The following is a 72,089-nucleotide window of genomic DNA, read 5'->3' as shown; positions in this document are numbered from 1 at the left end:
TTAGATTTTGGCTGTGGGGGTATTATAAAGGGCAAACATTTTTTGGATAAATTCTCTATTAAAACCGAATTTTGCTAGGGTAAGTGAAAGGAACGGCCAACTCAAGCGGTCAAAAGTCTTTTCGGCATCAATTGAAAGTATTACTGATGGCATATGATGTTTAGTAGCATATTCTATAATGTTTATTATTTTGGTAGTATTGTCTCTGGCGTCTCTATTGGGAGTAAATCCCACCTGGTTAGTGTGTATTAAGTCTGGGAGATAATAGAACCCTATTTAGACATGTTGCAAGGATTTTGGCTTATAGTTTGATGTCAACGTTCAGTAATGATAGAGGTCGGAAATTTGATGGTATTGTGGCCGGTCTGCCAGGCTTTGGCAGGACTACTACATGAGCCTCTAACATAGAGGGTGGGAATACTGCTCCATTATTGATTTCATTAAAGATTGTGGATAGATGTGGGGCAAGAATGTAGCAAAATCTTTGATAATATTTTGTAGAGAAGCCATCCAGGCCAGGACTTTTGCCTTGTTTTAGTGTTTGTATGGCCTTTATTACTTCTTGCATTGTGATAGGTCTATTGAAGCCTTCTAATTAATCAGTCGTAAGTGTAGGAAGGGGACAGTCTTGGATAAATTGTCGTGGGTAGCATTTGGGGCTGTATTTGTCGAGTCTGTTATATAGGTCTGAATAGATGGCATGAAAAGCTTGAAGGATATCTGAGGTTTTATTAAGTGGATGTTTGTTGGGGGCCGTAAATTATATATATGAGATTTAAGTTTAATTTCTTCAGAGTTCTCGCTAAATATTTGCCGGTTCCATTGCTTTCATAGTAGAATAAGCTGTTGTTTTTACGCTGGAGGGTTTGGTATTCTATTTGTAAATATTCATCTAAAGCCTTTCTAGTGTTGGCGAGTTTGAACTCGATAAGGGGTCTGAAGGGGATTTTTTGTGTTGAAAATTTAATTGGCGAGTTTGGTGGTCAGTTCATTGTAGGACTGTCTCTGGGCTTGTTTTATATAAGCTTTCAATTTTATGAGTTCCCCTCTGAGTGTGCATTTATGTGCCTCCCAAACAGTGAACTGATTAGGTATTAAAGGAGGATTAATTTGAAAATATTCTATCAGAGTATTGTGTAGCTTGGTGATTGTTTTGACATTACTCAGCAATGTGTCATCTAGTTTCCAAAGGAAAGGACTAGTTGCAGGTTCTGGCCAATTGAGCTGACGTTTGACATCTGCATGGTCTAACCATGCAGTGGGGGATATTTTGCATCTACAGATTTGCAAAAATGTCCTACTTGGTTAGTAAAGAGGTATTTTATACAGCTGTAAGATTTGATGGGCAACAATAGAATGTATAATCTTTTTGAACAGGGTGGAGGAATCTCCAAGTGTTGTATAATTTATGTGATTTTTGTTTTTTAGGCTTTCATATTTGGTTTGATTTGAGGATCAGTGCTGTCTAAGTTGGGTTGTACAGAGATATTAAAGTCTCCTCCAATGTACCTTTACAATGGTCCTTTAGAAATATCTAGTATGTGATTGAACATCTTCTCGAAGAATGGTTTTTGTCTTGTATTTGGGGCATAAATATTTACCAGTGTTATGTGTCTGCCATAGTTCTACCAAGCCCAGAAACCTGCCCTCCATGTCTGATAGCTTTTGAGTGTCTTTTTAAATAATATGCTAAGTCCGCATTTTTTGGAGGGTCCTGAACTGTGATAGTGTTGAGTGTATATTTGTCCTAAATATTTAGGTTGGTGTTTTTTCTGAAATGGGTTTCCTGTAAGTATATAATATCGACTTTTCTTTTTGCAATGTCTGAAAACGCTTTAGAGCGTTTGTATGGGGAATTTAGGCCCTTAGCATTTTGGGTCTTTATAATTAGAGGGTGTGGTGGTCTAGGAGTGTGTGATGACATGAGGTGTTGAGGAGATGCACAGATAGGTTTGAGTATCTAGTTTGTACATACAACTATCAAGGTGGAATTGGTTGTGAGAAGCCTCTTCTACACTGTTTGAGAAAGATGTCACATTTCTGATATATACAACAATAGCACAGTTTTGGAACATTGCATTCAAAACAATAACAAAAAAATAAAATAATTTATAAGAAAAAGAAAAAAGAAAAACAAACATATCTCCAAGTCTAAAATTAGACATAATAGAGAGAGTATTTTGGGGGTTTAGGAAAGTAAGAATCTCTTTACACTTACATTATTAAAATATAATGTCCGTCTGGCTGTCCGGGGACAGCCAGGAGGTTGTTCAAATGTCCTGGGGATTCTTTAAAGTTGTATAAGAAAGACCCTTTTTTGTAAATACAATGTATAACTAATAATAAACAGGGGGGAGGGTTGCAGCAGAGGGGAATAGGGGTTGGTAGATATTACCTACACTGGTCATCTATTGAAGTCCAACTTTTCATGGTTGAAGTGGAAATTGTCCTTTGTGTTCTAAAAGGTTGAGGTGGATCTCAGAGTTATCCATCTTCTGAGTTGGAGGAATGGGGTGATCTTGGCTAGGATGGGTTCTTGTTTGCATTATCTGACCTTTGCAATGCTTTGTGTGTACATGATATCTTAGTTTGCCATTTCGTGGGGTCAGAGTTTAGTCTCTTAGAGGTTGTCTGATGCAGGATTTTTTATAGGTCCATTTCTAGTGGTGGATCTAGGCCTAGATCTTTACTGAATGCTGTCATATCCTCAGGTGTTATGCAGATGAATCTTTTGTGATCCTGAATAACCATCAGTTGTACTGGAAATACCCATCTGTATGGGATTTGTTTGTTGCGTAGCATTGTTGTGAGTGGGGCAAACTCCTTTCTGCGTTGTAAGGTTCTTGTAGATAAATCCTGGAAAAACTGAATAACATTGCCCCTGAATCTTACAGGTTGTTGTATTCTCGACTGGTTAAGCAGCATTTCCTTTTCCAGGAAATTTTTTAACCTGATGATAATGTCCCTAGGGGGTGCGTTGTCTGGGGGTTTAGGGCGTAAGGCTATGTGTGCCCTAACCCATGGTATGTTTTCAGTATATGAAGATTCTTTTAAAGTGGTAAATAAAGCTTGAAGGTATTCAGGTAGGTCTCTTGGTAATATGGTTTCTGGAATAACCCTCAACTGCAGACTTTTCTTCCAGCTCCTATTCTCCAGGTCGTCTATCTCAGGGTTCTTCAAACTTTTTTCCCCAAGACCCAGTATCATGCTACAACATATCTTCATGACCCTATTTTTATACTTGGTTTGGAAATAAGTAATATATAACAAGATAGCTGCACAATTTGCAAAGTGACTAAATGTGTGCATACTTTATTCCTGATTGTAGTCAAACTTCAAAGTGTTGTAAAACATCATAACACACATGCTCATACAACACACACACTCACTTTCATACAACACACACCAAAAAAACTTTCATACAACAGACACACCACCCACTAGAAGCGGACTGAGAGAAATCAATGCCCCGGGCAAAAATTAGGGAAGGGTCCCCACTGACTCACACTGACCCACATTTATTCAAATTTATGCACATAAACATGGTATCCTCCCTGCCCTGCCCCCACCAGGCCCCCCAACCTCTATGGCCCAGACCTCCATTGTCAAGGGCCAGAGACAGGGCCCCCAACCTCCAGGAAAAGACCCTACACTACATGGCTCTCACAGTGACAGACCCCGAATAGGATCCCCCCCACTCTAGGTCCCTCAAACAACAAAACCCCATCAGGCAGAAAGCTCCCACTCTTGGGCCAGGGTCCCCACTAAACCCACAATAGCTGCCCTACCAGTAACTAAGCAGTTAGTCAACCTCAGCTTAAGCAGCACACCAGGAGCCATGGAGAATCCATTTGTGGACCCCCTTACATGCTGGGCCTTCAGTCCAGGCCCAATTTCCCAGCTGATCAGTCCGCCCCAGCCACACACACTCTCATTTAACACACACCACACTCACACTCTCATACAACACACACTCTCATGCACCAGAAACACCACACAAACTCTCATGCAAGAGACACACCACACACACACTCTCATGCAACAGACACACCACACACACTCTCATGCAACAGACACACCACTCACACAACACACACTCTCATGCAACAAAAACACCACACACACTCTAATGCAACAGACACACCACAAACACTCTCATGCAACAGACACACCATACACACTCTCATGCAACAGACACACCACACACACTCTCAAACACAGACACCACACACACTCTCATACAACAGACACACCACACACACTCTCATACAACAAACACACACCACACACATACTTTTATACAATACACACACCACACACATACTCTCATACAACACACACCACACACATACTATCATACAACACACACACCACACACATACTCTCATACAACAAACACACCACACACATACTCACTCATACAACACACACACACAACACAGACACACTCATACAACACATACCACACACACTCTCATACAACACACACACAAGCCGTGACCCAGTAAATATGGTGTTGCGACCCAGTAATGGGTCCCGACCCGTAGTTTGAAGAACCCTGGTTTATCTTATCCATTAGGGAATCAATTGTTGCTTGTTGAGGTGAAGATATTTCATCGTTTCTTAAGACATCTTCCCTCATTTCTTCAATATCAGCTTCTATCATTTCTACTCTTGAACCTAAAGTTTGAAGATCTTGTTTTATTTCGGTTAGTTCTTCTCTTAAGCAGGTTCTAAAGATGTCAGAAATCTCCTGTTTAGAAGCGAAGTGAGATAGCATGGAGGCAAGGAATTGAGCGGTGTCATGAGAAAGGGTTGTGGATGAGGGGCCCTTAATCTGGGAACCAGAGGAAAGATCTTCCTTAGTGGTAGAGTTAATGTGTCTTGGTGACTGGTCAGCAGCTGCAAAATATGAGGGCATTGTTTGTATCTTAGTTGCCATTTGCTTTGTTACCATTTGCTTTGTTATCAGATTTGCATTGGTTATTTCTTTATTGTTATTATCCTCTTTTCTTTTTTACTTATTTTGTATATAGATGTGGTTGGGGTACGAAATGTGCAGGGTTGTTGAGGAGGCTGAGAGGTATATGTGGGCATCTAGTTTCAGTTTAATAGAGGTTCTAAGTAAGGCCTTGTACCCAGATATGCTTAACTCCTCTTACTTTATCTCATTGTTTGAGAAAGTGCTGCTTATGTCCGGGAAAAGGTGTTTACGGTCCTTTGTTTGCACTTTAAGTTGTAGGGCTAAGGTTCCCCTGCGTCCTAACTAGGACTCACCCAGATGAGGTTGCAGCCTAGTGGCGTGGCCTATGTAGCGTGGGGTTCTCTGACCGTCTGCAGCCTCCTGCGGTCAGTCTCAGTTGGTGTTGCCTCAAATAAGCTTTAACATCCGCTGTGTTTTTGATTCTCTTTTGGCGTCTGAGAGATGTCAGAGTGGCCAGATGTCTGTGCCGGTCATCAATATGGCGCCTGCTTCCACATTTTTTTGCTGTGAGGTCCAATTCGCATCTGCTTCCGATGATTGGATCATCAGAGAGTTTTCCCCTAAGCTGCTAGTGGTCAGGGTTAAATTGTGGTAGTGGGCCTTGTTTAAAAAGTTAATATTAGTGCCCCAGGATTAGCTCTTTAGAGACTCTTACAGCGGAGCTCCAGTATTATGCTGCCATCATGGCCGCTTCCGGCTCCGCCCCCCCCCCCCACACCCGCCAACCTTTAACCCGAAAAACTGCCTAGTGCAGTAGTTTTTTATTTAAAAAAATATGCTACTTTTTTTGGAGCACTTTTAGAAAATTAACCAGAGATCTGATCTCTGGTTAATTTTCTGAGTGCTAACCAGCCACTTGTAATAGCTGGTTATTTATCATGCACCTGTAAATCCTAATTTATAATTATTTTAAATTTAATAATCCTCACTTATGTTTTTCAGCTTTTTTCAGCTGAGATTTTTATTATATCAGCATCCCAAATCAATACACTAATCTCCAGATGTAATTTCCTTCTGTTCACCATCTTCAAGTACTTTAAAAGTCTTTAGCCTGAAAATTCTCCAAAGAAATTTTGATTACCTTTGTTGTGAACTTGTTTATTTACACATTTTTATCTTTTGTGTATAAATGTTTGGTCTGTGTTTCCTCTTTTTTTTTCCTGAAAAATTTCTCCCTGAGCTTCAAATATAAAGGGAAGGATTTGGGGCACTCTGTGCTTGTTATGACCTGCATGGACATTCCAATTGGCTGTTCTCAAATGATTAAATTGGTTTACAAGGTTGTTACTGTTAAAAGCTGCACCTAGTCTATAATAAAATCTAGATTATACCTTCACAAAGCTAGTATAATAAAAACATGCAAAAGCAAATATAATTAACTAACTCACCTGATCAATTTAATAGAATATGTTATATCAACAGTACTGTTTGAAAAGGGTTAGGCTAATATTTATCAGTTTTCATTTCATCTTAAAAGAGTGTGGTATCTTGTGTGCTTTGTCGCATAGATTTATTAGAGTGCTTTGACCTTTCCTTGCATTATGCCTAATACAAATCAAAGGGGGGTAGTTATCAAGCCGTCAACCTCAAATACGCTGGAATTCCGCAGCGTATTTGTGGCGAGGCTGATTCGCCTTAGTTATCAAAGGCTACAGACCGGCAAAAGTAGAATTTTGTGACGTAAACTTCGATCCGCCGGACTCCGTCCGACACAGATCGATTCTTACGTCACTCCAGATGTTCCGCACACAAGTGCGGCACAATCTCACTACTTTTGCTAGTTATCAAAAAACTAGCAGGTACGCTTGGCACTTTTCCGGCCCAGCGTACCTGGTTTTCAAACCGCCAGCCTGGAGGCGGCGGAACCCATAGGAATCAATGGGAGTCTGACCATAGCGAAAGTACAAGTTCGCTGCTGACAGACATCCCATTCATTCCTATGGGAGCTGTCTGCACCTAACACCCTAACATGTACCCCGAGTCTAAACACCACTAATCTGTCCCCCCTACACCGACGCAACTAAATAAAGTTATTACCCCCTAAACCGCCGCTCCCGGAGCCCACCGACACTATAATAAATATGTTAACCCCTAAACCGCCGCTCCCGGAGCCCACCGCAAGCTACTCTATACATATTAACCCCTAAACCGCCACTCCCGGAGCCCACTGCAAGCTACTCTATACATATTAACCCCTAAACCGCCGCTCCCGGACCCCCGCAACCTATATTACATTTATTAACCCCTATCCTGCCCACTTCTACACCGTCGCCACCTATAATAAATTTATTAACCCCTAATCTGCCCCCCCTACACCGTCGCCACCTATAATAAATTTATTAACCCCTATCCTGCCCCCCTACACCGTCGCCACCTATAATAAATTTATTAACCCCTATCCTGCCCCCCACTACACCGCCGCCACTGTAATAAAATTATTAACCTATAATAACCTAAGTCTAACACTAACCCTAACACCCCCTAACTTAAATATTAATTAAATAAATCTAAATCATATTTCTATTATGAACTAAATGAATCCTATTTAAAACTAAATACTTACCTATAAAATAAACCCTAATATAGCTACAATATAAATAATAATTATATTGTAGCTATCTTAGGATTTATTTTTATTTTACAGGTACCTTTCAATTTATTTTAACTAGGTACAATAGCTATTAAATAGTTATTAACTATTTAATAGCTTACCTAGCTAAAATAAAGAGAAATTTACCTGTAAAATAAAAACTAACCTAAGTTACAATTACACCTAACACTACACTATACTTTAATAAATTATTCCTATTTAAAACTAAATACTTACCTGTAAAATAAACCCTAATATAGCTACAATATAATTAATAATTACATTGTAGCTATCTTAGGATTTATATTTATTTTACAGGTAACATTGTATTTATTTTAGCTAGTTAGAATAGTTATTAAATAGTTATTAACTATTTAATAACTACCTAGCTAAAAGAAATACAAAATTACCTGTAAAATAAATCCTAACCTAAGTTACAATTAAACCTAACACTACACTATCATTAAATAAATTAATTAAACTACCTACAAATAACTACAATGAAATACAATTACATAAACTAACTAAAGTACAAAAAATAAAAAAAGCTAAGTTACAAAAAATAAAAAAAATAAGTTACAAACATTTAAAAACATATTACAACAATTTTAAGCTACTTACACCTAATCTAAGCCCCCTAATAAAATAACAAACCCCCCCAAAATAAAAAAATGCCCTACCCTATTCTACATTAAAAAAGTTCAAAGCTCTTTTACCTTACCAGCCCTTAAAAGGGCCTTTTGTGGGGGCATGCCCCAAAGAGTTCAGCTCTTTTGCCTGTAAAAGAAAAATACAACCCCCCCCCAACATTAAAACCCACCACCCAGATACCCCTAATCTAACCCAAACCCCCCTTAAAATAACCTAACACTAATCCCCTGAAGATCATCCTACCTTTAGTTGTCTTCACTCAGCCGAGCCACCGATGGAACTGAAGAGGACATCCGGACCGGCAGAAGTTATCCTCCAAGGGGCGCTGAAGAAATCTTCCATCCGATGAAGTGATCCTCCAAGCGGCGCTGAAGAAATCTTCCATCCAGGCGAGGTCATCTTCCAAGAGGCGCTGAAGAAGTCTTCTATCCGGGCGAGGTCATCTTCGAAGCCGGGTCTTGAATCTTCATCCCGCCGACGCGGAACATCCTTCTTTCCCGACGAACTACCGACGAATGAAGGCTCCTTTAAGGGACGTCATCCAAGATGGCGTCCCTTCGATTCCGATTGGCTGATAGGATTCTATCAGCCAATCGGAATTAAGGTAGGAAAAATCTGATTGGCTGATGGAATCAGCCAATCAGATTCAAGTTCAATCCGATTGGCTGATCCAATCAGCCAATCAGATTGAGCTCGCATTCTATTGGCTGTTCCGATCAGCCAATAGAATGCGAGCTCAATCTGATTGGCTGATTGGATCAGCCAATCGGATTGAACTTGAATCTGATTGGCTGATGGAATCAGCCAATCAGATTTTTCCTACCTTAATTCCGATTGGCTGATAGAATCCTATCAGCCAATCGGAATTTAAGGGACGCCATCTTGGATGACGTCCCTTAAAGGAGCCTTCATTCGTCGGTAGTTCATCGGGAAAGAAGGATGTTCCGCGTCGGCGGGATGAAGATTCAAGACCCGGCTTCGAAGATGACCTCGCCCGGATAGAAGACTTCTTCAGCGCCTCTTGGAAGATGACCTCGCCCGGATGGAAGATTTCTTCAGCGCCGCTTGGAGGATCACTTCATCGGATGGAAGATTTCTTCAGCGCCCCTTGGAGGATAACTTCTGCCGGTCCGGATGTCCTCTTCAGTTCCATCGGTGGCTCGGCTGAGTGAAGACAACTAAAGTAAGGATGATCTTCAGGGGATTAGTGTTAGGTTATTTTAAGGGGGGTTTGGCTTAGAGTAGGGGTATGTGGGTGGTGGGTTTTAATGTGGGGGGGTTGTATTTTTCTTTTACAGGCAAAAGAGCTGAACTCTTTGGGGCATGCCCCCACAAAAGGCCCTTTTAAGGGCTGGTAAGGTAAAAGAGCTTTGAACTTTTTTAATGTAGAATAGGGTAGGGCATTTTTTTATTTTGGGGGGGTTTGTTATTTTATTAGGGGGCTTAGATTAGGTGTAAGTAGCTTAAAATTGTTGTAATATGTTTTTAAATGTTTGTAACTTATTTTTTTTATTTTTTGTAACTTTAGTTAGTTTATGTAATTGTATTTAATTGTAGTTATTTGTAGGTAGTTTATTTAATTTATTTAATGATAGTGTAGTGTTAGGTTTAATTGTAACTTAGGTTAGGATTTATTTTACAGGTAATTTTGTATTTCTTTTAGCTAGGTAGTTATTAAATAGTTAATAACTATTTAATAACTATTCTAACTAGCTAAAATAAATACAAAGTTACCTGTAAAATAAATATAAATCCTAAAATAGCTACAATGTAATTATTAATTATATTGTAGCTATATTAGGGTTTATTTTACAGGTAAGTATTTAGTTTTAAATAGGAATACTTTATTAAAGTATAGTGTAGTGTTAGGTGTAATTGTAACTTAGGTTAGTTTTTATTTTACAGGTAAATTTCTCTTTATTTTAGCTAGGTAAGCTATTAAATAGTTAATAACTATTTAATAGCTATTGTACCAGGTTAAAATAAATTGAAAGGTACCTGTAAAATAAAAATAAATCCTAAGATAGCTACAATATAATTATTATTTATATTGTAGCTATATTAGGGTTTATTTTATAGGTAAGTATTTAGTTTTAAATAGGATTAACAGTTAATAATAGAAATATTATTTAGATTTATTTAATTAATATTTAAGTTAGGGGGGTGTTAGGGTTAGTGTTAGACTTAGGTTTAGGGGTTAATAATTTTATTACAGTGGCGGCGGTGTAGGGGGGGCAGGATAGGGGTTAATAAATTTAATATAGGTTGCGGCGGGTTCAGGGAGCGGCGGTTTAGGGGTTAAACTATTTTTTTATTTGCGGCGAGGTGCGGGATCAGCAGGATAGGGGTTAATAACTTTATTATAGAGGGTGACGGTATAGGGGGGGCAGGATAGGGGTTACTAGGTATAATGTAGGTGGCAGCGGCGTCCGGGAGCAGCGGTTTAGGGGTTAATACATTTATAAGACTTGCGGCGGGGCCTAGGAGCGGCGGTTTAGGGGTTAATACATTTATAAGACTTGCGGCGGGGTCTAGGAGCGGCGGTTTAGGGGTTAATACATTTATAAGACTTGCGGCAGGGTCTAGGAGCGGCGGTTTAGGGGTTAATACATTTATCAGAGTTGGGGAAAGGTCTAGGAGCGGCGGTTTAGGGGTTAGTAACTTTATTTAGTTGCGGGGGGCTCCGGGGGCGCCGGTATAGGGGGTAGAACAGTGTAGTTTAGTGTGAGTGCTTAGTGACAGGCTAGCAAGAAAGCTGTCAAACAGCCGAAGAGCAGCAAGATCGGATGAGTGATAACTCTCACAGTCCGCTGCTCATCGCACCGCGGCTTTTTGACAGCTTTTTTTGATAACTTAGGCGTATTTTTTCAGGTCCGCGGCGGCGAAGGTAGGCGAGCGTATTGGGCCGGCGAAGGCAGGAAAGTAGACACGTTGATAACTACCCCCCAAAATGCGCTGTTTTCAGCACACTGTACCTTAAATTCACTGTGATTTGCGTATGCATAGGTTTTCTTTTCAGATTAATTTGTTTTTTGATTAAAGCTTTAAAAGCGAGAAAAACTGTGAGATCTGTAGGGTGGAAATGTTTAGAGAATTATGCTGGGATTTGGGAGACAATTTCCTATACGCCTATGAAATGCCGAAGTTCAGCCCATTTTGCACTTTTAAGTACAGATTTCTTGCTTTTTTTTCAAATCCAGTGTACTTAATTATGATTTACACTGTGCATATTTAGTACAATTTATTCCTGTGTAATTGTTGATCAAATTTAATATTTTTAAACAATTCGATTTTTGGTGAAAAATTTCTTACAATTTTTGGTTCACCTTAACAATACAAATTTCCCCTGCATATTTTTGTATAGATGGTTAAATTATTTGCTTTGTATACTTTTTAAAATACGTTTTTTAATTGTGCAGTTTTGTAATATATGCATCTCCTTCCCATATAAAAAGCACCTTTATATAGTTCCTCCAGGAAGCTAGAAGGCCTGGCCAGTATTCTTAGCAACAGATTAGCTGAGGTCATATTTTTGTTTGGATAGCTACCTTTCTGATTTTATGAATTGTTTGAAGCCATGACATTATTGTGAATAGGTGCAAGTTATTCTGATGTATGATAACTTACTATTAATCCTCTCTTTTGAGCACCAGTTATCTTGTGTCCAGCTTACATTAAAAATATAGCTCTCTAATGTGTTTATTTCTATTTCCTTCAAACACTTTCAATGCTGGATCATAAACTGAAATCAGTAAATCCTAGCCTAGTAAATTGATTGATGTGGATGGGCACCTTGGCACATACATATTTAGAGCTTCTGTGTATGAAGTATGTACTAGCCTATTTTATAAGCAAATTGAGCCTTCCTATTTTCTTTAATGAGATGAGTATTTCCCATATGTTATGCCAAACTCGACTACAATAAAAGGTGATCCTCCCATTAAGAAGTTTTGAGTGAGCTTTAGATCGTACTGCCAAGGGTCAGACAACAACAAGAACCTTTAGACCGAAGGGGCGGATCCAGCGTTTAAAAGAGATGGCTGCACACTGAGGACCTGATTATCAAAAACTCACCAGCATGGAGAGAAATCTCGCAAAATTGTTGGGAGCTTTTTTTAAGCATTATTTTGCAATGTAGTGATGTTATCACTTTTTATTTAAAGGGCCTCTGTTCAGTATGCTTTGCTTTTGCGTTGTCTCAGACCTGTTTGAGAGAGTTCCTGTGTATTACCTGGCTGCCTGACGTCCTTCCTGGTTCCTGATGCCTGGCTTGTTCCTGACTATGCTGTTTTCCTTGTTCCTGATTCCGGCTCATCTGACTATTCGCTTTTGCTCCTGACTCGGCTCGTCTGATTACTAGCTCTGGTTTTGACTCCTGGCTTGTTATTTGACTTGTGGACTTTTTATTATTTTTTGCTATTAATAAAGGTGTGATTATTTTTGCACTTCTCGTCTCAGTCTGATTCCTGGCACCCTGACACTCTTGTTCACATCCAGAACTCTGAATAGTGAGATATACAGCTCTCAAGCTAAATTTGCCTTTCTAAAATTCTTTGAGGGATCTTGCAAATGAGACATCTTAGATAATCTTGCTGGAGCAGAGGGATTTAGATTATTGGGCTCTTAGTCAGCCCCGTCTTCCTCATCAAGCAAAGATACCTAAATTCATGTCCACACAATGCATTCCTGGCCACACAAGAATGCTGTCAATCAAACAGACAGACTGAAATACACATATTGTGCACAGCTGTGTGCAGTTGGCTGTGTCTGCAGGGGAGCACCCAGTGCTGTGAATTTTGCAGGGTCATAGGATGTGAACCCAGTCCCCCCCACACACACACACACACATACATATATATATATATATATATATATATATATATATATATATATATATATATATATATATATATATATATATCCTCCTACTGCAACTATTTACCAATATTTGTCACAGGTGAAAGTTATTACAATAATCAAACCCATTTTAAATTTGAATTAATAAAGTTGTTTTTTTCCATCCCCATGTCAATGAAAGTGATACATTAATAGGAACCTTAGAGTGCTTAGAGAGGGTATCCTTTTCAGTGTCTATACTGTATTAGAAATTAATTGTACCTAAAAAAACATACACCTAGATTTAGAGTTTAGCGGCGAAAGGGGTGCGTTAGCTACACATCTTTTTTTTATAGCGCTGCTTCTAAACAACGCTGGTATTTAGAGTTCTCTGAAGGGCTGCGTTAGGCTCCAAAAAGGGAGCGTAAAGGCATATTTTCCTCCACTTCAACTCTCAATACCAGCGTTGCTTACGGTAGCGGCTAGCTGGAAAAACGTGCTCGTGCACGATTCCCCCATAGGAAACAATGGGGCAGTTTGGGCTGAAAAAAAACCTAACACCTGCAAAAAAGCAGTGTTCAGCTCCTAAAGCAGCCCCAGTCTCTAAGTCTGCACCTAACACCCTAACATGTACCCCTAGTCTAAACACCCCTAACCTTACACTTATTAACCCCTAATCTGCCACCCCCGCTATCGCTGACACCTACATTATATTATTAACCCCTAATCTGCCCCTCCGGACACAGCCGCAACCTACATTATCCCTATGAACCCCTAATCTGCTGCCCCTAACATCGCCGACACCTATATTATATTTATTAACCCCTAATCTGCCCCCCCAATGTCACCGCTACCTTACCTACACTTATTAACCCCTAATCTGCTGACCGGACCTCGCCGCTACTCTAATAAATGTATTAACCCCTAAACCGCCGCACTCCCGCCTCGCAAACCCTATAATAAATAGTATTAACCCCTAATCTGCCCTCCCTAACATCGCCGCCACCTAACTTCAAGTATTAACCCCTAATCTGCCGACCGGACCTCGCCGCTACTATAATAAATGTATTAACCCCTAAAGCTAAGTCTAACCCTAACCCTAACACCCCCCTAAGTTAAATCTAATTTTAATCTAACGAAATAAATTAAATATTATTAACTAAAGTATTCCTATTTAAAGCTAAATACTTACCTGTAAAATAAACCCTAATACAGCTACAATATAACGAATAATTATATTGTAGCTATTTTAGGGTTTATTTTTATTTTACAGGCAACTTTGTATTTATTTTAACTAGGTACAATAGCTATTAAATAGTTATTAACTAATTATTAGCTACCTAGTTAAAATAATTACAAAATTACATGTAAAATAAGTCCTAACCTAAGTTACAATTAAACCTAACACTACACTATCAATAAATAAATTAAATAAATTACCTACAATTACATACAATTAAATAAACTAAACTAAATTAAAAAAACAAAACACTAAATTACAAAAAAAAAAGATTACAAGAATTTTAAGCTAAATACACCTACTCTAAGCCCCCTAATAAAATAACAAAGCCCCCCAAAATAATAAAGGTCCCTACCCTATTCTAAATTAAAAAGTAACCAGCTCTTTTACCAGCCCTTAAAATGGCTTTTTGCTGGGCATGCCCCAAAGTAATCAGCTCTTTTGCCTGTAAAAAAAACCCACAATACCACCCCCCAACATTACAACCCACCACCCACATACCCCTACTCTAACCCAAACCCCCCTTAAATAAGCCTAACACTAACCCCCTGAAGATCTCCCTACCTTGAGTCGTCTTCACCCAGCCGGGCACCGATGGACCAAAAGAGGACATCCGGAGAGGCAGAAGTCTTCATCTTATCCGGGCAGAAGAGGACATCCGGACCGGCAGACATCTTCATCCAAGCGGCATCTTCTATCTTCATCCATCCAGAGCGGAGCCATCTTCTTCCAGCCGACGCGGATCCATCCTTCTTCACCAACGCCTACTCGCCGAATGAAGGTTCCTTTAAATGACGTCATCCAAGATGGTGTCCCTCGAATTCCGATTGGCTGATAGGATTCTATCAGCCAATCGGAATTAAGGTAGGAAAAATCTGATTGGCTGATTGAATCAGCCAATCAGATTCAAGTTCAGTCGTCTTCACCCAGCCGGGCACCGATGGACCAAAACAGGACATCCGGAGCGGCAGAAGTCTTCATCCTATCCGGGCAGAAGAGGACATCCGGACCGGCAGACATCTTCATCCATCCGGAGCGGAGCCATCTTCTTCCAGCCGACACGGATCCATCCTTCTTCACCGACGCCTACTCGCCGAATGAAGGTTCCTTTAAATGAAGTCATCCAAGATGGCGTCCCTCGAATTCCGATTGGCTGATAGGATTCTATCAGCCAATCGGAATTAAGGTAGGAAAAATCTGATTGGCTGATCCAATCAGCCAATCAGATTGATCTCGCATTCTATTGACTGATCGGAACAGCCAATAGAATGCAAGCTCAATCTGATTGGCTGATTGGATTAGCCAATCCGATTGAACTTGAATCTGATTGGCTGATTCAATCAGCCAATCAGATTTTTCCTACCTTAATTCCGATTGGCTGATAGAATCCTATCAGCCAATCGGAATTCGAGGGACACCATCTTGGATGACGTCATTTAAAGGAACCTTCATTCGGCGAGTAGGCATTGGTGAAGAAGGATGGATCCGCGTCGGCTGGAAGAAGATGGCTCCGCTCCGGATGGATGAAGATAGAAGATGCCGCTTGGATGAAGATGTCTGCCGGTCCGGATGTCCTCGTCTGCCCGGATAGGATGAAGACTTCTGCCTCTCCGGATGTTCTCTTTTGGTCCATCGGTGCCCGGCTGGGTGAAGACGACTCAAGGTAGGGAGATCTTCAGGGGGGTAGTGTTAGGTTTATTTAAGGTAGGTTTGGGTTAGAGTAGGGGTATGTAGGTGGTGGGTTGTAATGTTGGGGGGTGGTATTGTGGGGTTTTTTTACAGGCAAAAGAGCTGATTGCTTTGGGGCATGCCCAGCAAAAAGCCATTTTAAGGGCTGGTAAAAGAGCTGGTTACTTTTTAATTTAGAATAGGGTAGGGACCTTTATTATTTTGGGGGGCTTTGTTATTTTATTAGGGGGCTTAGAGTAGGTGTAATTAGCTTAAAATTCTTGTAATCTTTTTTTTTGTAATTTAGTGTTTTGTTTTTTTGTAATTTAGTTTAGTTTATTTAATTGTATGTAATTGTAGGTAATTTATTTAATTTATTTATTGATAGTGCAGTGTTATGTTTAATTGTAACTTAGGTTAGGATTTATTTTACAGGTAATTTGGTAATTATTTTAACTAGGTAGCTATTAAATAGTTAATAACTATTTAATAGCTATTGTACCTAGTTAAAATAAATACAAAGTTGCCTGTAAAATAAAAATAAACCCTAAAATAGCTACAATATAAGTATTCGTTATATTGTAGCTATATTAGGGTTTATTTTACAGGTAAGTATTTAGCTTTAAATAGGAATACTTTAGTTAATAATATTTTATTTATTTCATTAGATTAAAATTATATTTAACTTAGGGGGGTGTTAGGGTTAGGGGTAGACTTAGCTTTAGGGGTTAATACATTTATTATAGTAGCGGCGAGGTCCGGTCGGCAGATTAGGGGTTAATACTTGAAGTTAGGTGGTGGCGATGTTAGGGAGGGCAGATTAGGGGTTAATACTATTTATTATAGGGTTTGCGAGGTGGGAGTGCGGGGCGGTTTAGGGGTTAATACATTTATTAGAGTAGCGGCAAGGTCCGGTCGGCAGATTAGGGGTTTATAAGTGTAGGTAGGTAGCGGCGACGTTGGGGGGGGGCAGATTAGGGGTTAATAAATATTATGTAGGTGTTGGCGATGTTAGGGGCAGCAGATTAGGGGTTCATAGGGATAATGTAGGTGGCGGCAGTGTGCGTTCGGCAGATTAGGGGTTAAAAATATTTATTATAGTGGCGGCGATGTGGGGGGACCTCGGTTTAGGGGTACATAGGTAGTTTATGGGTGTTAGTGTACTTTAGAGCACAGTAGTTAAGAGCTTTATAAACCGGCATTAGCCCAGAAAGCTCTTAACTACTGACTTTTTTCTGCGGCTGGAGTCTTGTCGGTAGAGGGTCTAATGCTCACTTCAGCCAAGACTCTAAATACTGGCGTTAGGAAGATCCCATTGAAAAGATAGGATACACAATTGGCGTAAGGGGATCTGCGGTATGGAAAAGTTGCGGCTTGAAAGTGAGCGTTAGACCCTTACCTACACGACTCTAAATACCAGCGGGCGGCCAAAAGCAGCGTTAGGACCCCTTAACGCTGCTTTTGACGGCTATCGCAGAACTCTAAGTCTAGGCGATAGCATCTTATAGCCCTAAGTTACTTCAGTTTTGGCACATTGAAATAATTATAAATTAAAGCATCCGCAAACATAAAATATGCAATGGCATTGTTCGACTTAAAAGCCAACATATTCTGTTTGAAACAGGCCAGAAAGCCCTTTCAAGTTGTTAAAGCTGTTGAATTAGATATATCCAAAAATCATAGGAGAATCTATACAAAATAATGATATATTGGGGATCTGGAACAGTAGACGAAAAAAAAAAAAAAACCTACGCCTAGATTTAGAGTTTTGCAGCCAAAGGGGTGCGTTAGCTACGCATGCTTTTTTCTGGCCGCACCTTTTAAATACCGCTGGTATATAGAGTTTACAGAATGGCTGGGTTTTCAGTGCGTTAGGCTCCAAAAAGGGAGCGTAGAGCATAATTTAACGCCACTGCAACTCTCGATACCAGCGGTGCTTACGGATGCGGCCAGCTTCAAAAACGTGCTTGTGCACGATTCCCCCATAGAAAACAATGGGGCTGTTTGAGCTGAAAAAAAACCTAACACCGGCAAAAAAGCCATGTTCAGCTCCTAACGCAGCCCCATTGTTTCCTATGGGGAAACACTTCCTACGTCTGCACCTAACACTCTAACATGTACCCCGAATCTAAACACCCCTAACCTTACACTTATTAACCCCTAATCTGCCACCCCCGCTATCGCTGACCCCTGCATATTATTTTTAACCCCTAATCTGCCGCTCCATACACCCCCGCCACCTACGTTATCCCTATGTACCCCTAATCTGCTGCCCTAACATCGCCGACCCCTATATTATATTTATTAACCCCTAATCTGCCGCCCCCAACGTCGCCTCCACCTAACTACACTTATTAACCCCTAATCTGCCGACCGGACCTGAGCGCTACTATAATAAATGTATTAACCCCTAATCCGCCTCACTCCCGCCTCAATAACCCTATAATAAATAGTATTAACCCTTAATCTGCCCTCCCTAACATTGCAGACACCTAACTTCAAGTATTAACCCCTAATCTGCCGACAGGAGCTCACCGCTACTCTAATAAATTTATTAACCCCTAAAGCTAAGTCTAACTTTAACCCTAACACCCCCCTAATTTAAATATAATTTTATTCTAATGAAATAAATTAACTCTTATTAAATAACTTATTCCTATTTAAAGCTAAATACTTACCTGTAAAATAAACCCTAATATAGCTACAATATAAATTATAATTATATTGTAGCTATTTTAGGATTAATATTTATTTTACAAGCAACTTTGTAATTATTTTAACCAGGTACAATAGCTATTAAATAGTTAATAACTATTTAATAGTTACCTAGTTAAAATAATTACAAAATTACCTGTAAAATAAATCCTAACCTAAGTTACAATTAAACCTAACACTACACTAGCAATATATTAATTAAATAAAATACCTACAATTATCTACAATTAAACCTAACACTACACTACCAATAAATTAATTAAATACAATTCCTAAAAAAAAATACAATTAAATAAACTAACTAAAGTACAAAAAATAAAAAAGAACTAAGTTACAAAAAATAAAAAAATATTTACAAACATTAGAAAAAAATTACAACAATTTTAAACTAATTACACCTACTCTAAGCCCCCTAATAAAATAACAAAGACCCCCAAAATAAAAAATGCCCTACCCTATTCTAAATTACAAAAGTTCAAAGCTCTTTTACCTTACCAGCCCTTAAAAGGGCCCTTTGCGGGGCATGCCCCAAAGAATTCAGCTCTTTTGCCTGTAAAAAAAAACATACAATACCCCCCCAACATTACAACCTACCACCCACATACCCCTAATCTAACCCAAACCCCCCTTAAATAAACCTAACACTAAGCCCCTGAAGATCTTCCTACCTTGTCTTCACCTTGCCGGGTTCACTGATCGGTCCAGAAGAGGGTCCGAAGTCTTGATCCAAGCCCAAGCGGGGGGCTGAAGAGTGACGTCCATCCTCTAGCTGAAGTCTGGATCCAAGCGGCGGCTGAAGAAATCCATCATCGGGATGAAGTCGGAAGTCCATCATCGGGATGAAGTCTTCTATCAAGCCGCATCTTCAATCTTCTTTCTTCCGGAGCGGAGCGGAGCCATCTTCTTCCCAGCCGACGCGGATCCAACCTCTTCAAGCGACGCCTACTAGCCGAATGATGGTTCCTTTAAATGATGTCATCCAAGATGGCGTCCCTCGAATTCCGATTGGCTTATAGGATTCTATCAGCCAATCGGAATTAAGGTAGGAAATCAGCCAATCAGATTGAGCTCGCATTCTATTGGCTGTTCCGATCAGCCAATAGAATGCGAGCTCAATCTGATTGGCTGATTGGATCAGCCAATCAGATTGAACTTGATTCTGATTGGCTGATTCCATCAGCCAATCAGAATTTTCCTACCTTAATTCCGATTGGCTGATAGAATCCTATCAGCCAATCGGAATTCGAGGGACGCCATCTTGGATGACGTCATTTAAAGGAACCGTCATTCGGCTAGTAGGCGTCACTTGAAGAGGTTGGATCCGCGTCGGCTCCGGAAGAAAGAAGATTGAAGATGCAGCTTGATAGAAGACTTCATCCCGATGATGGACTTCTGACTTCATCCCGATGATGGATTTCTTCAGCCGCCGCTTGGATCCAGACTTCAGCCCGAGGATGGACGTCACTCTTCAGCCCCCCACTTGGGCTTGGATCAAGACTTCCGACCCTCTTCTGGACCGATCAGTGAACCCGGCGAGGTGAAGACAAGGTAGGAAGATCTTCAGGGGCTTAGTGTTAGGTTTATTTAAGGGGGGTTTGGGTTAGATTAGGGGTATGTGGGTGGTGGGTTGTAATGTTGGGGGGGGTATTGTATGTTTTTTTTTTACAGGCAAAAGAGCTGAATTCTTTGGGGCATGCCCCGCAAAGGGCCCTTATAAGGGCTGGTAAGGTAAAAGAGCTTTGAACTTTTGTAATTTAGAATAGGGTAGGGCATTTTTTTATTTTGGGGGTGTTTGTTATTTTATTAGGGGGCTTAGAGTAGGTGTAATTAGTTTAAAATTGTTGTAATTTTTTTCTAATGTTTGTAAATATTTTTTTATTTTTTGTAACTTAGTTCTTTTTTATTTTTTGTGCTTTAGTTAGTTTATTTAATTGTATTTATTTGTAGGAATTGTATTTAATTTATTTATTGATAGTGTAGTGTTAGGTTTAATTGTAGATAATTGTAGGTATTTTATTTAATTAATTTATTGCTAGTGTAGTGTTAGGTTTAATTGTAACTTAGGTTAGGATTTATTTTACAGGTAATTTTGTAATTATTTTAACTAGGTAACTATTAAATAGTTATTAACTATTTAATAGCTATTGTACCTGGTTAAAATAATTACAAAGTTGCCTGTAAAATAAATATTAATCCTAAAATAGCTACAATATAATTATAATTTATATTGTAGCTATATTAGGGTTTATTTTACAGGTAAGTATTTAGCTTTAAATAGGAATAAGTTATTTTTAAGAGTTAATTTATTTCGTTAGAATACAATTATATTTAACTTAGGGGGGTGTTAGGGTTAGGGTTAGAATTAGCTTTAGGGGTTAAACAATTTATTAGAGTAGCGGTGAGCTCCGATCGGCAGATTAGGGGTTAATACTTGAAGTTAGGTGTCGGCGATGTTAGGGAGGGCAGATTAGGGGTTAATACTATTTATTATAGGGTTATTGAGGCGGGAGTGAGGCGGATTAGGGGTTAATAACTTTATTATAATAGCGGCGCTGCGCGGTCCGGTCGGCAGATTAGGGGTTAATAAGTGTAGGTAGGTAGCGGCGACATTGGGGGCGGCATATTAGGGGTTAATAAATATAATATAGGGGTCGGCGGTGTTAGGGGCAGCAGATTAGGGGTTCATAGGGATAACGTAGGTGGCAGCGGCGTGCGGTCGGCAGATTAGGGGTCAAAAAATTTAATAGAGTGGCGGCGATGTGGGGGGACCTCGGTTTAGGGGTACATAGGTAGTTTATGGGTGTTAGTGTACTTTAGAGCACAGTAGTTAAGAGCTTTATAAACCGGCGTTAGCCCAGAAAGCTCTTAACTACTGACTTTTTTCTGCGGCTGGAGTTTTGTCGTTAGATTTCTAACGCTCACTTCAGCCACGACTCTAAATACCAGCGTAAAAGATAGGATACGCAATTGATGTAAGGGGATCTGCGGTATGGAAAAGTCGCGGCTGGAAAGTGAGCGTTAGACCCTTTCCTGACTGACTCCAAATACCAGCGGGCGGTAAAAACCAGCGTTAGTAGCCTCTAACGCTGATTTTCACGGCTACCGCCCAACTCTAAATCTAGGCGCTAGAGAACACCTTTGTGACTTACTTTGTAGAGCTCTTCTAATGGATTGGAATATACCTCCATGAGGTAAAATTGTTAAATGAAGGTTTCTGAGTATATTTTGAACATTTTCATTTAGTGAAAAGATTTATGTTTTAGTAAGTTCAGTTCAACATCATCACTATCTGTGACTTCTTTTTGAAAAAAAACTTTTTTTTTTTTTTTTTATCCTTCAATAATGCTATGAGTAAAAAATAAACTTCTGGTAATGTATGATCACCATAGAGCCTAGACTTGAGTTTCATCTATGGAAACGTGAAGTTTGTGCAACTATTGGGTTAATATGTGTATTTGTCTGTTTGTTTGTTTTGTGTATTGACTACTTTGTTTTTTTATTTTTGTTTTGTGTTTAGTTTTCAGGGTTTACGTGGCACATAGCTAGACTTAAGGCAGGCTTTGACTGTCAGGGGCCTGGGCTGGGTAAGCACAATGGACAGGTTTTGGATGTGTTAGAGGTGTGGCTAGCTGCTTCCCAGATTTACTTCCCGGAACCTCAACAAGACAGAGAAACAAGAAGGATAACAGGTCAAAGCTACCACCCAGGAACTATCCTTTAAATTGCTTTAGGGCAGGGAACTCTGAACCCACATACATGTTTTTCTTCTGTACATTCATCTTTGCCTCTGTTACAGTCACAATGACACCTTCTCCAGTAAGTCTAATGTCATCTTTGTCGTACTACAATGTACATCTTTAATTTTTATTTCGGGTGTGGCACCATGATTATGTTTATAAATGCTGGATATTGATCAAAAAAAGTAAAATTAGTCTGGTAATGCATTATATTTTATTTTATTTTTATACCTTATTTTATATTTAAATTATTATTTATTTTATACTTCAAGATTATATTTATTAACACATATTTTAGTGATGTAACAGCACATATTAAGTTGTGAAGATTATTTTTAATGCTTTATTGTGATTTTTCTTTAAAGGGATATGAAACAGTGTTCCTTTAGTAAATATATATATATATTAAATCAAAGCAAATAAAATCAGATTGCTTAAAAAAAAAAAAAACAGCTAACAACTAACTTGCACAAATGAGCACTCACTGTCTTTAGGAATATAAGAGAGCAACTATGTTGAAGACTTAAGTTCTCAGCTTACTTCCTGTCAAATAGTTTTTGCAGCAAAAAGTCCTCGACTGAGCATGGGCAAGAAACTGAGTTCCTGTTGCTAGCACATGTGTCTGCTAGTGCACGTCTAGTAGTGCTTGTGTATTCTGTGAAGCCGGCTTAAGTTATGCATAAGCAGTTTTTTTTTCCTCTTTTTGTTCTTTCTTTACCATATCTTCTGATAGGCAGTTCATGACAATGACTACTACTGTAAATACAGGGAGTGCAGAATTATTAGGCAAATGAGTATTTTGACCACATCATCCTCTTTATGCATGTTGTCTTACTCCAAGCTGTATAGGCTCGAAAGCCTACTACCAATTAAGCATATTAGGTGATGTGCATCTCTGTAATGAGAAGGGGTGTGGTCTAATGACATCAACACCCTATATCAGGTGTGCATAATTATTAGGCAACTTCCTTTCCTTTGGCAAAATGGGTCAAAAGAAGGACTTGACAGGCTCAGAAAAGTCAAAAATAGTGAGATATCTTGCAGAGGGATGCAGCACTCTTAAAATTGCAAAGCTTCTGAAGCGTGATCATCGAACAATCAAGCGTTTCATTCAAAATAGTCAACAGGGTCACAAGAAGCGTGTGGAAAAACCAAGGCGCAAAATAACTGCCCATGAACTGAGAAAAGTCAAGCGTGCAGCTGCCAAGATGCCACTTGCCACCAGTTTGGCCATATTTCAGAGATGCAACATCACTGGAGTGCCCAAAAGCACAAGGTGTGCAATACTCAGAGACATGGCCAAGGTAAGAAAGGCTGAAAGACGACCACCACTGAACAAGACACACAAGCTGAAACGTCAAGACTGGGCCAAGAAATATCTCAAGACTGATTTTTCTAAGGTTTTATGGACTGATGAAATGAGAGTGAGTCTTGATGGGCCAGATGGATGGGCCCGTGGCTGGATTGGTAAAGGGCAGAGAGCTCCAGTCCGACTCAGACGCCAGCAAGGTGGAGGTGGAGTACTGGTTTGGGCTGGTATCATCAAAGATGAGCTTGTGGGGCTTTTTCGGGTTGAGGATGGAGTCAAGCTCAACTCCCAGTCCTACTGCCAGTTTCTGGAAGACACCTTCTTCAAGCAGTGGTACAGGAAGAAGTCTGCATCCTTCAAGAAAAACATGATTTTCATGCAGGACAATGCTCCATCACACGCGTCCAAGTACTCTACAGCGTGGCTGGCAAGAAAGGGTATAAAAGAAGAAAATCTAATGACATGGCCTCCTTGTTCACCTGATCTGAACTCCATTGAGAACCTGTGGTCCATCATCAAATGTGAGATTTACAAGGAGGGAAAACAGTACACCTCTCTGAACAGTGTCTGGGAGGCTGTGGTTGCTGCTGCACGCAATGTTGATGGTGAACAGATCAAAACACTGACAGAATCCATGGATGGCAGGCTTTTGAGTGTCCTTGCAAAGAAAGGTGGCTATATTGGTCACTGATTTGTTTTTGTTTTGTTTTTGAATGTCAGAAATGTATATTTGTGAATGTTGAGATGCTATATTGGTTTCACTGGTAAAAATAAATAATTGAAATGGGTATATATTTGTTTTTTGTTAAGTTGCCTAATAATTATGCACAGTAATAGTCACCTGCACACACAGATATCCCCCTAAAATAGCTATAACTAAAAACAAACTAAAAACTACTTCCAAAACTATTCAGCTTTGATATTAATGAGTTTTTTGGGTTCATTGAGAACATGGTTGTTGTTCAATAATAAAATTAATCCTCAAAAATACAACTTGCCTAATAATTCTGCACTCCCTGTAAGCATAATGGTAGCAAGAATCAGAATATCATTTAAAAAATAGATTTTCAGTAGCAGAACATAATTTAAATTCCCTTTAGGTAGAGGTGGTATTTGTACATTAGTAGTTTTTTACCAAGTTAATGACTAATACTGTTAATAATAATGGTAGCACATATCAGAAAATAAAATAAAAATGGACAATAATTTTCAGTAGTAGTACATACATTGAATTGCCTTTAAGAAGAGGTGATATTTGTACATAAGTAGTTTTTGCCTTTCTTTCATCCTGTCACATGATTTTTACAGTATAGCCAAGAAACTGACTTGCGCATTTAAGGGCATGGAAAATAAATTGACTGAAGCTAGTGCATTTGTCTCCTAGCAACCATTTAAAAAGGGGTCCCCCTTTGGACCCTACACAAATGAAGCTTAAGAAAAGAAAATTATTTTAAAATAATGAGTAATACATTTTGCAATGATTTCTATTGAGCATTACCCATTGCTTTGTTCTTTTTTTTATTACAAAAATAAAACAGACTGTTTTATATCCCTTTAAGTGAATGTGTTTAAATAGAGAAATGTATCACTTGTGTATATCAGAACCATAATAATTAACTGGACAAAGATTTTGCAGGCGATTGACTTTTCCATAAGCATACCACCCTAAGGATCTCCAGCTAATCACATTTCCATTTATCCTTTTCCTGTTAAAAAAATCACTAATACATTGATTGCTTAGTACCCTGTCCCACATATAGACATCAGCAATCTCTCCAACAAAGGATTGTCCAGCATCAAACCTTCCCCCATACGAGTCTTGATCTTGTCCAATCATAATTATTGGTCTTGCATTAATCCTGTAGCCTTTTTGGAAGACCTTCCTTGGATATGGCTTTCCATTGATCCACAACACCACCACACCAGTGGAGGATTGCCAGCTCACACAGATACTTCTCCATTCAATGCCTTGTTCTTTTTCTATATCAAAGTAGAGGTCTCGGTTACCTACACTAAGTGAAATTCTGGGTGGGTTAGGATAACCGAAGAGGAGCAAATCATTACATTTGTAGCGTGTCGACAATGAGAACAAGGAATAATAGCGGGTCAAAGTAGTGTAGAATCTCAGACAAACTGTAAAAGCATCCAAACGACCATTCCTTTGAGGCATCAGTCGCACATAAGAATAGGCTGTCTGTTCAGGAAACAGGAACACTTTTCCATCCATAGCTACATGAAAAAATGGTTAAAAATATGTTAAAACAAATTAGGTCTAACACCACTGAGAGCACTTAAATGTTTAATGTATTAATAGGGGAATAGGTCGCAAATGATTTTGTGTAGCTCAAATATTATTACCTGCATTTGTAGAAATAAACAGGGGTTGTGTAAACAAAATTATTTGAGAAGAATAAAGGATTTTAGCTAAAATATCCTTACCTCATTTCCAAATTTGTTCTTATTTTTAAAACGCAGACTTATTTCCCTCTATACACTTTTTTTTCCTATTAAAATATTATTGACTTCTGCATTCCTGGAAATCCTAATAAACTCAGAAATCTATCAGGAAAATGTAAAGGAAAAATCCACTTGGCATGATGAAAAATTCTCATCACAGAATATATTATATGTGTTTTATAGAAAAAAATAGATAAAAAAGGGGATAAGGCCAGTTTCCAGAAAATTGCTGACAACTAATTTATTTTCATTCAAATTACTCAAATGAGAATGTTACATGTATATTAGGGATGGGTGAATGTGGTGAATGGGCAATTTGCTTGGTAGAAAGAATAGTCTTGTGGATATTCGTTTTGGACAATCCAAAGTTGAAAAGAACAAAAATCCATTCAAATTTGGTAAACGAATGTTATTTTAGTTTTTTGACATTTTGAATGTAACATGCAATTTTACAAATACTATAAAGAAGTTCAATAGTTCATGTGGTAGGGATTTTGGAAATTGATACATAATAAATACAAATATATCAATTTGATTTTTTCTATTTAGAATATTACATAATTTGAATATTACATTTAGAGCTAGATTATGAGTGGAGCGTAAATCAGAGCTCCCGCTTGGGCGTTAACTTCGCTAGAAGTAGGCTTTTTGAGTGCGTCGGCTAGTACAAGTATTACAAGTTAAAAGTAAAACGTTTGCTCACAAGTGCTAACCCGACGCACACAAACTAACACCCTTACTTGTGAACAAACCCGATAAGGTTTACTCAAGTGCGCTAAGCCGTTATGAAATATGAATATTTCACATTCCAATGTTCTTCACATTGCAGAATATGTTCTATTTATTCTTAAATATACTGTGTGTGTGTATATATATATATATATATATATATATATATATATATATATATATATATATATAAAATGATTTTTTTGTAAAATACATATCTAAACCTATATATCTATAGGATTCTATATATATGTATAGATATATACAGTTATATATAGGAATATCTATTTAAAAATACTTAGAACATATTCCCCTATATAAAGAATATTGGAATGTGAAATAGTTACAGTACATAAAAAGTAAAACAATTAATTAAATATGAATATTGCCTAAATATGATTTTTCCTGCTTTCAGCAACTTGACTGCAAAGGACTCTAATGCACACACACAAATATATATATATATATATATATATATATATATATATATATATATATATATATATATATATATATATATATATATATATTCAATGTCCATAGGGCACTGCACACACATTTAGAAGTTGTTGCCCGGGGTGCATTCAATTCAATAGCATACAAATTTCAAAAACAGGAGCGCACTCGCCGGGTCTTAAACATATAACATTTATTTAAACAGTGACGTTTCGGGGTGGCTAGCCCCGTCCTCAGACCATTACAATAACCCAAATTAGTAATAAGACTTTTATACATTACCCTCCACCATCACCACGTACTACCGGAAGTGCCGCCGGCGTCCTGCAGAACTCAGTGCGCAGGTCCGCCGGTTGCCATAACAACCCGGATATACCATTCTGAAATGCAAATAGAATGTTTTATAAGACACAACAAATATCTACAATTTAAATACTCATATAGTAAAAACTCATATAGTAAAAGTATTTAGTTCACTCTCTGAGGCTACAAAATATTAGATATTGTTTTTTGCTGATATATGCCACCATGTAAACATGTACCCGGTTGTCAAGGCAACCGTTGTAATGGCATGTAATCCCTAACGGCTACAAAATATCAATCTGTAAAGTAGCGATATTGGTAACATAGTGGGATCATATGTGCATTATTGGAGAAGCAATTTGTGACAGGTCTATAGCAAACTCCCCAACCGTTCTGATTCCCTTAAGCAATAAATCTTTAATGTGGTATTCAGTTGGGGCTAAGGTAATAGTACAGTGTCACTAGAGCTACAGCCGTCTATTAGCAGACCAAGTAAGTAAAGGCTGCACAGCGGCGCAAGATGTCTGCAGAAACAATCTGACGAAGAAAGAAAGAAAAGCTTTACAAGCTTTGAAGACTAACCACTCCATCATCTTTCGTGAAGCAGATAAGGGTGGGGCGGTAGTAATCCTGGATTATATATACTACCAACAGGAAATTATGACCCAACTCCAGGATAAAAATACCTATAGACAGCTACCGGGGGATCCAATTTGGACTTTTAAAAAACAAGTGGATGCATCATTACATAATGCCCTAATAGGCGGACAGATTGATGACAAACTGCTGACCTACCTCACAGTACAGTTCCCGAGGACACCAGTGTTTTATACACTACCCAAGGTGCATAAACATGCTACTCGACCACCCGGGAGACCAATAGTGTCAGCAATTGGATCCCTATTACAGCCAATTGCAGTATATCTAGACTCTATACTGCAACCCATTGTCCACAATATGCCATCATTCCTATTGGACTCTATCTCCTTAATTAAGGAATTAAAGAACATCAGAGGATTAAAGGGAACTGAGTACCTAGTCACACTTGACGTGGTGAGCCTCTATACAGTGATTCCACACCAACAAGGTATAGAGGCTATACGTAATCACCTTTATAGATATCCCTATGTAGGTCCTGATATGGATTGGCTATTGGAACTCTTGGAATTCTGCCTTAAAATGAACTACTTTCGCTTCGAGAACAGGTACTTCTTGCAACTGCTCGGGACGGCGATGGGGTCAAGTGTGGCCCCATCATACGCCAACCTGTATATGGCCGAGTTCGAACAACATCAAACAGAACTATTCAATGATACTAGGATACGATTCTTTCGTCGCTACATTGATGATCTGTTTTTGATCTGGGAAGGCACAGAAGAGGAACTTTCTGATTGGTTCCAGCAACTGAACCAGGTTTTACCAAATCTCCAGTTTAAAATGGAGCATAATCAAACCTCAGTGGATTTCCTAGATCTACGCATTTCAGTCCAGGGGGAAGAGTTGGGTACGACCCTCTTCCGAAAGACCACGGATAGAAACTCATTATTACAAGCTTCAAGCTGCCACCCAGCGGGCCTCAAGCGAGCACTACCGGTATCACAATTCAAAAGGGTAGTCCGCAACAATAGTGATCCCAATAAGGCCAAAGAACAACTATTAGAGATGAAAGCGAGATTTCTACAAAGAGGATACCAACAAACCCACATTGACCAACATCTCAAAAAATTCTGGGATATGAAGCAAGAAGAGGCTTTATGCACAAGAAAACCCATAGAGACGAAGAACTGTCTGACATATGTAACAACATACACTGCAGACAAAAAGGGAATACCTGGAGTCGTGAGAGATCGATGGGATATAGTGACGAGTGATCCAACCTTGCCATTTACAAACATGGAACCACCAAGAGTGACCTACAGACGAGCAAGATCACTAAGGGATTCCTTAGTGAAAGTGGATCCAGTGGACAGCTATAAAAAGACCACTTGGCTTCAATCATCTAAAGTGGGGTGTTATAGATGCCTTGGTTGCACCACATGCAATGGCATGAGCAATACCAAGACATTCACCCATCCCCATACTAACAAAAAGTACACAATTAAGTATAGAGTAACGTGTACCACAGAATATATTATCTATCTCTTACACTGCCCATGTGGTTTATATTATGTGGGTAAGACGGTAGATACCCTCCGCATACGTATGGCCAACCATCGCTCGGCCATTAGATTGGCAATCAAAGAGAAGGAATCTGAACAGCCTGTTGCCAGGCATTTTGCGATGAGTGGCCACACAGTTAGTGATTTGAGATATGTGATCATTGATCACGTACCCAAATTGAGTAGAGGTGGGGATAGAGCTAATTTATTATTGCAAAAGGAGTCCAGGTGGATTTACAACTTGGGGACTTTGTCCCCCAAGGGGTTAAATACACAATTGGATTGGCATTGTTTCCTGTAAAGATAACTTGGTTATAACAAGCCATGGTCTGATAAGCTGTAGTCAATAGCTCTAGTGACACTGTACTATTACCTTAGCCCCAACTGAATACCACATTAAAGATTTATTGTTTAAGGGAATCAGAACGGTTGGGGAGTTTGCTATAGACCTGTCACAAATTGCTTCTCCAATAATGCACATATGATCCCACTATGTTACCAATATCGCTACTTTACAGATTGATATTTTGTAGCCGTTAGGGATTACATGCCATTACAACGGTTGCCTTGACAACCGGGTACATGTTTACATGGTGGCATATATCAGCAAAAAACAATATCTAATATTTTGTAGCCTCAGAGAGTGAACTAAATACTTTTACTATATGAGTTTTTACTATATGAGTATTTAAATTGTAGATATTTGTTGTGTCTTATAAAACATTCTATTTGCATTTCAGAATGGTATATCCGGGTTGTTATGGCAACCGGCGGACCTGCGCACTGAGTTCTGCAGGACGCCGGCGGCACTTCCGGTAGTACGTGGTGATGGTGGAGGGTAATGTATAAAAGTCTTATTACTAATTTGGGTTATTGTAATGGTCTGAGGACGGGGCTAGCCACCCCGAAACGTCACTGTTTAAATAAATGTTATATGTTTAAGACCCGGCGAGTGCGCTCCTGTTTTTGAAATTTGTATATATATATATATATATATATATATATATATATATATGTTTATGTATGTATTTATGTGTTTATATGTGTATATAGTCTTTAAATACAAATATACACAAACAAGTACATAAAAACATATGTACACACATCTATACATATATATAGATTTACAAAAGCATCCGAAGCACTAGTCCAGGCAGGAAATGTAAAAAAATAGAAAAGCTTTATTCCAAACGAAAGTTTAAAGCATAGAGTAGGTTAAACCTTGCACATCTCATAGACACAAGGTAAAAAAGTTAATACGTGCTCCTCAGCAGACATGTTTCACGCTCAATGCACTTGTTCACGTCATAGAGGCGCAACGGCTCTTTCCGGCCATTTATTCACTTCAAAACTTAAAGGCATAGTATATACAATTAATTAATTAGCACTCTATGCATAATTCCAGAAACTTCAAGACTGCAATGTTAGAACCTCAATATTAAGATAAAGTTATATTAATGTATTATCCAATTGTATATATATAATATATATAATTAATCATTTCTAATATTTATTCCCTCTTTTGTTTACATTAATGGTAATTAGGATTACATGTTAGAATTATTTATGCTTTTGATCCTACCTTATGTTTTATATCCTAACATCCTTAACTCATTGGAAATGTCCTAAGATGAATAATGACTTTGCATTAAACAATCTATTGTCTACACTTGTGTAGTGTCACCTATACATAGAGATCAATATCTCTCCTAAAGTTTAAACATCCGAGATGGTGGAATTGAGAGTAAAAATCCAAAATACTTCCCTAAGATTTAATTTATTCTCCCTGTTACCTCCTCTCCTCCAACTGGGGACATGATCAATCTCCTGTACACTCAGAAGGTTGGGATTAGAGTTGTGGAATTCCCTAAAATGTTTGGCTATGGAAGATCTGAGGGGAAAACAAGGTTACCAATTGTTTTCCCTTTCCTTGATATAAATTCACATCCATCCTGTACAATTTTTTTCATAATTGGATCTGCACAGAGAATGGGGATACTCTCACTATCTTACAGACATCCCGTATTGTGTACTATAAGTTGTAATACATTTTGGTTTTTGATTACCTCCTCTATTTGTCTTTGATTTATAAATAAGGAGCTGTTCTCTTGGAATCTGATCCACTTCCATTTTAGCTTTACATATAGTTTTATCACTGTATCCTCTTTCTTTTAAACGTTGTGTCATAATGTTAACCTATTTTGTGTAATTCATTTGGTTGGAACAATTACATTTTGCATGTTTAAATTGTCCCTTGGGGATGCCCTGAAGTGTGTGTCGTGGATGGTTAGAGCTAAATTCTAAGATGGTATTGCCTGCTGTAGGTTTCCTGAAAAGGTCAGTTTCTACCATTTCTTTCTCCAAATTAGCTGAAATGACAAAATCCAAGAAATTAATTTGATTTAGATTTTGTTCTCCTAGGAAGCTGATGCCACAATTGTTTCTATATAGATATTTACAGAATTCATCTGTTGTTGTTTCACTGCAATCCAAAATAAAAAACAAATCATCTATATATCGTGCATATAGAATAATATTTTCGCGATAGGGGTTTCCATCTTCATAGACGTGAGACTGCTCCCACCAACCCAAAAAAAAAGGTTGGCATAACGGGGGGCGAACTTCTCTCCCAAATAATTTGCTTAAGTTCTATCAGGAGCGATGTAGTGTCCTGAATATAGCTAGGTATTGTTTTAACCAGTGGCTGGAGAAAATTATCCAGAAATCCAAGATAGGCAGCACCACCAATTTCATAAGCAAAATTCTTGTTTTATTTCTTTTACATCAGGAGCAGGTACAAATAAACAACTACATTTCGGGCTGTTAACCCTTAGTCATGTCTGTGGTACAATACTATTCACCTCCTTAAATACCTATACACAGGTGTCTAGCTCCTCCCCTCTCATTATTACATAATTTCTCCAACAAATTAAAGGGGCATAGTCCCCTATCTATTTTAACATTTACAAAGAAAACATCACACCACTAAAAAATATATACAGAAAAATAAACGCAATCTGAATATTTACAAAAATTGATTAAGATCATATTCCTTATTCATCCCCTTTGGGGTTAATGCATCAAGTTTGTGAATCCATAACATCTCCCTCTTTTTTAATAGGGATTTCCTATTTTATCCCCTTCTAGGATGTGGTTCCCAGTCAATTATCTGGAACCTTAACTGTGCAATAGAATGGCCAGCCTCCAAAAAATGGCAGGCTACTGGTGCTTCCATATTTTTTTCTTCTTATGCTAGAATTGTGTTGTACTATCCTTTCACATGCATTTTGGGTCGTTTCTCCAATGTAAATTTTAGCACACGGACATTTTATAAGGTACACTACAAATGTAGCATTGCAAGTAAAAAAAACCTTAATATCATATTTTTTACCAGAATAAGGGTTGTAGCAGCCTTGTCAAGGGTGACTGTTTTTCCCATCCTTATTCTGGTAAAAAAAAATATGATATTAAGGGATTTTTTACTTGCAATGCTACATTTGTAGTGTACCTTATAAAGTGTCTGTGTGCTTAAATTTACATTGGAGAAACAACCCAAAAAGCATGTGAAAGGAAAGTACAACACAAGTCTAGCATAAGAAGAAAAAATATGGAAGCACCAGTAGCCTGCCATTTTTTGGAGGCTTGCCATTCTATTGCACAGTTAAGGTTCCAGATAATTGACTGGAAACCGCCTCCTAGAAGGGGACAAAATAGGGAATCCCTATTAAAAAAGAGGGAGATGTTATGGATTCACAAACGTGATGCATTAACCCCAAAGGGGATGAATAGGGAATACGATCTTAATCAATTTTTGTAAAAATGATTCAGACTGCTTTCATTTTTCTGTATATATTTTTTAGTGGTGTTATGTTTTCTTTGTAAATGTTAAAATAGGGGACTATGCTCCTTTAATTTGTTGGAGAAATTATGTCATAATGAGAGGGAAGGAGCTAGACACCCGTGTATAGGTATTTAAGGAGGTGAATAGTATTGTACCACAGACATGACTAAGGGTTAACAGCCCGAAACGTAGTAGTTTATTTGTACCTGCTCCTGATGTAAAAGAAATAAACAAGATTTTTGCTTATGAAATTGGTGGTGCTGCCTATCCTTGGATTTCTGGCTACTGAATAAGGTTTGCAGTGACCTTGAGGCTTGCACACCTATTAAGCTTTGGTGCTGTTCCATTTTGGACATTGCTTGCTATAAAACTGCAGTGGATCCTTGCACAAAGCTATTATGGAAGTTTTATAAGAAGTTACGGAAGCAAAGGTATTTGGTTATACAGATTTGGAAGCAGCCAGAATTACAACTCTGGTCAGAGGGACGAGAAACTTTTTAAGAACCCCCCAAAATGAATTAAACATGCAGAGTTATGAAAGACTGTTGAAAAAACAATGTCATATGAATTACATGCCTCTACTCTTGCTGAGTACCATCATATAAAATGTATTCCATGGGGATAAAGGATGAGTACAAGACCAACATTGCTTGCAAGTAATAAGGAATATTGCACAAAATTTAAATACATCTTAAACAAATGCTCCCTTGACATAATTGTACTAACCGTTGAGTACCTACAAAAAGCTATTGACCAACAGCGTGATGAAGTGAGACAACCTGAGTCCGCATTCAGAGAGTCGAGTAAAACTGGCAACATGGAAAAAATGATCACTTAGACCAATAACAAGATCATAGAATTGCGCAAGGAGATGGAAAATAAAAAGCGCACTAAATTCTTACGTGATGAACAAGATTATCACATGGGTACAGTTTAACGGTGGACCAGGGATCCAACGGGAAGGCACCGACGGAATACTTCCGGTCCACGCCGTCGTTGTAAAGTCTATTTCAACTATGTAAGTGGAACGCAACTGCAGATCAATTATTGTTTTGTATCACCAGGGTTTTTGGGCTATTTAGGTGAGCATAGACCAGTAAACCTCTGGTGAATTAATATTAAGTTAGAGGTTCAATGCTGTTAGTACTATCACAACATGAATCCTTCTAAGCACAATATTTCCAATACTGTTAGACTGGCACAGTATGGAAAAAATAATGAAAAAATGATAGAAGAAAAATATGCTTCTAATTTAAAGAACTTGAGAGAACAAAAATTCTTTTTTAAGCTTACATTAAATAAACATGTAATGCAGGAGAGAGTTGGTTAATCCTTGTAAGAAGTAAGCTTGGTTTGCAAGAGATATACTTTTAACAAGTCACAGAGAATGCTTCAGTTGTCTTGTAGCTGCAACTTTGTAACTGTGTTTATTGAGAGAAACTGCTGCAGAGTAAGAGAGGAATTTGGCAAGATGCCCAGACTTGCAGTTGCAAAACCAAGTAACAGTTTTTATTTTGAAATAGTTAAATCCTCTTCAGTTCAAGCTTGAAACTTAAAGCTCAAAGTCTTGTTCTTAAAGCAGCATATATATTATGAAGTGAGAAAGGAGACATTGATTCCCCAGTATGAAATAGTGTGCAGAGTTATTTAGAAAACTGCAGTGCCTGTCAGCTCCAGTTAAATTAAAAGTGATGCTGTAAGTGTACAATAGCAATTCAGCAGTTAAGTTCTCAAATAGTATGCAAGGAATAAAATTAAGAGGTAACTTAGCTGTAAGTCCAAGGATGCAAACAGGATATTTCAGGGGATGTAATCCTTGTAGAAAATAGTACAGAGTAATCCAAGCAAACAGTCCTTTGTGAAAGCAGTTGGTTTGAGAAAAACAATGCAGCTCAGAGACTGTGTGTAAGCTGTTACTCCTGCTAATGAAAATAACTAAGCACCTGTTGACAGGTGGAGCCTTAAGTAACATGAAAGTGAGAGAACCATGTGATGAGAAGTGAGAGAAGTAAAACATGAAATGGAATCCTGACAGTCGTTTCCAGAGATCTCCGAGATGGGGTAGTAATACAGAGAAAACCTCTGATTCCTCTTCTGGGGAATTTGACGCAGGGGTAGGAGAGGGGGGCGGAGGCACCACCCATCAAAGTGCAACAACAAGCAGCCTGATACAACCGAGGAGGACAACACGCCAGGGAAATCGCCAAACGCAATAAATATATCTGGCGTAATGATAACTCCTGCTCAAGAAAAGGTATTAATTAAAGTTTTTTCGTTCTGTAAAGACTCTATGGGGGACTTCTTTAAACTTGAACAGGATCTTCATAGGTTTTTTTAGAAACCTGAAGCTTAAATCCTTTTTTTCCAAGAATGTGAAACAATGTGATAATGACTAAAATGTAATTTATAATATGTCAAGTGGTGAATTATCCATTAAGTCTTTGGGGTTGCGTAACAAAAGCAAGTTCACACCAGTTATGTATGATTCTAATATTGATACATTTATTTCTCTTGTGAAAAGTGATGTTAAAGGGCCACTAAACCCAAAATCTTTCTTTCATGATTCAGATAGAGAATACAAATTTAAACAACATTACAATTTACTTCTATTATGTATTTTGCTTCATTGTTTAGATATCCTTAGTTGAAGAAAAAGCAATGCACATGGTGAGCCAATCATACGAGGCTTCTTTGTGCAGCAACCAATCAGCAGCTACTAAGCATATCTAGATATGCTTTTCAGCAAAGAATATCAAGAGAATAAAACAAATTAGATAATATAAGTAAATTAGAAAGATGTTTAAAATTACATTCTTCTTCTAAATCATGAAAGAAAAATTGTGGGTTTCATGGCCCTTTAAGAAACTGCAACATAGAAATAGAACCAAATGCAAAAATAAACACCGTAAATTTTCACAAGTAGAAAATGAAGATCTTATTGCCTTGAAAGATAATAAAAATGTTATTTTGAAACATCAAACAGGTTGACAAGGACAGGGCAGCCATTGTATAGGACAAAGAGTACTATATAGACAAAATAAAATCACAGTTGTCAGACAGTTCAATTTATGGCCGACTCCCCACAGATCTTATATAACAGATCCCAAAAATAATTGTGAACACTGTTGAAAAGGGTTTCAAATATGGCATCATAGATGGTGATACAAATTTTTTTTGATTAAAAATGAGTATATGATTCCAGTTTTTTATACCCTCCCCAAAGTTCATAAAAACTTGTTTAAACCCCCAGGCTGCCCCATAGTGGCGGGCACGGATTCTATATTCACTAATATTTCAATCTATTTAGATAAGATGCTTAGACATTTTGTAACCCAATCCCTCACACATATTAGGGATACGAGTGATTTTATTGCTGAAAATTGATGGGCTTTCGGGTAACTATGACAAATGTATTTTGTATACTTTAGATATTGTGAGTCTATACACCTCATTTACGCATAATAATGGTATAGATGCGATTAAAAGCATATTAGCTGAAAGCAACAAATTTAATGTGTTTGCACAACAGTTCTTAATTGAGCTTTTGGAAATAATTCTTTATTACAACTACTTTCTGTTCCAGGACACTTTCTACATCCAGCGCCAAGGTACTGCTATGGGGTCCAACGTCGCCCCAACCTATGACAATTTATATATGAATTGGTATGAAAAACACTTATGGCTAGATTACGAGTTGTGCCTTAAGGTAAAAAAGTAGCGTTAAGAGGTCCTAACGCTGCTTTTTTACGCCCGCTGCTATTACGAGTCTTGAAGGTTTAGGGTCACCGCACAATTCTTTGGCCGTACCGTAAAACGACTTATGTAAACTTCGTAAAGTCTTTTTCCTATGGGACTTCCTTAACGCTGGTATTACGAGTCTGTACCTAACGCATTTAAAAGTCAGAAGTTAAGAGTTTTATGGTACAACGCCGTAACATAAAACTCATATCTAAAGTGCTAAAAAGTACACTAACACCCATAAACTACCTATCAACCCCTAAACCGAGGCCCTCCCGCATCGCAAACACTAAAATTATATTTTTAACCCCTAATCTGCCATTCCGGACACCGCCGCCACCTACATTATATTTATGAACCCTAATCTGATGCCCTAACATCGCCGACATCTACATTATATTTATTAACCCCTAATCTGCCAACCCCAATGTTGCCACAACCTACCTACACTTATTGACCCCTAACCTGCCGGTCCCAACGTCGCCACCACTATAATAAACATATTAACCACTAAACCGACGTACTCCCGCCGTGCAAACATTAGTTAAATATTATTAACCCCTAATCTGCCATCCCTAACATCGCCGCCACCTACCTACATTTATTAACCCCTAATCTGCCGCCTCCAACGTCGCCGTCACTATACTAAATGTATTACCCCCTAAAACTAAGTCTAACCCTAACACCCCCTAACTTAAATATAATTTAAATAAATCTTAATAAAATTCCTATCATTAACTACATTATTCCTATTTAAAACTAAATACTTACCTATAAAATACAGCTCTCTCGTGGTTCTCTTCCTATCTGACTAACCGTACATTTAGTGTAGCCTTCTCCAGAGCATCCTCTGCCCCGTTACCACTTCTGTTGGGGTACCTCAAGGCTCTGTCCTTGGTCCCCTTCTCTTTTCAATCTACACGTCATCACTAGTTTCCTTAATAAAGTCCCATGGGTTTCAATACCATTTGTATGCCGATGACACCCAAATCTACCTCTCTGCACCAGACCTACCTCCTTCCTTACTAACCTGTGTCACTAACTGACTTTCTCACATTGCATCTTGGATGTCCTCTCACTACCTTAAGCTAAATCTCTCCAAAACTTAACTCCTTATTTTTCGCCCTTCTTCCAATGTCTCCACCCCCAAAATTTATATAACTGTTGATAACTCCATCATTACCCCTACCCCGCATGCCCGATGTCTTGGGGTCACACTTGACTCAGATCTTTCCTTCACTCCTCACATTCAGTCCTTGGCTAAAGCCTGCCGCTTCCACCTTAAAAACATTGCTAAAATTAGACATTTCCTTACACAAGATACAACCAAGATTTTAATCCACTCTCTCATCCTTTCCCACCTTGACTACTGCAACTCCGTCCTCTCTGGTCTACCTAGCTGCCGCATAGCTCCTTTACAATCCATTATGATTGCCTCTGCTAGGCTCATCTTCCTTACTCGTCGCTCTTCTTCTGCTGCACCTCTCTGCCAATCCCCTCACTGGCTTCCTCTTGCCTCTAGGATTAAACATAAAATCCTCACCCTGACATATAAAGCTCTCAACTGCACTGCTCCCCCCTACATCTCAGAACATGTCTCTAGATACTCTCCCTCCCGTCCCCTTCGATCAGCTCAGGATCTCCTCCTCTCCTCCTCTCTTGTTACTTCCTCACATTTCCGTTTACAGGACTTCTCCAGACTGGCCCCCATCTTGTGAAACTCCCTGCCTCGCTCCATAAGACTCTCCCCTAGTTTTAACAGCTTCAAGCACTCCCTAAAAACTCTACTATTCAGGGATGCATACAACCAACACTAACCTTTCCCAACTCCATTGCTTTCCTCTTGAACCCCTTAGAATGTAAGCCTATGGGCCCAGCTGTTTACAGATCACTTCATAAGAGCCGACTACAACAGTGAAACTCTCGGCAGGGCCCTCTACCCTCTTGACCCCTACAAAAGCTATCCTGTACACCGACTATGTTTACAGTGCTGCGGAATCTGTTGGCGCTCTACAAATACCTGATAATAATAATAATAATAATAATAATAAATAAAATAAACCCTAAGCTAGCTACAATATAACTAATATTTACATTGTAGCTAGCTTAGGGTTTATTTTTATTTTACAGGGAAGTTTGTATTTATTTTAACTAGGTAGAATAGTTATTAAATAGTTATTAACTATTTAATAACTACCTAGCTAAAATAAATACAAAATTACCTGTAAAATAAAACCTAACCTAAGTTACAATAACACCTAACACTACACTATAATTAAATACATTTACTAAATTAAATACAATTAAATAAATTAAATTAAATTAGCTAAAGTACAAAAAAAAACAACACTAAATTTCAGAAAATAATAAACAAATTACAGATATTTAAACTAATTACACCTAATCTAATAACCCTATCAAAATTAAAAAATCCCCCCAAAATAAATAAAAAACCCTAGCCTAAACTAAACTACCAATAGCCCTTAAAAGGGATTTTGTATGGGCATTGCCCTTAAAAGGGCATTCAGCTCTTTTAAGAAAGCCCAAACTCTAATCTAAAAAAAAAACACCCAAAAAAGTTTAAAAAAAACCTAACACTAACACCCAACAATTCACTTACAGTCTTTGAAGTCCAGACATCCAGAAGTCTATATCCAGACAGCTTCTTCTATCTTCATCCAGGCTGCATCTTCTATCTTCATCCCGGCAGCGTCTTCTATCTTCATCCCGGCGACGTGGAGCGGGTCCATTCTTGAAGACATCTGGTGTGGAGCATCTTCTTCATTCGGTCACTGCCGTACACTTGATCTTCAATGCAAGGGCTTTTTTTTTAAATGGCTTCCCTTGCATTCCTATAGGCTGATTTGATTTTTGAAATTCAAATCAGCCAATAGGATGAGAGCTACTGAAATCCTATTGGCTGTTCCAATCAGCTAATAGGATGAGAGCTGCTAAAATTATATTGGCTATTAAAATCAGCTAGGACTAGAGTATGCTAAAAACTGAGTCACTACATAGTTGCATGTTTATGACTGCAACAATAACAATAAACCCCTAACTGAAATCCTTCCAGCCACATTAAACCATACCACAATGTATCCTCTAAAACCACAATTAACCCCAACTCCTAGAATGCTCCCCCTTGTACTGTACAACTATGCCTTCCTGTATTTTAACCACTAATGTAGCAGATACCTAACCGAACAATTAACTTTGTATTTCAAGGCGGTTAAACACATAGTAGAACTACCCCTTGGGACCTGCAAAGCACTGCTGGTCCATAGCAGGAAGTGCCAATGATCCAATCAGCAGTGATAGTTACAGTGCTGGGTCCTGCAAGTACCACTGCTGATTGGCAAAATTCTGTAGCACTGGCTAAAAAAAACCCAAAGATTTGTGGTAAGATACAAATGTATAACAGACTGCTCCAAAGTTTGAGAATGCAGAGACATACGGTTTGCTCCGTGAAGCTTGTCACATCTTTTTTATTTATAGCACTGAGTCATAGCAGTTCCAGATTTATTTTGGTTAGCATGCAAAGCAGTTAGGGGAGATTTGGTAAGCCTCTCTAAATAGGCTGGTTTTCAAAGCTCACCTGAAACTACACAAGGTTGGAAACAGTCTGATGAAGTTGAGTAGAGAGTTCCAGAGGGCAGGAGAAGCAAATTAGAAGTATTGGAGGCAAGAAAGGGAAGTAGAAATAATAACAGTGGAGAAACGTAGGTCAGAGATTGATCAGAGGAAAGGTTGGTTAGTATTTGGAGATTAGTGAGTAAATATAGCTGTAAGTGAGGCTGTTGTGTGCCTTATAGATTAGGGTTTATATTTTGGATTACTGAAAAGTGTATGGGAACCATTGTAGGGACAGGGAGAGTGTGGCAGCTGATGTAGATTGGCTACTTAGGTAGATTAGTTGAGCTCTATTGTTCATGATAGATTGGAGTTGGGAGAAGCTGGATTCAGGGGCACAATCCGATATACAGAGTAGTTTTCGGCGCAAGCGAGGGAAACCGCGCCGCACATAGTTTCACCTCGCACATCAGGGTATTACATATATCCCGCCAGCAGTTGCTAAAGTGCCGTAAGTCGGATAAACTAGCGATGTCCAGAAATGAGCGTTAACCAATTTCTGGAGTCGCCAGTGGCTTACAGCACTTTACAAACTGCCTGCGCCTAAAAAGGTAACTAAAATATTAAATCTCCCGTAACTGTCTAACCTGCCTCCCAAAAATAAGCCCGACACGTATACCCCTATATCCGCAATCCCCCCTCTCACTCCTAATACTAAATGTATTAACCCCTAGACTGACAACCCACCACAACGCAATAAGCCTAATTATTAACCCCTAAACCGCCATAGCCCACACCGCAATAAACCTATCCTAGTATTAACCCCTAAACCGCCACTCCCGGAGCCCACCGCCACCAACATTATATGTATTAACCCCTAAACCATCGCTCCCGGAGCCCACCGCCACCTACATTATATGTATTAACCCCTAAACCGCCGCTCCCGGACCCCGCCGCCACCTACATTAAATTTATTAACCACTAATCTGACCCCCCTACACCACCGCCACCTACATTAAATATATTAACCTCTAATCTGACCCCCCTACACCGCCGACACCTACATTAAATTTATTAACACCTAATCTGACCCCCCGACACCGCTGCACCTACATTAAATATATTAACATCTAATCTGACCCCCCTACACCGCCGGCACCTATATTAAATATATTAACCTCTAATCTGACCCCCTACACCGCCGCCACCTACATTAAATTTATTACCCCCTAAACCTAAGTCTAACCCTAACACCCCCCTAACTTAATTATTATTTAAATAAATATAAATAATATTACTATTATTAACTACATTATTCCTATTTAAAACTAAATACTTACCTATAAAATAAACCCTAAGATAGCTACAATATAATTAATAATTACATTGTAGCTATTTTAGGATTTATTTTTATTTTACAGGCAACTTTGTATTTATTTTAACTAGGTACAATAGCTATTAAATAGTTAATAACTATTTAATAGCTACCTAGTTAAATAATTACAAAAGTACATGTAAAATAAATCCTAACCTAAGTTACAAATACACCTAACACTACACTATCAATAAATTAATTACATTATTTAACTACAATTATCTAAAATAAAATACAATTAAATAAACTAAACTATAGTACAAAAAAAACCAAACACTAAATTACAAAAAATAAAAAAATATTACAAGAAGTTTAAACTAATTACACCTAATCTAAGCCCCCTAATAAAACAAAAAAGCCCCCCAAAATAATAAAATTCCCTATCCTAAACTAAATTACAAATAGCCCTTAAAAGGGCCTTTTGCGGGACATTGCCCCAAAGTAATCAGCTCTTTTACCTGTAAAAAATAGAGCAATCCACCCCCCAACATTACAACCCACCACCCAAACATAGGCCGACAACTAACGACAAATGAATATTCCTTTAAATGATGTCATCCAAGATGGCGTCCCTCGAATTCCAATTGAAATTAAGGTAGGAAATTAAGGTAGGAAAAATCCGATTGGTTGATTTAATCAGCCAATAGAATTGACCTTGCATTCTATTGGCTGATCCAATCAGCCAATAGGATTGAACTTCAATCCAATTGGCGGATTAAATCAACCAATCAGATTTTTCCTACCTTAATTCTGATTGGCTGATAGAATCCTATCAGCCAATCGGAATTCGAGGGACGCCATCTTGGATGACATCATTTAAAGGAATATTCATTCGTCATTAGTCGTCGGTCTAGAAGGATGTTCCGCGCCGGAGGTCTTTAAGATGGAGCCGTTCCTCGTCGGATGGATGAAGATAGAAGATGCCGCTTGGATGAAGACGTCTGCCGGTCCGGATGTCCTCTTCTGCCCGGATAGGATGAAGACTTCTGCCGGTCTGGATGTCCTCTTCTGCCCCATTGGATGTAGACTTCGGCCCGGCTGGGTGAAGATGGCTCAAGGTAGGGTGATCTTCAATGGGGTACTGTTTATGACTACTCCTGCTGTTGAGGCAGGTTAGTCATTAGAAAAAGGAATGCTTATATACACTGTTATAACATCTCTTTAAGTAATGTAATTAGGTTACTGTGCCTTGAACAACTTGAGAAATATTGTACGTTAAAAATTAACTTTTATTGATCACGTTTAAAAAGACAGCTTTGGTGGATGATAATGCTGCCCTGAAGAGTTAAAAACACTCTCACTGTGCTAAGTGAAAAAACAGCATGTTGTGATTATGCTACAGAAGTAGAACTGGTAGTACTTAGAGCAGTAGATTGTAACTGAGAAATAGACTCAAGAGCTAATATAGAGAACTATAGCCTCTTGGTCCTATGTTGCTCTCAATAGTATCTGAATTACTTTACTCATATATATGATTGAGAATCTCTATATGGTAGAAAATATATATTGACGTTATACTGTTGCCCTTAGACTTGGCAATCTAAGACTGCTAATATATGTTGGTGCTAAAGGTGTAGGTACTGACTAAGGTGGCAGCTTACAATAGGTAGATATAACTATCTTGTTGCTTTTAGTTATTTTTTTTGCATCACCAAACAGTAGAAAATAGGTACTGAAACAGTATTTTTAAGATGAGAGGTATTGTTTTGAGGCTATACACTCTGTATAATATCACAAATTATGATATAGCATGTATCAGTCTTATATCATAGTGTTAGTGGAATACTGCCATAGGGAGTGATCTGAACACTGCAGGATATGCAAATAAATTTTCTACGAAGAACCCCTCTGAGGAAGCGTTAGTGAAACGCCGCGTCAGCGGTCTCCTCAATTTTTAACTTGCCTCACTAGTTGTCAATAATTTAAAATAACAGCATGCTAAAAACTTTTAATTAGTATACGAAGTAGAATTTGTTTAAGTTTGGTGCTAACGCTAACTATGGCTAATTGAATCATAGGGAGGTTTTGTTACCAAGCAGGCACGCTTTGTGTTTGTATTTCATAGTGATATATAGGATATCTATTATAATTTAACTTTGATAAGGCACTAGATATTTAGCAATCAGTTGGATATAAGGTTTCATTTAGTGGATACTGTTTACAGCCTTAGGTGTCAGTCTTTCTCTGACAGGATTAAATGGTTAATTACAAACGCTTCTAAGAACCAGCTTTTTATTTAAAACCCTAAACATACTGGGCTACACAGTGCTTTAGAAATAAGAATACAATCTATATATGACCGCAATATAAGGAAACTTGCATTTATATCATACAGATATAACATAATTAATATCAATGTGTAGCTAGAGGTGTTCACATACACTGGTTCTTCGTAGAAAATTTATTTGCATATCCTGCAGTGTTCAGATCACTCCCTATGGCAGTATTCCACTAACACTATGATATAAGACTGATACATGCTATATCATAATTTGTGATATTATACAGAGTGTATAGCCTCAAAACAATACCTCTCATCTTAAAAATACTGTTTCAGTACCTATTTTCTACTGTTTGGTGATGCAAAAAAATAACTAAAAGCAACAAGATAGTTATATCTACCTATTGTAAGCTGCCACCTTAGTCAGTACCTACACCTTTAGCACCAACATATATTAGCAGTCTTAGGCCTAGATTTAGAGTTCGGCGGTAGCCGTCAAAACCAGCGTTAGAGGCTCCTAACGCTGGTTTTGGGCGCCCGCTGGTATTTGGAGTCAGTGATTAAAGGGTCTAACGCTCACTTTTCAGCCGCGACTTTTCCATACCGCAGATCCCCCTACGCCATTTGCGTAGCCTATCTTTTCAATGGGATCTTTCTAACGCCGGTATTTAGAGTCGTTTCTGCAGTGAGCGTTAGAGCTCTAACGACAAGATTCCAGCCGCCTGAAAATAGCAGGAGTTAAGAGCTTTCTGGCTAACGCCGGTTTATAAAGCTCTTAACTACTGTACCCTAAAGTACACTAACACCCATCAACTACCTATGTACCCCTAAACCGAGCTCCCCCCACATCGCCGCCACTCGATTAAAATTTTTAACCCCTAATCTGCCGACCGCCACCTACGTTATACTTATGTACCCCTAATCTGCTGCCCCTAACCCCGCCGACCCCTATATTATATTTATTAACCCCTAACTTGCCCCCCACAACGTCGCCGCAAGCTACTTAAAATAATTAACCCCTAATCTTCCGACCGCAAATCGCCGCCACCTACGTTATCCCTATGTACCCCTAATCTGCTGCCCCTAACATCGCCGACCCCTATGTTATATTTATTAACCCCTAATCTGCCCCCCACAACGTCGCCGACACCTGCCTACACTTATTAACCCCTAATCTGCCGAGCGGACCTGAGCGCTACTATAATAAAGTTATTAACCCCTAATCCGCCTCACTAACCCTATCATAAATAGTATTAACCCCTAATCTGCCCTCCCTAACATCGCCGACACCTACCTTCAATTATTAACCCCTAATCTGACGACCGGAGCTCACCGCTATTCTAATAAATTGATTAACCCCTAAAGCTAAGTCTAACCCTAACACTAACACCCCCCTAACTTAAATATAATTTTTATCTAACGAAATAAATTAACTCTTATTAAATAAATAATTCCTATTTAAAGCTAAATACTTACCTGTAAAATAAATCCTAATATAGCTACAATATAAATTATAATTATATTATAGCTATTTTAGGATTAATATTTATTTTACAGGCAACTTTGTAATTATTTTAACCAGGTACAATAGCTATTAAATAGTTAAGAACTATTTAATAGTTACCTAGTTAAAATAATAACAAATTTACCTGTAAAATAAATCCTAACCTAAGATATAATTAAACCTAACACTACCCTATCAATAAAATAATTAAATAAACTACCTACAATTACCTACAATTAACCTAACACTACACTATCAATAAATTAATTAAACACAATTGCTAAAAATAAATACAATTAAATAAACTATCTAAAGTACAAAAAATAAAAAAGAGCTAAGTTACAGAAAATAAAAAAATATTTACAAACATAAGAAAAATATTACAACAATTTTAAACTAATTACACCTACTCTAAGCCCCCTAATAAAATAACAAAGCCCCCCAAAATAAAAAATTCCCTACCCTATTCTAAAATACAAAAATTACAAGCTCTTTTACCTTACCAGCCCTGAACAGGGCCCTTTGCGGGGCATGCCCCAAGAATTTCAGCTCTTTTGCCTGTAAAAAAAAACATACAATACCCCCCCCCCCAACATTACAACCCACCACCCACATACCCCTAATCTAACCCAAACCCCCCTTAAATAAACCTAACACTAATCCCCTGAAGATCTTCCTACCTTGTCTTCACCATCCAGGTATCACCGATCCGTCCTGGCTCCAAGATCTTCATCCAACCCAAGCGGGGGTTGGCGATCCATAATCCGGTGCTCCAAAGTCTTCCTCCTATCCGGCAAGAAGAGGACATCCGGACCGGCAAACATCTTCTCCAAGCGGCATCTTCTATGTTCTTCCATCCGATGACGACCGGCTCCATCTTGAAGACCTCCAGCGCGGATCCATCCTCTTCTTCCGACGACTAGACGACGAATGACGGTTCCTTTAAGGGACGTCATCCAAGATGGCGTCCCTCGAATTCCGATTGGCTGATAGGATTCTATCAGCCAATCGGAATTAAGGTAGGAATTTTCTGATTGGCTGATGGAATCAGCCAATCAGAATCAAGTTCAATCCGATTGGCTGATCCAATCAGCCAATCAGATTGAGCTCGCATTCTATTGGCTGTTCCGATCAGCCAATAGAATGCGAGCTCAATCTGATTGGCTGATTGGATCGGCCAATCGGATTGAACTATATTCTGATTGGCTGATTCCATCAGCCAATCAGAAAATTCCTACCTTAATTCCGATTGGCTGATAGAATCCTATCAGCCAATCGGAATTCGAGGGACGCCATCTTGGATGACGTCCCTTAAAGGAACCGTCATTCGTCGTCTAGTCGTCGGAAGAAGAGGATGGATCCGCGCTGGAGGTCTTCAAGATGGAGCCGGTCGTCATCGGATGGAAGAACATAGAAGATGCCGCTTGGAGAAGATGTTTGCCGGTCCGGATGTCCTCTTCTTGCCGGATAGGAGGAAGACTTTGGAGCACCGGATTATGGATCGCCAACCCCCGCTTGGGTTGGATGAAGATCTTGGAGCCAGGACGGATCGGTGATACCTGGATGGTGAAGACAAGGTAGGAAGATCTTCAGGGGATTAGTGTTAGGTTTATTTAAGGGGGGTTTGGGTTAGATTAGGGGTATGTGGGTGGTGGGTTGTAATGTTGGGGGGGGGGGTATTGTATGTTTTTTTTTACAGGCAAAAGAGCTGAAATTCTTGGGGCATGCCCCGCAAAGGGCCCTGTTCAGGGCTGGTAAGGTAAAAGAGCTTGTAATTTTTGTATTTTAGAATAGGGTAGGGAATTTTTTATTTTGGGGGGCTTTGTTATTTTATTAGGGGGCTTAGAGTAGGTGTAATTAGTTTAAAATTGTTGTAATATTTTTCTTATGTTTGTAAATATTTTTTTATTTTCTGTAACTTAGCTCTTTTTTATTTTTTGTACTTTAGATAGTTTATTTAATTGTATTTATTTGTAGCAATTGTGTTTAATTAATTTATTGATAGTGTAGTGTTAGGTTAATTGTAGGTAGTTTATTTAATTATTTTATTGATAGGGTAGTGTTAGGTTTAATTATATCTTAGGTTAGGATTTATTTTACAGGTAAATTTGTAATTATTTTAACTAGGTAACTATTAAATAGTTCTTAACTATTTAATAGCTATTGTACCTGGTTAAAATAAATACAAAGTTACCTGTAAAATAAATATTAATCCTAAAATAGCTATAATATAATTATAATTTATATTGTAGCTATATTAGGATGTATTTTACAGGTAAGTATTTAGCTTTAAATAGGAATAATTTATTTAATAAGAGTTAATTTATTTCGTTATATAAAAATTATATTTAACTTAGGGGGGTGTTAGTGTTAGGGTTAGACTTAGCTTTAGGGGTTAATACATTTATTAGAATAGCGGTGAGCTCCGGTCGGCAGATTAGGGGTTAATAATTGAAGGTAGGTGTCGGCGATGTTAGGGAGGGCAGATTAGGGGTTAATACTATTTATGATAGGGTTAGTGAGGCGGATTAGGGGTTAATAACTTTATTATAATAGCGCTCAGGTCCGCTCGGCAGATTAGGGGTTAATAAGTGTAGGTAGGTGTCGGCGACGTTGTGGGGGGCAGATTAGGGGTTAATAAATATAACATAGGGGTCGGCGATGTTAGGGCAGCAGATTAGGGGTACATAGGGATAACGTAGGTGGCGGCGGTTTACGGAGCGGCAGATTAGGGGTTAAAAGTGTAATGCAGGGGTCAGCGATAGCGGGGGCGGCAGATTAGGGGTTAATAAGTGTAAGGTTAGGGGTGTTTAGACTCGGGGTACATGTTAGAGTGTTAGGTGCAGACGTAGGAAGTGTTTCCCCATAGGAAACAATGGGGCTGCGTTAGGAGCTGAACGCTGCTTTTTTTGCAGGTGTTAGGTTTTTTTTCAGCTCAAACAGCCCCATTGTTTCCTATGGGAGAATCGTGCACGAGCACGTTTTTGAGGCCGGCCGCGTCCGTAAGCAGCTCTGGTATCGAGAGTTGCATTTGCGGTAAAAATGCTCTACGCTCCTTTTTTGGAGCCTAACGCAGCATTTGTTTTAACTCTCGATACCAGAGTTAAATTTATGGTGCGGCCAGAAAAAAGCCCGCGGAGCGTTAACAGCCCTTTTACCGCCGAACTCTAAATCTAGGCCTTAGATTGCCAAGTCTAAGGGCAACAGTATAACGTCAATATATATTTTCTACCATATAGAGATTCTCAATCATATATATGAGTAAAGTAATTCAGATACTATTGAGAGCAACATAGGACCAAGAGGCTATAGTTCTCTATATTAGCTCTTGAGTCTATTTCTCAGTTACAATCTACTGCTCTAAGTACTACCAGTTCTACTTCTGTAGCATAATCACAACATGCTGTTTTTTCACTTAGCACAGTGAGAGTGTTTTTAACTCTTCAGGGCAGCATTATCATCCACCAAAGCTGTCTTTTTAAACGTGATCAATAAAAGTTAATTTTTAACGTACAATATTTCTCAAGTTGTTCAAGGCACAGTAACCTAATTACATTACTTAAAGAGATGTTATAACAGTGTATATAAGCATTCCTTTTTCTAATGACTAACCTGCCTCAACAGCAGGAGTAGTCATAAACAGTACTAAATTGTATCCCAATGCTTACGCACTGCTCCTATAGTGTTTAATATGATTCACTGATATATTCAACAGACTATATTACAAAACACTACAGGAGTAACTATAAAGCTCTATTAATATAAAAAGGTTCTAATATTCCTTTCTCTGCTTGATCTTCAATGGGGTAGTGTTAGGTTTTTTTAAGGGGGGATCGGGTGGGTTTTAGAGTATTGGTGTGTGGGTGGTGGGTTGTAATGTTGGGGGGGATTGTTCTTTTTTTTACAGGTAAAAGAGCTGATTACTTTGGAGCAATGCCCCGCAAAAGGCCCTTTTAAGGGTTATTTGTAATTTAGTTTAGGATAGGGAATTTTATTATTTTGGGGGGCTTTTTTTATTTTATTAGGGGGCTTAGATTAGGTGTAATTAGTTTAAATAGTTTAGTTTATTTAATTGTATTTTATTTTAGATAATTGTAGTTAATTAATTTAATTAACTTATTGATAGTGTAGTGTTAGGTGTATTTGTAACTTAGGTTAGGATTTATTTTACAGGTAATTTTGTAATTATTTTAACTAGGTAGCTATTAAATTGTTATTAACTATTTAATAGCTATTGTACCTAGTTAAAATAAATACAAAGTTGCCTGTAAAATAAATATAAACCCTAAAGCTTAACTGTAGCTGGGTGGAGCTATCATCTGAATCTGCAACATTTTGCACCGACAGTGTTGTGTAATCCTTGTACTTCAGTTTGATTGTATTGTTAAGCTTAGGCAGCACTCTTCCTGTTGCATCTTCTTTGTGCCCAGCATCAGCATTCATATACGGTGGTAATCTGTTTCCCATGAAGTCTCGCACCATTTCAAATGGCCTAATGTCCTTTTTAGTCTGTAGCCTTTTTACTAGATCCATTAGAAGCGAACTTATCTTCTCTGCACAATCAGATGGGTCTGTTTGCATAAGCAGCTGCCGTAGAAGGCCTCTCCGTAGGTCAATGTTATCATTGCTTGAATAAAACAAAAGTCCCGGAATCAGGTCCTGCAGATAATCAGCCCAAGTTTTGTTTTGGTAGGTGCTAATGGTCACATGAGTGGAATGTGATGAACCAGCAGGGGTGCGAGCATGATGAATAGTTCCTCAAGGGAAATATAAAAGTTTTGTTGGGCTACTAAAGTCCAGAGGTGCCACTATCTATCTGCCACTATAATTCCACCCTTATATCCGTCCTTGACAATCTCGCCCCCCCTTACCACTGTTAGGAAATCACACACTCATCCCCAGCCCTGGCATACTCCTCTGACACGGTACCTAAGCAGATGTTCCCGTAAGGCTGAACGGCATTGGAGAAAATCAAGGAATTCAGCTGATTTTCTTCATTACAAATTCATCTTGAACTCCTACTACTCTGTCCTTAATCTCCACAAGCATCACTACTTCTCTACTCTTATCTCTAATCTTTCTTCAAACCCAAAACGTCTGTTCTCCACTTTCAATACTCTCCTCCGCCCTCCCCCACTTCCTAATACAACTTCTCTGTCAGCCCACGACTTTGCCAGTCACTTCATTAACAAAATTGACTCCATCAGACATGAAATCAGCTCTCAACACAATTCCATTCCCCCCCCCCTCAAATACTCCCACTCACCCACAACCCTCATAACCTGAAACTTAGTTCATTCTCCCCTGTTACTGAGGACAAAGTTTCAGCACTTATACTACGCTCTCACCTCACTACCTGTCCCCTTGACCCTATCCCCTCACAGCTGCTCCCCTCTCTCTCTGCTACCCTTACCCCTATACTAACACACACTTTCAACCTCTCCCTCAGCACTGGTACATTTCCCTCATCAATGAAACATGCGCTGGTCACACCTATCCTCAAAAAACCTTCCCTTGATCCTACCTCCCCATCCAACTACCGCCCAATTTCCCTCCTCCCTCTTGCTTCTAAGCTTCTCGAAAAACTAGTATATGCACGCCTATCCCATTTCCTTATGTTAAACTCCCTTCTTGACCCGCTGCAATCTGGATTTCGTCCCTATCATTCCACAGAGACAGCTATTGTTAAGGTCACCAACGACCTACTTACAGCTAAATCAAAAGGCCACTTCTCTCTGCTTATCCTCCTTGATCTGTCCGCAGCCTTTGACACTGTCGACCATCCTCTTCTGCTCCAAACCCTCCAATCCTTCGGCATCTGTGACACAGCCCTTTCGTGGCTCTCTTCCTATCTGTCAAACTGTACCTTCAGTGTAGCCTTCGCTGGAGCCTCCTCCGCCCCGTCACCACTTTCTGTCGGAGTACCGCAAGGCTCTGTCCTCGGTCCCCTTCTCTTCTCAATCTACACATCATCACTAGGTTCCCTAATTAAGTCCCACGGTTTCCAATATCATTTGTACACCGATGACACCCAAATCTACTTCTCTGCACCAGAACTATCTCCTTCCTTGCTAACCCGTGTCACTAACTGTCTTTCTCACATCTCTTCCTGGATGTCCTCTCACTACCTCAAGCTAAATCTCTCCAAAACTGAGCTCTTCATTTTCCCCCCTTCTTCCAAAATCTCCACCCCCAATATCTCTATAACTGTCGACAACTCCATCATTACCCCTACCCCGCACGCCCGATGTCTCGGGATCACATTCGACTCAGATCTTTCCTTCACTCCTCACATTCAGTCATTGGCTAAAGCCTGCCGCTTCCACCTTAAAAACATCTCTAAAATTAGACACTTCCTTACACAAGACACAACTAAGATTTTAATCCACTCTCTCATTCTTTCCCACCTTGATTACTGCAACTCTGTCCTCTCTGGTCTCCCCACCTGCCGCCTAGCTCCTTTACAATCCATAATGAATGCCTCTGCCAGACTCATCTTCCTTACACGTCGCTCTTCATCTGCTGCGCCTCTCTGCCAATCCCTTCACTGGCTTCCTTTTGCCTCTAGGATCAAACACAAAACCCTCACTCTGACATACAAAGCCGTCAACTGCACTGCTCCCCCTACATCTCCGACCTTGTCTCCAGATACTCTCCCTCCCGTCCCCTTCGCTCTGCTCATGACCTCCTACTCTCCTCCTCTCTTGTTACCTCATCACACTCCCGTTTACAGGACTTCTCCAGACTGGCTCCCATCTTATGGAACTCTCTGCCTCGCTCCACAAGACTCTCTTCTAGTTTTAAAAGCTTCAAGTGCTCCCTAAAGACTCTACTGTTCAGGGACGCATACAACCTACGCTAACCTTTCCTAATACCAGTTCCTCTCCTCCACTGCAATCCCCTGAACCCTCTTAGCATGTAAGCCTAATAGTCCAGCTGTTAGTAGATCACCTTCTTTAGAGCTGACTACAACAGTGCAACTATTGGCAGGGCCCTCTACCATATAATTGTTTTGTTGTACTCCCCCTTTGTTTATAGCGCAGCGGAATCTGTTGGCGCTATACAAATAACCGATAATAATAATAATAATAAAAAAATATCTACAATGTAATTATTAATTATATTGTAGCTATTTTAGGATTTATTTTATAGGTAAGTATTTAGTTTTAAATAGGAATAATTTAGTTAATAATAGTAATATTATTTATATTTATTTAAATAATAATTAAGTTAGGGGGGTGTTAGGGTTAGGGTTAGTAAATAAATATAATGTAGGTGGCGGCAGTGTAGAGGGGTCAGAATAGGGGTTAATAAATTTAATGTAGGTGGTGGCGGTGTAGGGGGGTCAGATTAGGGGTTAATAAATTTAATGTAGCTGGCGGCGGGGTCCGGGAGCGGCGGTTTAGGGGTTAAACACTTTATTTAGGTGCGGCGGGGTCTGGGAGCGGCGGTTTAAGGGTTAATACATATAATGTAGGTGGCGGTGGGCTCCGGGAGTGGCAGTTTAGGGGTTAATACACTTTATAAGGGATTGCGGTGGGGGATTGTGGTTGACAGGTAGATAGACATTGCGCATGCGTTAGGTGTTAGGGTTTTTTTTGCAGGCATTTAAGGGAGTCCCATACTCAGCGCAAGGCCTGCTACATTTTATGGCGAGGTGAAAATGGAGTAAGATTTCTCCATTTTCGCCACGTAAGGCCTTGCGCTGGATATTGGATACCAAATTGCGCGTGTTTTATATGTTAGTCTATGGGTGAAAAAACTACGTCCGATGGGTGAAATATACGTGCCGCATTTATATGTGGTGCTGTATATAGGATACCAAACCCGCGCAAAAACCGGCGTCGCTGGCTTTTGCGGGCGACGCTGCATATCGGATGGGGCCCCTGGAAGGCAATTTAGGAGTAGGCTGCAGTAGTCAATACATGAAAAAATGAGGGAATTAATTAGTATTTTTGTGGTATGTAGGGTAGAAAAGGGCGAATTTTGGAAATGTTGTCTAGATGTGCACAGCAAGATGTGTTATTATAGTCTAATTGTTTTAATAATTTGGAGGCAAAGGGAAGTAAGGAAACTGGCCGATAGTTAAAAAGGATTGTAGGGTCAAGTGAGGTCTTTTTTAGGATGATGTGATTAACACATGCTTGAATGTATCAGTAAATATGCCAGTGGTGAGAGATCGGTTATAAAGATGATTTAGATACAATAAATAAATTAAAAGTGGCGCTAAAAAAGCTTTAAGTATTAAAAACTATCGCCTAGATTTAGAGTTCTGCGGCTAAAGGGGTGCGTAGCTAACGCTGGCTTTTTTCTGGCCGCACCTTTTAAATACAGCTGGTATTGAGAGTTCACAGAATGGCTGCGTTAGGCTCCAAAAAAGGAGCGTAGAGCATATTTAACGCAACTTCAACTCTCGATACCAGCGGTGCTTACGGACGCGGCCAGCTTCAAAAACGTGCTCGTGCACGATTCCCCCATAGAAAATAATGGGGCTGTTTGAGCTGAAAAAAAACCTAACACCTGCAAAAAAGCAGCGTTCAGCTCCTAACGCAGCCCCATTGTTTGCTATGGGGAAACACTTCCTACGTCTGCACCTAACACTCTAACATGTACCCCGAGTCTAAACACCTCTAACCTTACACTTATTAACCCCTATTCTGCCGCCCCCGCTATCGCTGACACCTGCATATTTTTTTTAACCCCTAATCTGCCGCTCCGTAAACCGCCGCTACTTACATTATCCCCATGTACCCCTAATCTGCTGCCCCTAACACCGCCGACCCCTATATTATATTTATTAACCCCTAATCTGCCCCCCACAACGTCGCCTCCACCTGCCTACACTTATTAACCCCTAATCTGCCGAGCGGACCGCACCACTATTATAATAAAGTTATTAACCCCTAATCCGCCTCACTAACCCTATAATAAATAGTAATTAAATACAATACCTACAATTATCTACAATTAAACCTAACAGTACACTATCAATAAATTAATTAAATACAATTCCTACAAATAAATACAATGAAATAAACTAACTAAAGTACAAAAAATAAAAAAGAACTAAGTTACAAAAAATAAAAAAATATTTACAAACATTAGAAAAATATTACAACAATTTTAAACTAATTACACCTACTCTAAGCCCCCTAATAAAATAACAAAGCCCCCCAAAATAAAAAAATGCCCTACCCTATTCTAAATTACTAAAGTTCAAAGCTCTTTTACCTTACCAGCCCTGAACAGGGCCCTTTGCGGGGCATGCCCCAAAGAATTCAGCTCTTTTGCCTGTAAAAAAAACAGTGTTAGGTTTATTTAAGGGGGGTTTGGGTTAGATTAGGGGTATGTGGGTGGTGGGTTGTAATGTTGGGGGGGGGTATTGTATGTGTTTTTTTACAGGCAAAAGAGCTGAATTCTTTGGGGCATGCCCCGCAAAGGGCCCTGTTCAGGGCTGGTAAGGTAAAAGAGCTTTGAACTTTTGTAATTTAGAATAGGGTAGGGCATTTTTTTATTTTGGGGGTCTTTGTTATTTTATTAGGGGGCTTAGAGTGTTGTAATATTTTTCTGTTTGTAAATATTTTTTTATTTTTTGTAACTTAGTTCTTTTTTATTTTTTGTACTTTAGTTAGTTTATTTCATTGTATTTATTTGTAGGAATTGTATTTAATTAATTTATTTATAGTGTAGTGTTAGGTTTAATTGTAGGTAATTGTAGGTATTGTATTTAATTAATTTATTGATAGTGTAGTGTTAGGTTTAATTGTAACTTAGGTTAGGATTTATTTTACAGGTAATTTTGTAATTATTTTAACTAGGTAACTATTAAATAGTTCTTAACTATTTAATAGCTATTGTACCTGGTTATAATAAATACAAAGTTGCCTGTAAAATAAATATTAATCCTACAATAGCTATAATATAATTATAATTTATATTGTAGCTATATTAGGGTTTATTTTACAGGTAAGTATTTAGCTTTAAATAGGAATAATTTATTTAATAAGAGTTAATTTATTTCGTTAGATTTAAATTATATTTAACTTAGGGGGGTGTTAGTGTTAGGGTTAGACTTAGCTTTAGGGGTTAATCCATTTATTACAGTAGCGGCGAGATTAGGTCGGCAGATTAGGGGTTAATAATTGAAGTTAGGTGTCGGCGATGTTAGGGAGGGCAGATTAGGGGTTAATTATTGTAGGTAGCTGGCGGCGATGTTGTGGGGGGCAGGTTAGGGGTTAATAAATATAATATAGGGGTCGGCGGTGTTAGGGGCAGCAGATTAGGGGTACATAAGTATAACATAGGTGGCGGTCGGCAGATTAGGGGTTAACAAAATTTAATCGAGTGGCGGCGATGTGGGGGGACCTCGGTTTAGGGGTACATAGGTAGTTTATGGGTGATAGTGTACTTTAGAGCACAGTAGTTAAGAGCTTTATAAACCGGCGTTAGCCCAGAAAGCTCTTAACTACTGACTTTTTTCTGCGGCTGGATTTTTGTCGTTAGATTTCTAACGCTCACTTCAGCCACGACTCTAAATACCGGAGTTAGAAAGATCCCATTGAAAAGATAGGATACGCAATTGACGTAAGGGGATCTGCGGTATGGAAAAGTTGCGGCTGCAAAGTGAGCGTTAGACCCTTTCCTGACTGACTCCAAATACCGGCGGTAGCCTAAAACCAGCGTTAGGAGCCTCTAACGCTGGTTTTGACGGCTACCGCCAAACTCTAAATCTAGGCCTATGGGTTGATTAGACTCCAAGGGTCTGATGCTGAGGAATTATAGTGTGGATTGGACGTCACTTAAAGGCACAATGTGGTGTTAATAGCGATTTATATCACAAATCACAATAAGGAGTATATAAAAAATATATTTACTGATAATACATAAAAAATTAGCATAAAAACAAACAATTGATGAAATAGCAATTGATGAATTATTGAAATAGCAACAAATTCATGTGTATATAAAATAGCTTATATATTGGTAATACATAAAATTTTGGTATGAAAATAGACAATCAATAGAGTATTTGTATAGCAACAAGTTCATAAATGGAATTGAGTGCACAATTCATATATGAAGAGAGAGCCCAGATTTTATAGGAATCTTAATTCACATATAACATATCCTTTTTTTGATTCCACAAATTATTCCAATAAGTCACTGTAGACAATTTTCTATTAAAATTAATAGGCGTATAAAGTTATCATTGGCTGTGCCTATAATGCAACATCTAAAAATAGCAGTCTTGTGTGCGGCAGTGAACAATAATTTCAGGATATCCCTTTTAAATTGTGTTGCGGTGATAGAGTAAAATAGTAGTGGCCAGCCACTATTAAAACTTTAGAGTTCCCGCTGTAGAATAGTTGAAGCACAATTAGTAAAAACGAAACCCACTCGACAGATTTATACCTTAAGGTGGATAATATGTATTGCCTGCTATTATTGTGGTTTATTTGAGAACTATTAGAATATAAATCTCTATTAACACCCCATTGTGCCTTTAAGTGACGTCCAATCCACACTATAATCCCTCAGCATCAGACCCTTGGAGTCTAATCAATCCATAGTTTTTAATACATAAAGCTTTTTTAGCGCCACTTTTAATTTATTTATTGTATCTATCTACTTGTAACCAGGAGGAGGTTATTATAAAAGAGGCCTAAGTACACTTATAAAGATGAGTTAGGGCAAAGAGATAAGGAAGAAACATGAAATAATGGGGTCAAGTGGAAAGGTTGTGAGATGAGAAGAAGATAGGAGCATTAGGACCTTCCCCTTTGTTACAAGAAAGAAGGTTTTTATTAATAGAAGCTATGGGTAGGAGAGTGGGCTTTGAGGAGTGGGAAGAAGATTTTATTTTTAAAATGATCAGCGATAATCTGAGCAGTGAGATTATTAATGGGTGGGTGGGGGTGCAGGCAGATATAGGAGGGAGTTTAAGGTTCAAACAACCTTCAGGGGATGGATGAAAGAATGAGTCGACAGAAGGGACAATAAATAGTATTGTTTATTTATTTGTATTTACTTATATTACAACATTTTTCTTAGTATCCTTTTGTCGTAAAGTATACTTAGGTACGCTCAGGTGTACTGCTGGGCGCTAGCTATGCATCTTGTCATGCTCACCAGATGTGATCAGATATGCCCAGTGGGGATGAATTTATCTATGTTTTTAACTCATTTACACACATTGGAGCGTTTGTTTTTTCACTTTTATGTCGATTTAATTCATCAGACCTGTCCTTTCATGCAAATATCTAACAACCATGTTCGAGTGGTCCTGCAAAGTGCCTGTAAAAAAAAAGTGCCGATCATTGAAAGTTACCTCTGTAGGCCATCACTTCTGATCCACTCACAAGAAGAAGAAGTAAGAGTAGAATTTTCTCCATGATTTTGGATTATAAATCTATAAAAGGCACAAAAAAAACACAATCCTCTAATAAATAATTTAGCATCACGGCTTCTTTTTAAGAAATATAAACAAGTGATGGTATTCTAAACATTGCCGTCCATCCATTACACTTCAGGGGACCTTAAATGGATAGGAAAGCCAAAATTAAACTTGCATGATTCAGATAGAGCAGTGTTGGCTAACCTTGGCAACCCAGATGTTTTGGATCTACATTTCCCATGATGCTTAGGCACTCTGCAGTCTAGTTGAGCATCCTGGGAAATGTAGTTTGGAAACATCAGGGGTGCCAAAGTTAGCCATCACTGAGATAGAGTATGCCATGTTAAGGCACTTTTTAATTCACTTCTATTTTAAATGTGCTTCATTCTCCTGGTATCCCTTGTTGAAAAAGAATAGGCAGATATCTGAAAATAATGGGAGCTAGCTGCTTATTGGTGCCTGCACACAGTTGTCTCTTGTGATTGGCTAACTAGATGGGTTCAGCTAGCTACCAGTAGTGCAATGCTGCTCCTTCAGCAAAGGATAACAAGATAGTAAAGCCTATTTGATAATAGAAGTAAATTGAAAAGTTGTTTAAAATTGTATGTTATATCTAAATCATGAAAGAAAATGTTGGGGTTTCCTGTCCGTTTCATTCCATTTCAATGGGTGTCCCAGCCTAACCTCATCAACAATGCTAAATTAGGAGCTTCTAAGTAAGCTTTTAAAAGGTTTTACACTGGATTTTTATACCAGTATCTTTGTATATTATTCTTTATAGTAGTGTCTATTACATGCAGTTAAATGACAATAGGTGTATACTGTCCCTTTAAGTTACAGAAAAAAACAGGCCAATTAAAGTGCATTTGTCTTATTTTTACTTTGCATACTAAATATTTTTATGAAGAATTAAATTCAAATGTTTGTTTGGAGGGACAGTAAAGTCAAAATTAAACTTTAATGATTCAGAAAGAGCATGACATTTTAGACAACTTTCCAGTTTACTTTGATTATCTAATTTGCTTTATTTCTTGGTATCATTTGTTGAAAGAATACCTAGGTAGGCTCAGGAGCAACAATGCACTACTGGGAGCTAGCTGGTTATTGGTGGCTACACATATATCTTGTCATTGGCTAACCGGATGCATTCAACTAGCTTCTAGTAGTGCTCTGTGGCTCTATCAACAAAGAATACAAAGAGAATGAACCAAATTTGATACCAGAAGCAAAATGGAAAGTTGTTTAAAATTGTATGCTGTATCTGAATCATGAATTTTTTTTAGGTTTCATGTCCCTTTTATTATTATTTTTTACATTTATTTTAAAGGGATAGCCTAGTCAAAGTTAAACTTTCATGATTCAGATAGCGCAGGGAATTTTAACCCCTTAATGACCAGACCATTTTTCAATTTTCTTACCCTTAATGACTATGGCTATTTTTACATTACTGCAGTGTTTGTGTTTAGCTGTAATTTTCCTCTTACTCATTTACTGTACCCACACATATTATATACCGTTTTTCTCGCCATTAAATGGACTTTCTAAAGATACCAGTATTTTCATCATATCTTATAATTTATTATAAAAAAAAATATAAAATATGAGGAAAATATTTTAAAAAACACACTTTTTCTAACTTTGACCCCAAAAATCTGTTACACATCTACGACCACCAAAAAACACCCATGCTAAATAGTTTCTAAATTTTGTCCTGAGTTTAGAAATACCCAATGTTTACATGATCTTTGCTTTTTTGCAAGTTATAGGGCAATAAATACAAGTAGCACTTTGCTATTTCCAAACCACTTTTTTTCAAAATTAGCGCTAGTTACATTGGAACACTGATATCTGTCCGGAATCTCTGAATATCCCTTGACATGTATATATTTATTTTTAGAAGACAACCCAAAGTATTGATTTATACCCATTTTGGTATATTTCATGCCACCATTTCACTGCCAAATGCGAGCAAATAAAAAAAAATCGTTCACTTTTTCCCAAATTTTGTCACAAACTTTAGGTTTCTCACTGAAATTATTTACAAACAGTTTGTGCAATTATGGCACAAATGGTTGTAAATGCTTCTCTGGGATCCTCTTTGTTCAGAAATAGCAGACATATATGGCTTTGGCATTGCTTTTTGGTAATTAGAAGGCCACTAAATGCCGCTGTGCACCACACGTGTATTATGCCCAGCAGTGAAGGGGTTAATTAGGGAGCTTGTAGAGACCTTGAAGGGTTAATTTTAGCTTTAGTGTAGTGTAGTAGACAACCCAAAGTATTGATCTATGCCCATTTTGGTACATTTGATGCCACCATTTCACCGCTAAATGCGAGCAAATAAAAAAAAAAGGAAACATTTTCACAAATTTAGGTTTCTCACTGAAATTATTTACAAACAGCTTGTGCAATTATGTCACAAATGGTTGTAAATGCTTCTCTGGGATCTCCTTTGTTTAGAAATAGCAGACATATATGGCTTTGGCGTTGCTTTTTGGCAATTAGGAGGCCACTAAATGCTGCTGCGCACCACACTTGTATTATGCCCAGCAGTTAAGGGGTTAATTAGGTAGCTTGTAGAGAGCTTGCAGGGTTAATTTTAGCTTTAGTGTAGAGATCAGCCTCCCACCTGACACATCCCACCCCCTGATCCCTCCCAAACAGCTCTCTTCCCTCCCCCACCCCACAATTGTCCCCGCCATCTTAAGTACTGGCAGAAAGTCTGCCAGTACTAAAATAAAAGGTGTTTTTTTTTTGTTTTGTTTTTTATTATTCATCTGTGATGGACCCCTGCCTTAGCCCCCAACCTCCCTGATCCCCCCCAAACAGCTCTCTAACCCTTCCAACCTACCTATTTGCCACCATCTTGGGTACTGGCAGCTGTCTGCCAGTACCCAGTTTTCCCAAAAAAAGAGAGGTTGTTTTTTTGTTGTTTTTTTTTCTTAAATACATAGTTTTCTGTAGTGTAGCTCCCCCCCCCCCCCAATAACCCCATCCCCCTACCCTAGCAGATCCTATTAGTATTTTTTTAAAAAAAAATGTTTTCTGCCCCCCTCTCTCTTCTTTAATCATTGGTGGCAGTGGTTGCTGCGCGCGCGCGCGCGCGCGCACACACACATGCACGCGCGCACGCCCCCGCAGGCCCCCCTACGCACGCTCCCAGCATCCGGCGTGCACAAAGCACTTGCAGGAACCGGATGCCGGGTAGTGATGGGCCGCCCACCCACCTCCCTTGAAAGCTCCCACCCACCAACGAACGACACCATCGCTACCGGTGCAGAGAGGGCCACAGAGTGGCTCTCTCTGCATCGGATGCTTGTTAAAGGGTATTGCAGGATGCCTCAATATCGAGGCATCACTGCAATACCCTGAGAGCTGCTGGAAGCGATTGCGATCGCTTCCAGCACTCTCTTAAACAACTGACGTACCAGGTACGTCCATTGTCACTAACTGTTAGTTTTTGCAGGACGTACCTGGTACGTCAGTTGTCATTAAGGGGTTAAGCAACTTTACAATTTACTCCTATTATCAATTTTTCTTTGTTCTCTTGGTATCTTTATTTGAAAAAGCACAAATATAAGCTTAGGAGCCGGCCCATTTTTCATTCGGCACCTGGGTAGCGCTTGCTGATTGGTGGCTACATTTAGCTCCTAAGCTTACATTCCTGCTTTTCAACAAAACATACCAAGAGAACAAAGAAAAATTGATAATATAATTAAATTAGAAAGTTGTTTAAAATTGCATGCTTTATCTGAATCATGAAAGAAAAAATATAGCACAAGACATTGGAGTCCTTTGCAGTCATATTTAATAAAGTGTTATAGTGTTTATTTTCCATACATATTTCACATTCCAATGCTCTGCACATATCAGAAAATAATGTATGCATTTATAAATAGATATTACTATATATATATCTCTATGTCTATACCTATATATAAAATCAAATATAGATAGAAAGATAAATATTTTAGCAAAAAACATTGGATATATGTAGAAATATGTATTTATAAATAAATAGAACATATTCTGCTATGTGAAGAACATTGGAATGTGAAATATTCATATTTTCATGTCAGTTTAGCACACTTGAGAATAAGCGATCGGGTTTGCTCGCAAGTAGGGTGCTCCATTGACTTCTATGGGGGAATACATTAACGTGTTTGCAATATTCTAACTTCAGCATTTTGCGTGCAACTTGTAATATGAGCGCTACCTGACGTGTGCAAAAACCTTACTTCTAGCGGAGTTAGTGCGGTAGCGTTAAGTACCGTTCCACTTGTAATCCGGCCAGAGACAAGGGCTTCGATTTACTAATAAGTAAAAAGGCCTATACACTGAGGCAAACATATTATCCAATTCCTATGCAATTCTATAGCTCTGATTCATTAAGTTCATTAGCTCCATAGAATAACATAGGAACCAGGAACATTTGTCACAGTGGAGAGCCCGAATTCTTAATCAAGCTGTAAAAATGTGCAAGAGGAGGGCAATACTGGGTTAGACATAAATAATTAACAACAAACAAGTTATAATAATATGTTAAAGGGATATTGTACTAAAAAATATTGTATTGTTTTGTATGAAAGAGCAGCAGTTATTTATGTTAAAATGTGTTTGCACGAAAAAGTCACGAAGATTACAAGTTATGCGCTAAACATGGTAAATAACGCAAAAAAATAGCAAAAAATAGCGTTATCGCACTCTCCATAGCGCTGCCATTACAAGTAACTGAAAAACCTTCTTTTGTTGTGCGGTTTGGTGCGATAAACCCCATACTACACAAAAGCCAAGGCCTGACTTGACGTGCTCGTGCACATTTTCCCCCATAGACATCAATGGAGAGAAAGTGTTAGAAAAAAATAACACCTGCGATCGCAGAATGGCGATTGCTATAACTCAACCCCATTGATGTCTATGGGGAAAATAAATTTATATATAAATCTAACACCCTACCATAAACCCCTAGTCTAAATACCCCTAATCCGCAACCCCCCGACATCGCTGACACTAATTAAAGTTATTAACCCCTAAACCTCCGACCCTCTGACATCGCCAAGACTAAATAAACCTATTAACCCCTAAACACCCCCTAACTTTAAATTAAACTTACAATTTAACTATCTTAAAATAAATAAAAAGTTACCTTTGAAAAAAAACAACCCTAACATTAAACTATAACATTACTATTTAAAATAAATAAATAAAATAAAAATAAAAAAGAAACTAAATTACAATATTAATATACCTTGTAATGTTTTGCTTTTGGGTTTTATTTCTCAATAGAGGAGCACCTTACATTTCACAATAAAAAATGTAATGTATTTAAAAATGCCCTTTCTTCAGTGTAACAAACAAACCTTCCTATTCCTTTCTATTAGCTTTCCACCATTCTTCTTCCACCTGCTATGTAAATTTTTAAAGATAAACATAGACGTTTGAACAAACTTACCTCTTCATGCAGTTGCAATGGGATTCACTCTGACCTCTAATTTGCCTATGTTATGTCTAATGTATTTATAGATAACAAAGGTGGGACAGTGCCAATACAAGTCAGGATCCTCTTTCTAAAGAAAACAACCGTTGCACTACTACTTCGCAAGCAAGATTACTATAAGAAAATCACTGATAAGATAATCACTGAGCAGTTATAAAAGTTGTGAAACTGTCTCTTACCCTAAGTAATTTTCATGTTACATATTTTAAGGGACCATGTAAAATCTTTAATTAGGTGTAGCAGAACAACATTCCAAAATACTTTTGTTATTTATTTTGCCCACTTTTCATGTACACTGAAAGTGTTCAGGGCAGACTTTACAAAACTAATCCTGCTTCATATCTGTCTTGATGGGGCCTCAACACAGTGAATAAGAAAAGATACTGCAAAACAATGCAAGTTTTCCTTACAAAGTGACAATGGATAGCCTTGTCTATTCCAGTAACAAATCCTTATTGGCTCCTTCAAATAAGGCAATTTGTGTAGGGAAAGCTCATGTGAATGATGTTTAATTAAGTATTTTTTATGTACATATATATATATATACCGTGATGCTTAAGAAAAACCCAATTCAATTTGCTACTGCAAAGGTGAAACACGTATAGAGCTATGAGACCATGCCCCCCGAGGTGAGCGTGGTGTGATTCCGTGTATCAGAAGGATTGTTTCAAGCCGGAGAGGGATAGCATACTATGAAGACGCATGACTGCAATTAAGCTGGTGTTCTAAAAAATTTGGATGCATAAGAATGCAGGACCCTGCAGTTACAGCTAAGAATGCAGCTGAATAAGCTGCATCAGAGGGTCCTGATTTCTACAGGCGAGTTGCCTCTGATGTACAATAAAAAAAACAAAAAACATGCAATTTAAAAAGAAAATATAGGCAAATACGTGAAGCCCAAATTATTAAAAGTTACAGTAAAAAACTTAATTTACAGTGTCATGTGGCCCCCACAAAATCTAACGGTTGTCTAGTGTCTACATAGAGTGATCAGAACTAAGATTTATGGGATTAACCATTTACAGATTTAAATAAATGTATGTATTTGCAAAATTATTTCACTAGACATAAACCTAGGGGAGATATGTACAAAGATTGAGAAACCCTATATATTAAATAGGAGTGTTGGAGTTGGCAGGAGAAAAACACATTACACACACTACATAGCTTATAAATACACATACAGATACACACACACACTACATAGCTTACACTTAAACATGTAGATACACACACACACACTACATAGCATACACTTATACATGCAGATACACACACACACACTACATAGCATACACTTATACATGCAGATACACACACACATACTACATAGCATACACTTATACATGCATATACACACACACACTACATAGCTTACACTTATACATGCAGATACACACACACACACTACATAGCATACACGTATACTTGCAGATACACACACTACATAGCTTACACTTATACATGCAGATACACACACAGCTTACCCTTATACATGCAGATACACACACACACACTACATAGCTTACACTTATACATGCAGATACACACACACACACTATATAGGATACACTTATACATGCAGATACACACTACATAGCTTAAACTTATACATACAGATACACACTCACGACATAGCTTACACTTATACATGCAGATACACACACTACACAGAATACATTTATACATGCAGATACACACACACTACATAGCTTACACTTATACATGCAGATACACACACACTATATAGGATACACTTATACATGCAGATACACACACACACACTAAGTTAAACTTACTCTTATAGATGCAGATACACACTACATAGCTTATAATTACACATACAGATACACACACACACACACACACTACATAGCTTACACTTATACATGCAGATACACACACATTACACATCATACACTTAAACATGCAGATACACACACACATACACACACACTCTATACACCATACACGTATAAGTGCAGATACACATACACTACATAGCTTACACTTATACATGCATATACACACACTACATAGCTTATACTTATACCTGCAGATACACACACAAACACACTACATAGCTTACACTTGTACCTTATACATGCAGATACACACACACTACATAGCTTATACTTATACATGCAGATACACACACACTACATAGCTTACATGTATACCTTATACATGCAGAAACATACACACTACACAGCATACATTTATACATGCAGATACACACACACTACATAGCTTACACTTAAACATGCAGATACACACACACTACACAGCATACACTTATACATACAGATACACACACACACACTGCATAGCTTACACTTATACATGCAGATAAACACACACACTTATACATACAGATGCACACACACTACATAGCTTACACTTATACATGCAGATACACACACACTTATACATACAGATGCACACAAACACACTACATAGCATAAACTTATATATGCAGATACACATGCATAGACTTATACATACAGATACAAACACACACTACATAGCTTACACTTATAACTTATACATGCACACACACACATTACATAGCTTACACTTTTACATGCAGATACACACACACTAAGTAACTTACTCTTATACATGCAGATACACACTACATAGCTTATACGTACACATACAGATACACACACACACACACACACACACTACATAGCTTACACTTATACATGCAGATACACACACACTACACAGCATACATTTATACATGCAGATACACACACACACACACACACTACATAGCTTACACATATACATGCAGATACACACACACTACACAGCATACACTTAAACATGCAGATATACACACACACACACACACACACTACATAGCTTACACTTATACATGCAGATACACACACACTACACAGCATACACTTATACATGCAGATATACACACACACACACACACTACATAGCTTACACATATACATGCAGATACACACACACTACACAGCATACACTTAAACATGCAGATATACACACACACACACTACATAGCTTACACTTATACAGCTTATACATGCAGACACACACACACTACACAGCATACACTTATACATGCAGATACACACACACACTACAAAGCTTACACTTATGCATGTAGATATACACACAATACACAGCATACACTTATATATATATATATATATATATATATATATATATATATATATATATATATATATATATATATATATATGTATATATACAGATACACACATACACTACATAACTTACACTTATACATGTATACACACACACACATAGCTTACACTTATACCTTATACATGCAGATACACACACACTACATACCTTATACTTATACATGCAGATACACACACACACTACATAGCTTACACTTATACCTTATACATGCAGATATACACACACACTACATAGCTTACACTTATACATGCAGATAAACACACACACTTATACATACAGATACACACACACACACACTACATAGCTTACACGTATACATGCAGATACTTACACACTTATACATACAGATGCACACACACACTACATAGCATACACTTATATATGCAGATACACATGCATACACTTTTACATACAGATACACACACACACTACATAGCTTCAACTTATACCTTATACATGCAGATACACACACATTACATAGCTTACATTTATACATGCAGATACACACAAACACTAGCAGCTAGAGTACAAACCTGGCAATAAAAGGCAGGAAGTGAGCGTTGAGCAAATTTGTGCTCCTTAATGCACTTCAATACCAGCGCTGCTTAAGTCAGTGGTGAGTTAGTCATACGTGCGTCCAGCACGGCGGAATCTGTTGGCACTCTACAAATACCTGATAATAATAATAATAATACGTGCTGGTGCATGATTTCACCATAGGAATCAACGGGGGAGAGCCGGCTGAGAAAAAGTCTAACACCTGCAAAAAAGCAGCGTAAAACACAGTAACGCAGCCACATTGATTCCTATGGTGAAATAAAATTTATGTTTACACCTAACACCCTAACATGAACCCCGAGTCTAAACACCCCTAATCTTACACCTATTAACCCCTAATCTGTCGCCCCCAACATCGCCGACACCTACATTATATTTATTAACCCCTTATCTCCTGCCCCCAATGTCGCCGCAACCTACCTACACTTATTAAACCCTAATCTGCTGCCCCAACATCGCCGACACCTAAATTATATTTATTAACCCCTAATCTCCCACCCCCAATGTCGCAGCAACCTACCTACACTTATTAACCCCTAATCTGCCGCCCCTAACGTCGCCGCCCTAAACATATTAACCTCTAAACCGCAGCACTCCCGTCTCGCAAACATTATTTAAATATTATTAACCCCTAATCTGCCGTCCGTAACATCGCCGCCACCTACCTACATTTATTAACCCCTAATCTGCCGTCCCCAACGTCGCCACCACTATATTAAATTTATTAACCCCTAAACCTAAGTCTAACCCTAACACCCCCTAACTTAAATATAATTACAATAAATCTAAATAAAAATTAATATTATTACCTAAATCATTTCTATTTAAAACTAAATACTTACCTATAAAATTAACCCTAAGCTAGCTACAATATAACTAATAGTTACATTGTAGCTATCTTAGGGTTTATTTTTATTTTTAGCTAGGTAGTTATTAACTATTTAATAACTACCTAGCTAAAATAAATACAAAAGTACCTGTAAAATAAAACCTAACCTAAGTTACCATAACACTTAACACTACACTACAATTAAATACATTAACTAAATTAACAACAATTAAATACATTAAATTAGCTTAAGTACAAAAAACCCCCACTAAATTACAGAAAATAATAAACCAAATTACAAGATATTTAAACTAATTACACCTAATCTAATAGCCCTATCAAAATAAAAAAGCCCCCCCCCCCCCAAACAAAAAAAACCCCTAGCCTAAACTAAAGTATCAATAGCCCTTAAAAGGGCCTTTTTATTTTATTTATTTTAGCTAAGTAGTTATTAAATAGTTAATAACTATTTAGTAACTATTCTACCAAGTTAAAATAAATACAAACTTGCCTGTAAAATAAAAAAAACCCTAAGCTAGCTACAATGTAACTATTAGTTATATTGTAGCTAGCGTAAGGTTTATTTTACAGGTAAGTATTAAGTTTTAAATAGGAATTATTTAGGTAATAATATTAATTTTTATTTAGATTTATTGTAATTATATTTAAGTTAGGGGGTGTTAGGGTTAGGGGTTAATACATTAAGTATAGTGGCGGCGACGTTGGGGGCGGCAGATTAGGGGTTAATAAATGTAGGTAGGTGGCGGCGATGTTATGGACAGCAGATTAGGGGTTAATAATATTTAACAAATCCCCAGAGACTTCCGGGCTTCACGTTCAAACAGGAAGAAGCAAGCAGCCAGGGTAGCGTTATAAAGATAAAAAACTATTCTTTATTGGTGACACATAAAAACAAGAAGATCCTCAGCTCTGTATTGGCAATCCAGGGTCTCTAACGACAACTGCAGACATGTTTCGTGTGGAGGAGCCACACTTGATCACTGCTGTCTGTTGTCGTTACAGAGACCTACTTATACAGGCTAAAATTTTATTCAGTTATACAATTAACTAAAAACACTTGTTAACCCTTTCATGCCTTTGTACCAATAATTATACACTTAGAGGAGCAAATAGACACATAGTAATAAATGTACTAATAATATTTAACTAATGTTTGTGAGACGGGAGTGCAGCCGTTTAGGGGTTAATATGTTTATTATAGTTGCGGCAATGTCCGGAGCGGCAGATTAGGGTTAAAAAATTTATTTTAGTGTTTGCAATGCGGGAGGGTCTCGGTTTAGGAGTTAATAGGTAGTTTATGAGTGTTAGTGTACTTTTTAGCACTTTAGTTAAGAGTTTTATGTTCCGGCGTTAGCCCATAAAACTCTTAACTACTGACTTTTAAATGCGGTAGAAGTCTTGGCAGGAGAGGCTGTACCACTCACTTGTTGTCCTCCCAGGACACACTCGTAATACCGGCACTATGGAAGTCCCATAGAAAAAAGACTTTACAAAATTTACGTAAGTCGTTTTGCGGTAAGGCCAAAAAAGTGTGCGGTGACCCTAAACCTGCAAGACTCGTAATACCAGCGGGCGTAAAAAAGCAGCGTTAGGACCTGCTAACGCTGCTTTTTTTACCCTAATGTACAACTCGTAATCTAGCCGTATGTATCTCATGCTTTGATTCAATTGTCATGTCATACTATTCTAATACCAGTTTCATGCGCATATTATTTACAAATTGAGAAAAGTTTGGTGTTTTTTTAGATTTCCATGAGTAAAAAATTATATTCCTTGTGCACAATATTGTAAAATTTATAAAGTTAAAATTCAGGTTTAATGGTGGTTGTGCATCTTCATATAACAATATTATATCCTCTTTTTTTACTTTGTACTTTGGGGCAACTCCAAATACAATGGACTACGTTTGCTCTAGGAAGTTACATCGATAACAGTAGAAGCTTTGATTTTTATTCTATATACTTAGCACATATGGTGTTACATACAGTATGTGCGATTAATTAACTTTAGTTGAGATTCTCTCCAGGAAAGTAGAGGTGTGGCAAACCAGGCTCTCTTAATACTTTGGCTAATTAATATATTGTTTCTCTCTGGAATGTCTATAGCCCATCTTTGTACCAAAGATAAGGTTGGTTTCCACCTCTCTTTGCAATAATAACTTGTACCAATAAGAAATGGAGTGCATACCAGCCCGAAACAGGGAGATCCCGGCCAGAAGTCCCTCACAATTTTTGGAAAAGGATATGTCTTTCCTTGTATTTAAAAAATGTCTGACCTGCAGATATCCAAAAAAATCCTTGTTATCCACCTTAAAATTGGATTTAATAGCGTCAAATGAGTAGATATTGTGACTATCTGGCTCGATAAATTGAGCAAAATATTCTAAGCCTTACATTTTCCAGGTTTAAAATAGTAATGTTAGGTTATCTTATAGTTTAATCTTAGGGTTGTTTTTTTCACAGGTAAGTTTTTATTTATTTTAAGATAGTTAAATTGTAAGTTTAATTTAAAGTTAGGAGGTGTTAGGTTTAGGGGTTAATAGTTTAATTTAGTGTTTTGCAATGTGGGGGCCATCGGTTTAGGGGTTAATAGGTTTTTTTATAGTAGTAGCGATGTGGGGGGTGGCGGTTTAGGGGTTAATAGGTTTATTTAGTCTTGGCGATGTCAAAGGGCGGAGGTTTAGGGGTTAATAACTTTAATTAGTGTCAGCGATGTCGGGTGGGTGGCGGATTAGGGGTTAATAAATTGAATAAAGTATTTGTGATGCGGGGATGGCAGTTTAGGGGTTAATAGGTAGTTTATGGGTGTTAGTGTACTTTGTAACATTTTTGTTAAGAGTTTAGTGAAATATTTTTGTTTCACAAAATCCATAACTACTGGTCTCAGATTACGGAATGGATTGCGGCGGTATAAGCTATAATTCTAGTGTTATAGCCGGACCGCACAACCTGTAATACATGTGCAATGAAAATTCCACACTCAAAAGTAAGTTTTTCAGTGCGGAATGGAGAGTTGTGTAAAGGCTAAAATGCCAGCGGTATAGCTGTGCCGCCGCAACTTTTAATATGGGAGACCTGCATATTCCGCGTGCAATGGCCAATTGTTCAGCGGAATAGCCGTATCACAACACTTGTAATCTTGTTGAGTGTTAGTAAAAGGCAATTTATATTTGAAGTGAAACTAACAGGAAGTGTTTGCTAGCGTCCACAGAAAAAAACTTTGTTTATTCAGCACAAAAGCAACCATTTTTTTAAAACATTTTAATATATTTTGAAATACTTTTAAATGGTTGCAGCAAAAAAAATAGTACAATGTCGCTTTAAAAAATATAAAGAAATAACAAAAAATAATTACTACAGATTTTCCAATTTGTGACAAAATTGGTAGAATGATCCCTACTTTGGAGATCATCCTGAGTCCCTGTTTATGTCATGGGTACCCTCAATGATTTCTGGGAAATGCCCAAATGAAACCAAAACTTTTCTTTCACGAATCAAAAA

General features: G+C 38.2%; 1 protein-coding gene across 1 annotated transcript; it reads right to left on the bottom strand.

Annotated features, from left to right (window-relative positions):
• Positions 1–24,811: 24,811 nt before the first annotated feature.
• LOC128643110 (C-reactive protein) lies at positions 24,812–63,952 on the bottom strand. The gene is made up of 3 exons (XM_053696062.1): positions 63,930–63,952; positions 58,412–58,492; positions 24,812–25,959 (listed from the first exon to the last, which is right to left on the bottom strand). Exons 2-3 carry the CDS (start codon positions 58,473–58,475, stop codon positions 25,316–25,318), a joined length of 708 nt encoding a protein of 235 aa, XP_053552037.1. The 5' UTR covers positions 58,476–58,492; positions 63,930–63,952; the 3' UTR covers positions 24,812–25,315.
• Positions 63,953–72,089: the final 8,137 nt, after the last annotated feature.

Source organism: Bombina bombina, chromosome 1 (genome assembly GCF_027579735.1).
Source record: "Bombina bombina isolate aBomBom1 chromosome 1, aBomBom1.pri, whole genome shotgun sequence".
Taxonomy (NCBI): domain Eukaryota; kingdom Metazoa; phylum Chordata; class Amphibia; order Anura; family Bombinatoridae; genus Bombina; species Bombina bombina.
This window is presented reverse-complemented; position numbering and strand designations above follow the sequence as displayed.

What these genes read in the sequence shown, in the direction of transcription:
- LOC128643110 (XM_053696062.1), bottom strand. Translation starts at nt 58,475, where the DNA reads ATGGAGAAAATTCTACTCTTACTTCTTCTTCTTGTGAGTGGATCAGAA. An exon ending in AGAAGTGATGGCCTACAGAG is followed by an intron (nt 25,960 to 58,411) that starts GTAACTTTCAAT and finishes TTTTTCATGTAG; the next exon opens with CTATGGATGGAAAAGTGTTC.